The sequence below is a fragment of the Coffea arabica genome, chromosome 3e (assembly GCF_036785885.1).
Source record: "Coffea arabica cultivar ET-39 chromosome 3e, Coffea Arabica ET-39 HiFi, whole genome shotgun sequence".
Classification (NCBI taxonomy): Eukaryota; Viridiplantae; Streptophyta; class Magnoliopsida; order Gentianales; family Rubiaceae; genus Coffea; species Coffea arabica.
The window spans coordinates 39,865,669-39,937,757 of NC_092315.1; the positions used below are offsets into that span (position 1 = coordinate 39,865,669).

The 72,089-nt window shown below is 39.0% G+C and overlaps 1 protein-coding gene across 1 annotated transcript; it reads left to right on the forward strand.

Moving 5' to 3' along the window:
• Window positions 1-25,119: 25,119 nt before the first annotated feature.
• Window positions 25,120-25,656, forward strand: LOC113737620 (uncharacterized). Its single transcript, XM_027264820.1, has one exon. The coding sequence runs from the start codon at window positions 25,120-25,122 to the stop codon at window positions 25,654-25,656; it is 537 nt and encodes a 178-aa protein (XP_027120621.1).
• Window positions 25,657-72,089: the final 46,433 nt, after the last annotated feature.

Below are 72,089 nucleotides of genomic sequence, written 5' to 3' on the forward strand. Positions count from 1 at the left end.
CTTGGAATGAATGCAACTCCGAAGGGGAAGTTGAAGAAGAGGAAGAATCAGCTCAAATGGCCTTCATGGCTATTGGAGATAATGAGGTAACTTCCATTCACTCTCAATCTGATAGTGATGATAAAGATGATGATGATCTTGAATCCTTTGTTGAAAAATTGCATAATGCCTTGAAGGAATCTTATGATAAAAACAAGCAGCTAAAACAGAAAGTTGTGTTTCTCATTCAAGAAAATGCAAAACTTTTTCACCAAAATAAACAACTAAAGACTGACAATGAGTGTCTTGTAAGAGCCGGATGTGATGTTCAAAATGAACTTGATAGAAAGATAAATGTTTGTGAAATGCTAAAGAAAAGACATGGTGATTTGAATAAAATGATGGACAATTTGGATGAGATCGTAAGAGTTAGAAAGCAAGATTATCTCAAAAAGAACATGTCATCAACCTTTCTTACTGCTCATGAAAAAACATACAACAAAAATGCACATGATTTCACAACATATAGAAGGAGTGGATTGAGATTTATCAAACCATTACATGTTAAAGACTCTTCCATTATGTGTAGTTTTTGCTGTCAAAGAGGGCATTTGAAAGGAGATTGTTATGTGAAAAGAAATCTGAACAGAGGAATGAGATGCATGTGGTTAGTTAGACACAATTCTAACTATTGTGGACACCACACTCTTTACTAAGCAAGTGTTAAATGATCTTCTTATTGTGCAAATATATGATATTATTTTTGGCGCTACTAATGAATATCTATGCAAGGATTTTTTTCACTATTATGCAAAGTGAATTTGAAATGAGTATGATGGGAGAATTAAATTTCTTCCTTGGATTTCAAATACATCAAGCACTAGAGGGAATTTTTATAAATCAAGCAAATTACACCAAGAAATTGCTGAAAAATTTGGCATGGAGGACTCAAAGCAAGTTGGAACTCCAATGTGCACTTCTACAAAACTTGACAAAGATGAAGAAGATAAACATGTGGATGAAAAGCACTATAGAGGTATGATTGGAAGCTTACTTTATTTAACCGGAAGTAGACCCGATATTATGTTTGCTGTTTGCTTGTGTGCTAGATTTCAATCTTGTCCAAAAGAATCACATTTGAATGCTGTTAAAAGGATTTTTAGGTATTTGAAAGGTACATTAGACTATGGTCTTTGGTATGCTAGATCTAGTGAGTTTGCACTATATGGATATTCGGATGCTGATTTTGGAGGTTGTCGTGTGGATAGAAAGAGTACTAGTGGAACTTGTCACTTTCTTGGTAATTGCTTAGTCTCTTGGTTTAGCAAGAAATAAAATGCAATCTCTTTGTCTACAACCGAAGCGGAATATATTGCCGCTAGTGCATGTTGTGCTCAACTTTTATGGATGAAGCATACTTTGAATGATTTTGGATTGTCATATGACTGCATGCCTATATTCTGTGATAATACTAGTGCTATCAATTTGACCAAAAATCCAATTCAACATTCTAGAACAAAGCATATAGATATAAAGCACCACTTTATTGGCGATCTTGTTCAAAAATGTGAAGTATGTGTAAATTATGTTTGTTCTAAAGATCAATTTGCTGATATTTTTACAAAAGCTTTGCCATTAGATCAGTTCATTCATCTAAGATCAAAATTAGGGATAATCGAAAAATCATCTTAAAATTTTTAAAAGCCTTCGGACGTCCGAAAGAAGATGAACGGACGTCCGATAATGTTCTTCAGCTATTTTTCCAAAAAACACCTGTTCGGACGAAGCTGTCAGACGCACGACTTTGTTCGGCCGTCCGACAGTGCAACAGTTCACTTTTTAAAGTAGCTTTCTTCCTCATTTGCTTCAAACTCTTCTTCTTCTATTTCCTCTCGGACGAAAACTCTCTCGTTTCTCACTCTCAAATTCGTACCATTCTAAAGCTCTCATTCCCAAATTGACTCAATCAAAACTTTTCCTGATCGATTGCGATTCGTTTCTCCTGATCATTTCACCAAATCGCATAACATTTCGCAAATTCCCAAATTTCCCTCAAAACCCTATTTTCTCATAACCGCTCTGTCCAATCTTCTTCAAGGCCGTTTTGTCCCAAAATTTCTGTGTGATTCACTTCCATACTACTGTGTGCATCATTTGCATCCTTCATTCCACACATTTCGTACAATGGTGAATCTAAGAGGAGGGAAGGTCACTGCCGGACGCAAGCATCCACTCAGGGATGAGGATGATGATATTCCTATGGTCAAAAGATCATCCAAACGCGTCAAGAGGGGAGCTGTAAAGGGTCAAATGTCACAGCCTACACCACAACCCACCCCTCAGTCTGAATCTGGACAGGGAACCTCATCTCAACCGCCTGTAAAATCAACCACAATCCCTACATTCTTTGATGATGCTGCAAAAGACAAACACTCCTGGATATCCCAGAAAGGTGTCATCCCTCAACGCACCGTAAATTCTTCTGAATTTCGCCAAATAGGTTTAGAATCCTTTCTGAGTCTGTTTGCTTTCCAAAAATGGTCACATCTCATTTCTATGCCTAATGTCTATTATCCTGAAATGTTGTTTCAATTCTTTGCCAATCTTAGGAAAGGCACTGATCAAACTGAGATTATGTCCAGGGTTAATGGGGTAGACTTAGTCTTTGATTCTGAAATTGTGAATGATATTTTAAAAACTACTATTGAACCTGGATGCAAGAGTAAAATTGTAAATTTCTTTTCCTATGAAGAGCATCCTACTGCTGATAATCATTTTGATGGGGCTAAGATGTTGACTTATTTTAAAAGAAGTTTTTCTGCCCCTGCTGATGCTAAACTGAATGATCTTGCTCCTGTGAATCTAATTGCCTTTTCAATCATTTCAAACCTGCTTGTGCCTACTGATGGCCATAGAACAGATGCAAACAAAATGGAGTTGTATCTCTTTTACTGTTTTCGAGAAAAGATTCGTATTGATTTTGGTTTTGTCATGTGCAAGTTTTTACTTCGCTATGCCACTGATTCTCGCAGAAAATTATCTTATGGAAGATTTCTTCAAAAGATTTTTGAGTTTTACAAAGTACCAATTCTAGGTGTTTGTCCCAAAGAAGCATCTTCTTATGCCTTTACTAAAGGATATTTTGAAAGGAAAAATCTTGTCTTTAAGGATAATCTATGGGCTTATAAGGGGGCATCATCTAGTGAACCTAGGTCTAAGGCTGCACATGATCCACTACACACTCCTTCATCTGTTGCACTCACTCCCATTCATCCCAGGAAGTCTGCCACTAAGGCATCTTCCTCCTCCAATGATGAAGTGATTGAGCTCCTTCGTGAACTCAAACAGCATGTTCTTCTTCTGGAACATGATCTAATGCTCACCATGTCCTCTGAGCAACAAACAGCCTACCTAGACAAAAAGAACCTTCTTTTTCCCCCACCTGTGGTTGAGGAAGTTTCCCATGGCAAAGAGCCACGACCCACTGATCCAAGTTCATCAATTCCAGACCCAAGCTCATCAACTCCCGTGACTCCTCATGGCCCTTCCACATCAGATAAAGGCATGGCACCAGTTGAAGAAACTGCTGAAGATGATGAAGAAACTGAAGAGGAGGACCTCTCCCAATATCAGCTTTCTCGAAGGACACCTGGATCCACCTAGTTCACCATTTAGGATCACATAGGGTCATTTGCATTTTATTTGACTATTTCATGTGTTTCTAGTATTTGTGGTGTTCAACAATGGATATGTAAATATAATGCTTATGTTTATGTTGTGTTCGTTTAGTACTTTTTGATGGATGATTATGGCTGTAATGGTTATGGATATGTGGATGGATGTTTAAGTATTTTGAATGATGAATGTGTGGATGTGATGAATGTTTTTGTTATTGGTTCTCCGTGATATATGTGATTGATTGGCCTTTTGTGATGACAAAAAGGGAGAGAGGACTGGATTGGATTGATTGATGATTTAATTGAAATTGAATTGGCTTGATGGATTGAATTCGTAAAATGTTGGATGTTGGCTGCTTAATTGTTATGTTTTTGGATAATTGATTAATTCGGTAGGGTAGCCAAGTGAGGGGGAGTTTTTCAAATTTTTGCTCTATGATCCACTAAGTAAGGGGGAGTTTTTGTCAATTGAGAAAGGGGGAGCTTATATTGCAATCATCAAATCTCATTTCAAACCATTGTTTTGTCATCATCAAAAAGGGGGAGAATGTTATTCTTGGTTTTGATGATCACAAAGTACTTTGAAATGTTTATCTAACTCTCTTCAAATATAAGTGTTTTTTGCCTATCAAAGAATCAGGTACGAATATGTCAAGAAATGAAAATCAACCAAAACAAGAAGCAAAAACAGGACACTCATGTCGGACGTCCGAAGGAATCTGTCGGACGTCCGAAAGGATGAAGAACATCAAGAAGGAAACTCTGTCGGACGCTCGTAAGGAAGCATCGGACGTCCTAAAAATTCCACAAAGCTTTGATAACTCTCTGGACGACGTTCGGACACAGAAGCTCGGACGATAAAATCCCATCGGACGTCCGAACAACAACTTGACTAATTTTCGGATGATGGGATCGGACGATGACAAGCTGTCGGACGTCTGACAGCCCCAACGGCTAGCTGACTCTTCATCTGCCTTCTATCCGTTGGAAGCATTAATGAAGCCCATTTTTGGTCCCCTTCAAATACAAACGATTCTGAACGAAGAAGGAACTTTTGAACACTTTGACTACAAGATCTAAAGAGATATTTTAGCTAGAAAATAGTCTCCCAAGCAAGATTTGTTCTCCTAGTGGTGTGAAGTTCTTGTAAGCTCTTCTTTTGTGTTTGAAATTTTCAATAGTGTAGCTTTGTTGAGGGTTATCTGAGTGATAGTAAAACTTCCTAGCTTGACTAAGTGAGGCTTGGGGCAAGGAGGAAGTGATCCCTCCATTGTACATTGAGTTGATTATTGTTCATCAAAGAGAAGGTGCTCATCTTTGTGATTGGTCTTCAAGTTTGAGGGAAGCTTAGTAGACAATCGGTTTGATACTCTATCTTATTCTTTTGTTTAATAAAATTCTCATTGCTTATATATATCCTTATTTCTGATCAACATTGTTCTATTCTTTAAATTTACTTGATTGATCTCTATTAGAAAAGAAGGTAAATTTTTATTAAGTAAAAAGTGTATAAACTCAATTAAGATTTTAATCAACCTAATTCACCCCCCCTCTTAGGTTGTCTTTGGGCCTTACAATTGTATACTCCTCTACCCGTACCTCATGCTCCTTGGACAGACTTATCCATGGATTTTGTGCTTGGTTTACCAAGATCTTCTAGAGGTATGGATAGTATCTTTGTTGTAGTGGATAGATTTTCTAAAATGGCTCATTTTATCCCTTGTAGAAAAACAAATGATGCGCGCCATGTTGCTGATTTATTCTTCAAGGATGTGGTTAGATTGCATGGAGTACCGCGTACTATTGTAAGTGATAGGGATGTGAAATTCTTAAGCTGTTTCTGGAAATCACTTTGGGAAAAGTTGGGAACTAAGTTGCTGTTTTCTACTTCTAGTCATCCCCAAACGGATGGTCAGACTGAGGTAACCAATCGAACCCTTGGAGCTTTACTTCGAGCCATTGTTCAAAAGAACTTGAAAAAGTGGGAAGAAAGTTTGCCTATTGCCGAGTTTGCATTTAACCGAACCACTCATTCTACTACTAATCATTCTCCTTTTGAAATTGTTTATGGGTTTCAGTCGCTAACCCCTCTAGATTTATCACCTATTCCTGTTGATGAGTGTTTAAGCGCAGATGGTGTCAAAAAGGCAGAGGCTGTTCGGACCTTGCATGAGAGAGTTCGAGCTCAAATTGAGAAGAAAAATGCGCAATATGCACAACATGCGAATAAGGGTAGAAAATATGTTGTATTCGAACCCGGTGATTGGGTTTGGGTGCACATGAGGAAGGAAAGGTTTCCAACATCTCGACGGACCAAGTTACATCCAAGAGGCGACGGACCTTTTCAAGTCCTAGAGAGGATCAACGACAATGCATACAAATTGGAACTTTCAAGTGAGTATGGCATAAGCGCATCTTTTAATGTGTCTGACCTATCCCCTTTTGACTTTGATACAGACTTTGAAGATTCGAGGACGAATCCTTTCGAGGAGGGAGGGAATGATGTGGATACGGGTGCGCAACAACTTCAACCTTGGGTCAAGGACCCTTTGATCAACATTGGTGGTCCGATGACAAGATCAAGAACCAAGAAGGTGAAGGAAGCCTTACGAGCCTTGATCATTCACCATACAAGCAAGGAACAAGCTAAGTTTGAAGATTTGATGGACCATGAAATTACTTTGTTCACTTGTACGTTTGAAGTGAAGGAATGATCTCATACTTGTTAGCTTAGTTGGTAGTTATTTTAAAACTGTCTAGTTTAGTAGTTGTTAGGCGTTGAATATTTTATTACTTATTGGGCCTTATCGGAAAGCCTTAAAGAGCTGGCTCCTTAAACTCTTTATACGGACCGAATTTCTTCCAGGTTTATGTGGGCCGGATTTTGCCCTAGTTTTAGCCTATAAAAAGGCACCTCTTGTATGAGTAAAGAGACAGATTATTACAACCAGAAATCGTGAGGAATTTTCCTTCAAGTTCTTAATCGAACTTACTCTTGAATTCTTGAGTTCATAGCTTAGGATTCAAATCAGACTTTATCGATTAACTTGTTCCTTAATCGTGGTGTCGCTTCATCCATCCTTATTTGCTTAAGGTTGCTGATTATCTTTGTGTTTCAGAGGTCTTGAGTTCATGAGAACAATCGAGTTCAATTTCTGTTGGGAGAAAAGATCCAACTCTGATAATTACAAGGTTGGGAGGTTCTAGGAGGGTCTTCCCCTAGGGTTGCCTATATCATAGAGTGTAGGTTACGCTAGCGCTCGTGTTTTCTAGTTTGCTTCACATGTATGCCCTCCTGTTATGAAATAAAGTGACATTGTTTTAAAAAAAAAGAAAGATGTGCTTGCTTCACTTGAATGAGTTAGAGAAGATTCGAAGGAAGTTGTATGATCATGCTCGAATTTATAAGGAGCACACGAAAGTATGGCACGACAAGCACATTCTAAGACGTGAGCTTAAAGTGGGACAAAAGTGCTATTATTCAACTCACGACTTAAATTATTTCCTAGAAAGTTGAAGTCGAGGTGGTCGGGACCATTTGTGGTGACACGAGTTGGCCCTCTTGGTGGAATTGAGATCAAAAAAGGACAAGAATCGTTTGTTGTCAATGGTTTGCATTTCAAACTGTATTGGGAAGATGAGTCAGTAGGAATGGTAGAGCAGATCAGATTTTTAGAATGACGGGGTGGCCTTGCACAGTTGAAGACGTTAAACTTAGTTCTTGCGGGGGGGCAACCCGTAGTTTTCGGCCCAAAAAGTTTTTTAAAAAAAGGGTGTGCAAAGACCGACGCCAATCATTAGACCAGGTGTAACGCTGATCATCTGTTATTCTTGATTTTGATGATCACAAAAGCACTTTGAAATGTTTATCTAATTCTCTTCAAATATAAGTGTTTTGCTTTTTAGAGAATCAGGTACAAAGGTGTCAAGGAAAGAAAATCAACCAAAAGAAGAAGCAAAAATAGGGCACTCATGTCGGACGTCCGAAAGGAAGCTGTAGGACGTCCGAAAGGATGAAGAACATCAAGAGGGAAACTCCTTCGGACGCTCGTGAGGAAGCATCGGACGTCCAGGAGGATCGGACGCACTCTTTGGACGCATATCGATCGCGTTGGACGTCCGAAAAATTTCGCAAAGTTTTGATGACTCTCTGGACGACATTCGGACGCAAATGCTTTCGGACGATAAAATCCCATCGGACTTCCGAATGACAACTTAGTGAGTTTCGGACGATGGGATCGGACGATGATTAATCTGTCGGACGTCCGACAGCCCCAACGGCTAGCCGACTCTTCATCTGCCTTCTATCCGTTGGAAGCATTAATGAAACCCATTTTTGGTCCCCTTCAAATACAAACGATTCTGAACGAGAAAGTAACTTTTGCACACTTTAACTACAAGACCTAAAGAGATATTTTAGTTAGAAAATAGTCTCCCAAGCAAGATTTGTTCTCCTAGTTGTGTGAAGTTTTTGTAAGCTCTTCTCTTGTGTCTGAAATTTTCAATAGTGTAGCTTTGTTGAGGGTTATCTGAGTGATAGTAAAACTTCCTAGCTTGACTAAGTGAGGCTTGGGGCAAGGAGGAAGTGATCCCTCCATTGTACATTGAGTTGATTATTGTTCATCAAAGAGAAGGTGCTCATCTTTGTGATTGGTCTTCAAGTTTGAGGAAAGTTTGGTAGACAATCGGTCTGATACTCTATCTTATTCTCTTTTGTTTAATAAAATTCTCATTGCCTATATACATTCTTATTTCTGATCAACATTGCTCTCTTCTTTAAATTTACTTGGCTGATCACTACTTGAAAAGAAGGTAAATTTTTATTAAAGAAAAAGTGCATAAACTCAATAAAGTATTTTTAATCAACCTAATTCACCCCCCTCTTAGGTTATCTTTGGGCCTTACAATTGGTATCAGAACTTGGTCTCCTAGAGATTAAGCTCAAGCGGCTTGGAGTAAAGATGACAACTAATCATGCCATGTTTGTTGAGGGGCAATCTGTCACTAGGCCTCCCATGTTTAATGGTTCTAATTATGTTAGTTGGAAAGAAAGAATGATTATCTTTTTCCAATCCATTGATATTGAGTTATGATTTATTATGAATGAAGGACCGCATGATACTAACATTCTTGATGCAGATACAGGTTTGTTTCGGCCTAAAACAAGAGCTGAGTTGAATGCTCAAGATAGAACCAATCTCACTTTGAATGCCAAAGCCATGAATGTTCTTTATAGTGCCTTAGACTCAAATGAATCGATTAGAGTAAAAGGATGTAAATCTACTAAAGAAATGTGGGATAAGCTAAGAAAAATTCATGAGGGTAGTGACAACGTGAGAGAACAGAAAAAGTCTATCTTGGTCACAAAGTATGAATCATTTAAAATAGAACCTCTTGAGGATATTGACAAAATGTATTGCAGATTCAATGACTTGATTAAAGATCTCGAGGTGTTGGGCAAAGAGTACACCTTGGGAGAGAAAAGCAGGAAAATTCTCAATGCGTTGGGCAAAGAATGGGAAAGTAAAGTGACTGCAATAGAGGAGGCTAAGGATTTGAATTCTGTGCCTATTGAATCTCTCATTAACTCACTAACCTCCTATGAGTTGAAGTTGAAAACTAAAGTGCAGGAGGAAGAGGATGCGAGAGCAAAGAGAAACATAGCTCTAAAGGCAGCTCAAGGTGAAAATGATTCAGCTCTGTTGGATGATGAAGATTCGGATGGTGATGACAACAATCTTGCTCTCATCACAAAAAGTTTCAAGAGAATCTTGAATAAAAGGAAGTTTAGAAGGGGAGGACCTAGCAATCAATTCCAGAATCAGTCTCCAATCGCAAGGAACAAAGGAAAACAAGAATTCAACAAGAAACAATTGGACAAATGCTACGAATGTGGACAGCTTGGACACTACGCAAACGAATGCTCCCTGAAGAAAAAGAAAGATGAAAAAGCTGATCGAAAGCCAAGGTTCAACAACTTCCAGATTACATGGAATGAATGTAACTCCGAAAGCGAAGTTGAAGAAGAAGAAGAAGCAGCTCAAATGGCCTTCATGGCTATTGGAGATAATGAGGTAACTTCCATACACTCTCAATCTGAAAGTGATGATGAAAATGATGATGATCTTGAATCCTTTGTTGAAAAATTGCATAATGCCTTGAAGGAATCTTATGATAAAAACAAGCAGCTAAAACAGAAATTATCTTTCTCATTCAAAATAATACAAGTCTTTTTCAACAAAATAAATAACTAAAGGCTGACAATGAGTGCCTTGTAAGAGCCGAATTTGATGTTCAAAATGAACTTGATAGAAAGACAAGTGTTTGTGAAATGCTAAAGGAAAGACATGCTGATTTGAATAAAAGGATGGACAATTTGGATGAGACTTTAAAAGCTAGAAAACAAGATTATCTCAAAAAGAAATGTCAACCACCTTTCTTACTGCTCATGAAAGAACATTAGCACACAACAAAAATGCACATGATTTCACAACATATAGAAGGAGTGGATTGAGATTTATCAAACCATTACATATTAAAGACTCTTCCATTATGTGTAGTTTTTGCTGTCAAAGAGGGCATTTGAAAGGAGATTGTTATGTGAAAAGAAGTCTGAACAGAGGAATGAGATGCATGTGGTTAGTTAGACACAATTCTAACTATTGTGGACACCACACTTTTTACTAAGCAAGTGTTAAATGATCTTCTTATTGTGCAAATATATGTAGATGATATTATTTTTGGCGCTACTAATGAATATCTATGCAAGGATTTTTCCACTATTATGCAAAGTGAATTTGAAATGAGTATGATGGGAGAATTAAATTTCTTCCTTGGACTTCAAATACATCAAGCACTAGATGGAATTTTTATAAATCAAGCAAAATACACCAAGGAATTGCTGAAAAATTTGGCATGGAGGACTCAAAGCAAGTTGGAACTCCAATGTGCACTTCTACAAAATTTGACAAAAATGAAGAAGGTAAACATGTGGATGAAAAGCACTATAGAGGTATGATTGGAAGCCTACTCTATTTAACCGCAAGTAGACCCGATATTATGTTTGCTGTTTGTTTCTGTGCTAGATTTCAATCTTGTCCAAAAGAATCACATTTGAATGCTGTTAAAAGGATTTTAGGTATTTGAAAGGTACATTAGACTATGGTCTTTGGTATATTAGATCTTGTGAATTTGCTCTATATGGATATTCGGATGCTGATTTTGGTGGTTGTCGTGTGGACAGAAAAAGTACTAGTGGAACTTGTCACTTTCTTGGTAATTGCTTAGTTTCTTGGTTTAGCAAAAAAATAAAATCTAATTTCTTTGTCTACAACCGAAGCGGAATATATTGCCGCTAGTGCATGTTGTGCTCAACTTTTTGGATGAAGCATACCTTGAATGATTTTGGATTGTTATATGACTGCATGCCTATATTCTGTGATAATACTAGTGCTATCAATTTGACCAAAAATCCAATTCAGCATTCTAGGACAAAACATATAGATATAAAGCACCACTTTATTCGCGATCTTGTTCAAAAAGGTGAAGTTTGTGTGAATTATGTTTGTTCTAAAGATCAAATTGCTGATATTTTTACAAAAGCTTTGCCATTGGATCAATTCATTCATCTAAGATCAAAACTAGGGATAATCGAAAAATCATCTTAAAATTTTTTTTTCTGTTCAAAGCTTTCGGACGTCTGAAAGCAAATGAACAGACGTCCGATGATGTTCTTCAGCTATTTTCCCAGAAAACATCTGTTCGGACGAAACCGTCGGACGCACGACTACGTTCGGCCGTCCGACAGTGCAACGGTACACTTTTTAAAGTGACTTCCCTCCTCATTTGCTTCAGAACTCTCCTCTTCTCTTCTCACTCGGACGGAAACCTCTATCCTTCTCACACTCAATTCGTGCTTTTCTGAAGAACTCATTCCAAAATTGACTCAACCAAAAACTTCTCCTGATCATTGCGAGTTCAATTTTCGGATCTTTTCACCAAATCTCATCACATTTCGAAAGTTTCCAAATTTCCCTCAAAACCCTACTTTCTCATAACCGCTCTGCTCAATCATCTTCAAGGCTTCTTTAACCCAAAATTCTTGTGTGATTCACTCCCATACTACTGTGTGCATCATTAGCATCATACATCTCACGCATTTCACACAATGGTGAAACTAAGAGGAGGAAAGGTGACTGCCGGACGCGAACACACACTCAAGGATGAAGATGCTGATTCTCCTAGGGCCAAAAGATCATCCAAACGTGTCAAAAAGGGGGCAGTAAAGGCTCAAATTTCCCAGCCTTCCGCTCAGCCAGAATCCGGACAAGAAACTTCTTCTCAACCGACCTCCAAATCAACCACTGTCTCCCCATTCTTTGATGACGTTGCCAAAGAAAAACACTCCTGGATATCCCAAAAAGGTTTCATTCCTCAACGTACCGTAAATCTCTCTGAGTTTCGCAAAATAGGTTTAGAGTCCACTCTGCGTCTCTTTGAATTTCAGAAATGATCACATATCATTTCCATGCTTAACGTTTATTACCCTGAAATGCTATATCAATTCTTTGCCAATCTTAGGAAAGTCACTGATCACACTGAAATTATGTCCATGGTAAATGGGATAGATTTAGTGTTTGATCCTGAGATTGTGAATGCTGTTTTAAATACTGTTATTGAACCAGGATGCAAAAGTAAAATTACCAATTTCTTTTCTTATGAAGAGCATCCCACTGCTGATAATCACTTTGATAGTGCTAAGATGATGTCTTATTTTCAAAAGAAGTTTTCTGCCCCTGTTGATGCAAAACTGAATGACCTTGCTCCTGTGAATCTAATTGCTTTCTCAATCATTTCAAATTTGCTTGTACCTACTGATGATCATAGGACAGATGCCAATAAAATGGAGCTGTATCTTTTTTATTGTTTTCGAGAAAAAATTCGCATTGACTTTGACTTTGTCATGTGCAAGTTTTTACTTCGCTTCACCACTGATTCTCGTAGAAAACTGTCTTATGGAAAAATTTTTCAGAAGATTTTTGAGTTTTACAAAGTACCCATCCTTGGTGTTTGTCCCAAAGAAACGTTTTCTTCTGCCTTTACTAAGGCTTATTTTGAGCGCAAGAATCTTGTCTTTAGAGATAATTTGTGGGCTTATAAGGGGGCTATGTCTAATGAACCTAGATCTAAGGCTGCACATGATCCCCTTCACACTCTATCCTCTGTTGCACTGACTTCTGTTCATCCTAGGAAGACTGCCACTAAGGCATCTTCTTCTTCAAATTCTGAAGTGGTTGAGCTCCTTCGTGATCTTAAACAACATGTTCTACTTCTTGAATATGGTCTCATGGTCACCATGTCATCTGAGCAACAAGCAGACTTTCTGGATAAAAAAAGTCTTCTCTTTCCCCCACCTGTGGTTAAGGAAGTTTCTCATGGCAAAGAGCCACGCTCTAATGATCCAAGTTCATCAGCTCCTATTCGCTCCATGAGTCTTGCTCCCATCCATCTCACCTCTACTCCGGTGGCACCTCATGATCCTTCCACATCTGACAAAGGCAAGAAACCAGTTGGTGAACATGCTGAAGATAATGAAGACACTGAGGAGAAGGATCTCTCTCAGTATCTGCTTACTCGAAGGACGCCTGGGTCCACTTAGTTTACCATTTAGGATCTCTAGCCATATTAGGATCATTTGCATTCTGTTTGACTGTTTTCTATTTGCTAGGTGTTAGATGGTTGTCTTGATTTTTTTTTTGTTTTCTTTGATTCTGGTGCTTGTAATGTTCAAAACTGGATATGTGGATGTAATGGTGCTTGTAATGTTTTGTGATGCTCGTAAGCTATTTTGTTAAGAATGTTTAGTCCTTTTTTATGTTACTGATTCTTGACATGTCTCTTTACTTTTGACTTTTGTGATGACAAAAAGGGGGAGAAAAGATATAAATTGACTGGATATGTGGATAAATCTGTGAAGTAGCCAAGTGAGGGGGAGTTTCTCAATTGCTTAACTGTTTTTGGATAAATCAGTGAATAAACTGCTTAACAAAGTGAGAGAGAGTTTTTCAATTGCTTAACTATTTTTGGATGATTGAATAAATCTGTGAAATAGCCAAGTGAGGGGGAGTTTTTAAATTTTTGTTCTTCGATTGACTGAGAAAGGGGGAGCCTATTTGTAATCATCAAATTTCATTTCAAATCATTGTTTTGTCATCATCAAAAAGGGGGAGAATGTTATTCTTGATTTTGATGATCACAAAAGTACTTTGAAATGTTTATCTAATTCTCTTCAAATATAAGTGTTTTACTTTTTAGAGAATCAGGTACAAAGGTGTCAAGGAAAGAAAATCAACCAAAAGAAGAAGCAAAAACAGGGCACTCATGTCGGACGTCCGAAAGGAAGCTGTAGGACGTCCGAAAGGATGAAGAACATCAAGAGGGAAACTCCTTCGGACGCTCGTGAGGAAGCATCGGACGTCCGGGAGGATCAGACGCACTCTTCGGACGCATATCGATCGCGTTGGACGTCCGAAAAATTTCGCAAAGTTTTGATGACTCTCTGGACGACATTCGGACGCAGATGCTTTCGAACGATAAAATCCCATCGGACGTCCGAACGACAACTCGGTGAGTTTCGGACGATGGGATCGGACGATGATTAATCTGTCGGACGTCCGACAGCCCCAACGGCTAGCTGACTCTTCATCTGCCTTCTATCCGTTGGAAGCATTAATGAAACCCATTTTTGGTCCCCTTCAAATACAAACGATTCTGAACGAGAAAGTAACTTTTGCACACTTTGACTACAAGATCTAAAGAGATAGTTTAGCTAGAAAATAGTCTCCCAAGCAAGATTTGTTCTCCTAGTTGTGTGAAGTTCTTGTAAGCTTTTCTCTTGTGTTTGAAATTTTCAATAGTGTAGCTTTGTTGAGAGTTATCTGAGTGATAGTAAAACTTCCTAGTTTGACTAAGTGAGGCTTGGGGCAAGGAGGAAGTGATCCCTCCATTGTACATTGAGTTGATTATTGTTCATCAAAGAGAAGGTGCTCATCTTTGTGATTGGTCTTCAAGTTTGAGGAAAGATTGGTAGACAATCGGTTTGATACTCTATCTTATTCTCTTTTGTTTAATAAAATTCTCATTGCCTATATACATTCTTATTTCTGATCAACATTGCTCTCTTCTTTAAATTTACTTGGCTGATCACTACTTGAAAAGAAGGTAAATTTTTATTAAAGAAAAAGTGCATAAACTCAATAAAGTATTTTTAATCAACCTAATTCACCCCCCTCTTAGGTTGTCTTTGGGCCTTACATCATCACCAAAAACAAGGCTCTTGTGAAAAAACTTTTGCCAAAGATCGGCGCAATGTCCCGCACCGGTCTTTATCATGACAGATGCTATAAAGCCTCTCCTCTCCTTATCCTATTTTTCTCCTTCTTTTCTCTTCCCACACCGGTCTTCTTTTCCCCACCCTTATTCACCCTCGATTTCTCCATTTTTATGCCCACATTGAGCTTTAATTGACTTCTTTATCATCTTATAGGATTGCAGTAACTTTTCAAGGATTTCATCGGTCAAAATCGCAGATTGAGCAAGGAACCCTAGGAGTTTAATCCGCCAAATTGGAGCAAATTGAAGGCTCCAAGCAAAGGGCCTTTGTTGTAGTTCACATGCGGAGTAAGTTTCCCCATGATTTTAGCCGAGAAACCGTTATTTATCGTGTCTAATTCACATGTTCCTTTAGTGTGTGTTCTTGATGTAGCACGTGAATATTTTTGGTGAATTTTTGGGGCAAATTTTGTTGCTTTCTCTGGCTGAATTTGCTCCATTGATGGTGTTGTTACACCTTCTATTGGTTCTCCTTGATATCAGTTCAAAATCTATTTTTGTTGGGTATTATGGTGGTGCTTATTGGCTATGTTTGGCTTCCTCAGTGCTGTTGTTACTCCTCTAATTGAGTGTCCATGTCATAATGAGCCTATTGTGGGAGTTAATGTGACGACCAACCAAAATTCTTAATATCACACCAAACTCAAAACAAAAGATTCAACCATCTCAAAATATAGAAGAAATCATGACTACAATATATACACGGTAACGGATCATCCCAAAATTAACTTTCTAATTCACTCCAAACACTCTTCTATCTCCAGCTCCTGTAAGGAAAACAAAGTTAAAAGGTTGAGCTAAAGTTCAGTGAGGCTTGCCGAGCAAGTAACAGTTAATAAACACGTAAAACATTGCAATTAAACAAACGGTGTACATTTCACTAGACAGTCACATTCAAAAGGATACGTACTCCACCTGGGAGTCATTTCAATGTCATTAAGCTGTCATTCCAAAGTCACGAGAAAATCATTTCAATATCATTGCATTCACTCCGCCAATTCACCCCCTTATGTCCTCCGAAACAATAAACAATCCCCTACATTCAACAATCAGTTCAGTAATCTCCCAACTTCCGAGTAGTACTCGAGTATACCAAAGCATTTACCCAAAACTACCATCCTATCCGACCAAATCCCTTGCTGGCTCGAGTAGTCCGTTGAACAGAGCGTTTTGGGTCCCAGTTCAGCCAAAGGATTACATTCACGCACATTTATACTATCATTCAATCAATAATCAACCTTCGAGTTCAACTAAGTCGAGTGCGATAAAGTACACTCCCGACTTAGAAGGCGAGGGACCATTGATATACACATCACAATAAATCACCAGCAATATTCAAAACAAGCACATTTCTCACATAAACTCATTTAAAGAAACATAACCATTAAAACATATACATTCGACTGCACTCACCAAAGATTCAAATGACTACTCTCGAGTCTCGAGTTGGTTTCCTGGTTCACGGCTACTTCCTGGTACAAGTCAATAATTTCAAGGTAAATATATAATTTGTAGATGATCATTTATTATTCTTTATTTAACTTATTAAAATCAAGTTTGACCGTAAAATACAAATTTAACATTCTTAATATTTATTCATCCTTTTATTTTCAAAACTTATTGACTTTATTATTTTTAAACCATGAAACATACCTATCTTCAAGTTTATAAACTTGTATAATCGTTCAAACCAATATACTTTCTCAATCCAATATTAATTATGGCTTATAGATATTCCATTTTCCCTTTTTAAAACTAACTAAACTCTAGATTTTTTGTGAATTAAATTTTATTCCACAACCCTAACCTCTCAAGTTTTATAGTCTCTAAAATATTCATGAAGACAAGATTAAGTGATTAGAAGGCAATTTATGTATATAATTATCATGAGTTTTCCTCTCAATTGCCTTAGTTTAACTCTACTCGTAGAACTAAATATAGTTGTTAAATCTCAAGGCAACCGTAACTATCATTTATGTAAGCTTACAAAGTTGGAAATTAGAAGAATTGCTGCTCAAAATATGGTTTCCTCAAGGCCAGCATCAAAGCAAGTTACATTCGGAAAACAAGAGGAAAGCAACAAGAAAGGCAGCTTTGCCACCCTCTGATGTTTTGATCACAACTAGAGCTGCGCTTATCAGATTGAGGCGAATTTTATAGCATTTTAAAGCTAAGACCTAGACCTACATTTCCTATGAAGATATCGACATCCAGTTCTTGCATTTTCAATGGCCAAAAGGGGACGGTCAGAAGCACAATCTGCTTCATTCTCTCGGACAGCAACCAGAACTAGTAACGTTACTTCAAGCTTTCGGCAAAAACTCTATTCTTTCACTTGCTTAAAGCTCTAAATACTTAAAGTACATTTAGTCCAGCATAAACCAAGACAAATAGCATCTAGTTTCAATAAATTATTCAACCCAAAATCCACGCACAACAATCTGACATCAGCTATGGCATTGAACAACTAAAGCTTCCAGCAGCGTAGCAGTTTAATATGCAACATTTTCACCATAACTCCTTCAGTTTTAACTCCAGCTCATCATACCAAATACAAGTATTAAACTACAGAGTAGCCTTAACCAACACACATGAAGTTTACAGTTAAAACTTTGAAGAAAAAGTTGATGAGAACTTGTTTCTCTCTTTCGGCCATGATAGGTAAAGTTTCGGACAGCAATCAGATTTTAAGCGAGGATTTCTCCATTAACTACTTCATTTCATACCCAAATCTAACATGCATGCCAAAAGTAACATATTAGGCAGTGGGTTAAACCTCAGCGTCGGAGTTTAAAACCAAAATCTATAAAGAAACCTGGAAATTTCCATCTCTCCTCCCTCGGACAGCTTAGCAGAAACTTCCAACCATTTCCTTCAACCAAACTTGGTTTTTTTCTTAGTTAAAATCCAACATGCAACCTTAATATTCAAGGGTACTGAATAACTAAGAGGATGTTGGAATGTATGCCCTAAAATAATGTATTTGTTTTTATTTTATACATTCCTAAATTATATGTTTTGTATTTTAATAACTTCTTATTTATCTGTTAAATATTAGATATAACTGATAAAGTCCTTAGAATGTTTACTAATGTGATGGTAGTCACAAGAGTTGATGACTATGAGATATCAATCGCATTTATAGTAATATTCTTAAAATTCCCTAGTTATAGTACTAATGAAATAGGACATCTTTAGTACGGTAAAACTAGTACACAGTTAGCCTCTAATTAATGTAATTAGTGGTTGTTCTCATCAACTATGATATGATGATACCTAGGCTAATGTGTAGATGATTTGGAAAGTACAAATGCATTGGATTGATCCATTTAGAGATCCCGTTAGGATATCTATCTAGTGCCAATGGTATATCTCTAGTGAAAAATTGTGTAAGTGATCCTACGACTTGAGATCACCATATATAGTATCTTGAGTGTGAATCGCTATATTTTGACTCTAATTACTTGTTACTCTTCGTGAGTGCCTTAAAGTGTAGAAGTTGGATGTAGTGTGAAGCATGTAAAGAAAATGGGTGATCGAGATAGGATTTACCACTCTGATAGAAAGAGTTGATATCCGGATGGCCACTAGTGGGAAATTGACCCTAAAGTCGACTATTAGGTAAATTGAAAAATGTCTTCAATTTAACCTAATTCAGGGTAAATTTCGGGAACTAGAAAACTTAATTAGTCATCAGGGAATTGGCACTTATTCCTTATTCCTGACTAATTGGATATCTTTAGTGAAAAGATAATAATTACACGGTAATTTTTCACGGAAAGGTTTGGTCAAATTCCCTTGACTAATTCCGAGTAATTGGGCGGTTGCGATGTGTTGCTAGACACCGCTCGTGATCTATAATTATGCATTAATTATTTATTATAAGTTATGATAAAATAAAGTCATTTATTTTATCTAATTATTAAACCACAATTATTGCCAATTTATTCGGGACCTATTGGCACGCAATAGAGATTTAATCCTGAATTAAAACTATGTAAATTATCGGGGTTTAATTTTAAAAGAAAATTAATCCCAGGCCTATTTGAGCAAATAAGAGTGAGCGGTTATCTCTTATCTGTTAGATAACTAATAGATAGAGTCATATGTGATGAGAAGTCTTATCGTTTGATTTTGAATCAGACTCATCATTCTATCTTATCATCTCTCGCTATCTCCTTTTATCCCTGATATACAGATACAGGAAGAAGACGAACGAGATTTTGTTTTTTGGGTCATCGTAACCAAAAAGAAAAGGAGGGTCTGTGAGCGTCACATACAACAGAGAGAGAAAAATACGTTTGAAAAGAGTAAGAAGGCTAGCACCTTTTTCTTTCTCTGATATACATAGTTCGTGAGACGATCCAGGGTTACTCTAGCGTGGATATCAGTAGAGGCAGGACGACTGGACTACTCAAGGGCTGACCATCCTCAACAACGCTATAGGGAGTCACCGCAAGGATTAAGGTAATCCTATAACCCTACTTTTAGTGCATCATACGTAAAATCTAGGGTGATTCCTAGATAGTTTTAGGGAAAAATTTTTATTTTTCCGCTGCATAGTGTCCCTAAAACCTAACAGTGGTATCAGAGCCATCCCTAAGAATTTTACGTATGATGTTAAGCAATTTTGGATTCATGGATTAATACTGCTGATTGCATTTAATTAATATGCGAAATTATGGGAAAATTAACTTTTGTTTTTCAAAAAAAAAAAAAAAGGGTTTTCATGAAAGTTTTTTGAAAACTGCGTTAAGCGTACGAAGCTTTGGAAGCTGCGAACATCATAAGCACCTATTTTTTTCCTTCTTTCGTGGATTTGCGTTACCCATGGTCATAGTTGATCATCTGTAAAAGTTGCAGGATGATCATTGAAAGAAAAAAAAGAAAAAAAAACCGACATAGCAAGTTTGCATTTGCAAACCTGCGGCTGCTGCGATGTTGCGGCTGCAAGGGCTGCCGCTAGCTGCTGCTGCCATGTGAGGCCATGGTGGCTTTCCTTGGTGGCAGTGGGAGATTGTACGCCTGGTGGTGGTTGCTGGGTAGAAGAGCTATGAGCTCTCTGGGACAAAAGCGCAGCAAATTTGCTGCAGGCATCGGCAAGGGCACAACAGCCTCCTCACGGTTGCTGCCCATGACCTCTGGTGGCTTCTACCAGGAGCCGCTGCCACTGGTGGTCAGTGGAGACTCCAGTGGTGGTGGCTGTTGCGGTGGCAGCTCCGCTATCCAGCAAACAGGCAAGATAACGAAGAGCAGCAGCAATCAGGCACGGGAAAACTTTGTACCTTGGTGTTGCAGCCGAGTGGTTGCTTCCAGTGATCACCCTGGTGGCTGCCGCTGGGAGTTGCTGCCGTTGATGGTCAGTGGAGACCTCAGCGGTGGTGGCTGAAGTGGTGGTGTCTAGTGGTAGTTGCCGGAAGTGCTAGAAAACAAGAGCAGCAGTGGTTTAGGAAACTATTGTTTTGAGAATTTGAAGTTTTAAAACTTTTGACAATTTTTGAATTAGATCCCTTTTTTAATTGTTAAAATGTGTTATGGGATCTATTATTCATATTTATTAGGTTGGGAATTGATTCACAATTAATTTGATTAATTGAAATTATCTTTCCAATTATTTTCCTAATTTAGTTAGGAATAACAATGACCTAATAAAAATTAATTTTACCAAAATTTCTCGCATATGCATGGACCCAAATTTTGTTTGGGACCTTAGGAATTAAATCCAATTAATCCATGAATTGAGATTGCTTATTTTACATGCTTTTCTTTTATTTAAAGTTGTTTAAATTGTGAAAATGCATGGTGGATGGTTGTGGATATAGTACGCAATATGATTGTGGTATTTTGGAAGGTTACAATCATTCTAGGTTTGAATGGTTGTAATTAATTTTAAAATCGGGCCTGCGTGTCCTGCCTTTCTTATTTTCTAATTGTAATTTCTTTTCTCATCTAAATTCCCCCCGAATGTAACTCGGGGTTTCTTCTATACTATTTGTAATGTACAATAGATAGGAATAGATGATAGGAATTTATATAATTTATATAGAAATTGTAACTTTGAAAAGAAGAAAGGAGGCATACTACAACGAAGGGGTTCGTCTCGGTATTAAAAATTTTAGTCACATGCTAATTTTCGTAATAGCCGGGGAAATTAGTTTAGGAATATCCACAACCATCCACGATTTAAATTCATGTTTATACGTTTTTGAAATGGTTATATGCATGTTTATTGATGAGACCAGACGAGCAATTTTTCCAAATTTTAATTATAAAATATTTTGGAAAAAGGAGACAAATCCCTCAACTGCAATATTAAATCAATGAAATACCTTCCATCATTATAGTTTAAAACTAGAGTAGTTATTAAGTGCTAACTTGTTGGGATTCACCCAAGACTGCCTTACTTACTACGTGTTTTGGCTATGAGAAATGTTCTCAAAGAATGATGGGTTTGATTTAACTAAAATTATGATTTGTTGGTATTCACTCAAAATCATTAATTTTAGAGGTAAGTGTTGGGCTGGTTCTTATAGATTTAAAGTCAAGAGTTGATGCCCAACTGAACTAGGAATTACAAATAAGCTGTAATTGGTGAAGTACCTACCTTTAATAATTATTTTCGATTTGTTGGGATATACTCAAGATCGAAATAAATTAAGATGGGATCCTAGCCACTATGGAATTTTAAAAATTCCTGAATCAATTTAAGAGGGTAATTGATTTGAGAAATATAGTGGAAATAAAATCATAATTTTTGAAGTTTTTATGATTTTATTAAACAAAACATTTTTCTAACAAATTCTATCTTTTCATTTTGTTGTAGAATGAGTAACAATTTGAGCCTTCGTACCATTCTCACTGATTGCAAACTTAACGACACAAACTTTCTCGATTGGCATCGCAATGTCCTACTCGTTCTCACTCATGAAAAAATTGAATATGTACTTGATGGGCCTATGCCCCAGGAACCTGAACTAAATGCTCCTGCTGCTGCTCGAAATGCTTATAAGAAACATAAGGATGATAATAGGGAAGCTGTGACAGCCCCACCTTACCCTAAGGCGAACCAAAGGGTTCGGCGGACCGCCTGCCCAGCTCTCGCCAGGACTACGGAGTCGAAACACACAAATCCGATATTATGCGAGATAGGACCCAAAAGAATTGAATGATTGAATAACACCAAGCTTAACAGTAACTTACCAAAATCACATGGAAAAAAAACATTTTCATAAATACATGTCGCTAGATTTACAATTCAGATGAAACCAGTGAAACGAAGTACATTTAGAGTTTGCTTCCCCTCGAGGAGCTATACAAAAGAACAAAAGATTATCTAACTAGCTCAACTCGCTTTTCAAAATCATGATTTCCAAAAGAGGTTCCTGTAAGGAAAACAAAAGGAACAGAAAGGGGTGAGCTTGCGCTCAATGAGGTACCAGACATATAGCAGAAAAATCATGGCATTTCACATTTAACAAATCAGATACCCATGCTAGATGTAAAGTACAGTAACTAATGATTCACATAGGAAGGATACAGGTGGCTCTCAGGAGCCAAATTCCCATTTGCGTCACCGAAGCTTGATCGAAGTTGACACTCCGCCAACGTATATAGAACCAACGTCCGTAGACCCCTCTTTACACCGAATCCCGTTCACCAAACAACCCTTTACCGGGCCCGCTCACCGCAAACGAACAGAAATGGTAATACTCGAGTATACCCGGAATCAAGGGTCTCAATACCCAAAATCCTCGAACAGACTACCGTGGTTCGTTATCTAATCGTCCAGGCCCTTGCCGGCCCGACTCGAATAACTTAGCCACAGGATTGAGCTCATAGGTCATAGAAATCCTAACAGATGCAGACACAGATAACAGATTCAAATTTTACATAGTAAATTGGCATATGAACAGACAAGAGAACGAGTGTGATAAAGTACACCCTCGTCTCGAACAAATAAACAGATTGCAGAGCAGAAATCAAGTTAAACAGCAATGGAGGGGAGTGATACACTCACCGGCTCAACTTCAAAAGTTTTCACTTCAGATTGGCCTTAATCGCCAAGAAACCCTAAAATAATCAAAATAAACCAATTGAAGGTTTCATATCCAAATCGAGCAAACGGAATGCACAAGTGAGGCTCGACTACACGTCGTATGCCTTGCCAAATAAATACTAATGCAAGGGTGCAAAAACATGATTTTCTTGGAAACAAAAAGGTAACATGAAGACTTAGGCGCAAACAACCCAAAAGCCTTTCATTTCTACAAAAAGGCAAATCCAACTTAAAGGAACCAAACGGCCTAGAAAATCAGGCAGCACTTCCCCTAAATTTCTTACTTTTCCAGCCCTTAAGGCTTCACTATTACCTCAAATCAGTCCCAACATCTCACACAAAATTCATCTCATTACCCAAAAGCCGTTCACTAGGCTCAAAGTAGTACAAGTACAAAAGTTAGCTAGGAAATGACCGGAATGAAAACAATCCCTAAAACATGCAAACAAATACGAGACTCGATAACGAGTCATAAACCAATGCCAAATATGACCCCAATAGGGTTCCATAAACGTATACAAACATTAAAGAAACCAGAAAATTCGAACATGCAATTAACTTTGGCCCTGAAAAAAAAACAGGTTTTGACTTTACTTTGCGGTAATAGCACCAAATGCACTACGATTATCGGATGAGGGTAAAATACCCACCATTTCGAAGCTAAAAGACAGGGCTACAATATTTCAGAAGGTCACTCAACCCAGTTTCGAGTGTAACCAGGTCAAAAATGCAAGATACCATACCAGAATCACAAAAACAGATTCACAGAACGCATTCTAGCGGAAACATCATAAATCAGGCTATCCAAGTCCAAATCCAGAAATTCAAAAACCAGCTGAAAGCTAAGAAATAGGGTTACATTTCATCATAAGGCCTCAACATCCAATTCGGAAGCAATTCCAGCCAAAACAACCAATTACAGTCGCAAATCCCAATTTCGGGTAGAACCAGAACAGAAATAGTAATTTCGACTTTTCTCACTCTACGCTACTCCGATTGACCTGAAATTTTGTAGGCACCTCTAAAATTTCATTCCCTACAACTTTCATGTTTTAAGCCAAGGCCAAATCAGCCTCTATCTATGATCTAAAATTTCGGACAGAATGTAGCTTCAAGAACCCTAGATTTTTCAATTTTCTTCCAAAACAGAAATTGGTTGCAATTAATCACTTTTTCCACCTCATAGAGTCCTTAAACATCATTTCCAATCATCATATATGACCCCATAATCATATCCATATGAAAACAGAAAAATCCCCAATAATAATAAAACTTCACCAATTCAACCAAAACTCAAGATTTAATCCACAAATTTGCATCTTATACTACCACTAAGCATGATTTAAGCACCAATTAAAGGAGGAGGGTGGTTCTTCACAACTTACCTTAAGAACAAGAGAGAGAGAGCTATTGGTCACCTTAACTTTCCAAAAAACTTCACACAACAACTCACCAACACTTCCTTAAGTGATTTTATGGAACAAAAACAAGTTTAGATGGTTGAATTCTTGAATTTGAGCAAGAGAGAATCAAGAAGTTGAAGAGGTTTCCTTTCTTCCTTTCCTAGAGAGAAATTCGGTCAAGCTTGAAGAAAAATGGAAGATATTTGGTCAATTTTTGGTTTTATTTAGTAATTGGTAAAAGGTTGAATAGTAAGTCAAAACAAGATTTAATCATATGGTGACACATGTCCCTCTCATTAATTCATGCCTAACTTGTTTTTGTCTTTCTCACACCTATGCACTTGGTACCTCTAAATATCTCATAACACCCGGTAAATTAATTCCAGTATCCAAAACTTAATCTAGTTGGCCAAAATTTTCCGAACTTTTCGCACTAGTGGGTCCCACGTCCAATATACGCTCTTAATTTCTCAAAACCTATTCGATACTAGAAAAATCATCTAAAAACTATATTTACTCATAAAAAATATCTAGAAAATTTTCCGGATACAGAAAGTGCAGAAAACAAGCCATTGAAAACAAGAAAACCGAGAAATATAATAAAACCTAGAAAATGGAAAAATTATGGGTTCTCACAGAAGCTTCATGTATCATGGTAACTTCCATGACTCCTCAGCTTCAACAGCAGCACATGAACATGGGGGCGTATGATATTGTACAACACCTGAGAGAGTTGTTTGAACAACAATCAAGGACGGTTAGATATGATACCTCTAAAGAATTGTTCGGGTGCAAGATGGCAGAGGGAGCACCTGTTGCTCCGCATGTCTTAAAAATAATTGGGCTAATTGAAAAATTGGCTGAATTAGGCTTTAAGATGGATCAGGAGCTGAATGTTGATTTAGTGCTCCAATCTCTGCCAGATTCTTTCTCACAGTTTGTTATGAACTATCACATGAATAATCTGCAGCACACTTTGCCTCAATTATTGAATGTGCTGAAAACTGCTGAGAAAGAAATCAAAAAGGGAAAAGGCTCTACTGGTGTGCTTGTCGTTACTTCCTCTAAGAAGAGGAAGAGGCAAGAAAAGGGATTTAAGAAATCCAAAAACAAGCCCACCCAAAAGCCCAAAAAGGCAAAGGCGGACTAGTCCAAAGCAACCTGCTTCCATTGTAATCAAACTGGACATTAGAAAAGGAACTGCAAGTCATACTTGGAGAGCCTGAAGCAAAAGAAGCTTGCTGAAGTTTCATCATCAGGTACATTTATGATTGAGATTAATGTGTGTACTTCCAAATCAGACTCTTGGGTATTAGATACCGGATGTGGTTCTCACATTCGCACATCTATGCAGGGTCTAAGGGATAGTAGAAAGTTGGGGAAAGGAGAAGTCACCCTACGTGTGGGCAATGGAGCAAAAGTTGCTGCTTTAGCTGTAGGGAATTATTATATCACTTTACCCAGTGGATTGATTTTAGAATTATTAAATTGTTATTGTGTTCCGGCACTTACTACAAACATCATTTCTATTTCCTGTTTGGATTTAAATGGGTTTCGGGTAACCCAGGAGAATAAATGTTGTTTTTTTCTAAAAATGGTGTGTTTTATGGTTCTGAAAGTTGGAATAACGGTTTATATATTCTAGATCTTGATTATCAAATTCTCAATGTGAGTGGAAAAGGAATGAGAAAAAATAAACTAAATAAAACCTACCTCTGGCACTGTAGGCTTTGTCATGTAAATAAAAAATGCATCTCCAAGTTATACCAACATGGATATTTGGACTCATTTGATTATGAATCATATGATACATGCGAAGCTTGTTTACTTGGCAAAATGATCAAAATGCCCTTTAATAGAAAAGGGGAACGAGCCAGTGATTTACTTGGGCTAGTACATACTGATGTATGCGGACCAATGTCGATTACTGCTAGAGGTGGTTTTTCATACTTCATCACCTTCACAGATGACCATTCAAGATATGGTTACGTGTATTTAATGAAATACAAATCTGAATCCTTTGAAAAGTTTAAAGAATTCAAGAATGAAGTAGAAAAACAAACCAATAAAAGTATTAAGGTACTACGATCTGATCGTGGTGGAGAATACTTAAGTGACGAGTTTGGAGTTTATTTAAAGGATAATGGAATAGTTCCACAACGGACTCCTCCAGGCACACCACAATTAAATGGTGTATCTGAAAGGAGAAACCGAACCTTATTGGACATGGTTCGTTCTATGATGAGCCACTCAAGTGCCCCAAAATCGTTTTGGGGATATGCATTAGATGCAGCCTCTTATACTCTTAATAGAGTACCCACTAAAGTTGTCGACTCCACACCATATGAGTTATGGAAAGGAAAGAAACCAAATCTATCTTATATGAAGGTTTGGGGCTGCCCAGCTTATGTGAAGAGGGCAGAGTCAGACAAGCTTGAAGCTAGATCTGACAAATGTTTGTTTGTTGGGTATCCAAGAGAGTCTATAGGATACTATTTCTACAATCCAATTGAGCAAAAGGTATTTGTCTCAAAACATGCTATATTTCTAGAGAAAGAATACATTCAAGAAAGAAGCAGTGGGAGTAGAATAGATCTTGAAGAAATTCAGGATCATCAAACAAACATTGAACAACCTATAGTAGAATAGCTTCAACCACATAATGATGAGGTAGATACAGAAGCTGTTGATAAACAAGGGTTTCGTAGGTCAGTAAGAACACGCTCAACTCCCAAGAGATACCAATTTCTTGTGAGCCATAGCAGTGATGTGCTAGTCATTCAAGATGACCAACCTACTACCTACCAAGAGGCAATAAGCAATCCAGACTCCTCTAAATGGTTAGAAGCCATGAATTCCGAAATAAACTCCATGTATGACAATAAGGTGTGGACCTTAGTTGATCCACCTGAAGGGATAAAACCTGTAGGGTGTAAATGGATCTTCAAGAAGAAGACTGACATGGATGGTAATGTAGTTACCTATAAAGCTAGACTAGTAGCCAAAGGCTACAAGCAGAAAGAGGGAATCGATTACGATGAAACTTTCTCACCAGTAGCTATGCTTAAATCTATTCGGATATTGCTTGTAATAGCAGCATATCATGACTATGAGATTTGGCAGATGGATGTAAAGACCGCGTTCCTTAACGGGACATTGCATGAGGATGTGTATATGACACAACCTGAAGGCTTTACGTCTACAAATCCTAGTCAAATATGTAAGCTACAAAAGTCTATTTATGGACTTAAACAAGCATCTAGGAGTTGGAACATCCGATTCGATGAGACGATCAAAGAGTTTGGATTTCTTAAGAATCTGGATGAACCTTGTGTGTATAAGAAGGTTAGTAGGAGTTTGGTTGTTTTCCTTGTTTTATATGTAGATGACATATTAATAATGGGAAACAGTATACCGATGTTACAATCGGTAAAGGGCTAGTTGTCGAAGAACTTTTCCATGAAAGATTTAGGAGAAGCGGCCTATATATTAGGCATTAAGATCTATAGGGATAGATCTAAAAGGCTACTGGGTGTTTCACAATCTACATACATAGAAAAAATGCTAAAAAGATTTAGCATGGATCAGTCTAAGAGGGGTAATTTACCTATGACTCATGGTATAAGTCTTTCTAAAAACACGTGTCCAAAGACAGATAAGATGCACAATATTCCATATGCTTCAGCAATTGGATCAATTATGTATGCTATGTAATGTACAAGACTTGATGTCTCCTATGCTCTGAGTGTCACAAGCAGATTTTAAGCTAATCCAGGTGAGGGTCATTGGATAGCCGTTAAGAACATTCTTAAGTACTTAAGAAGGACCAAAGATTTGTTCTTAATATATGGAAAGGGTGAGTTAGAGCTCAAAGGCTATACTGATGCGAGTTTTCAATCAGATATGGATGATTGTAAATCACAATCAGGCTTCATTTTTACTCTTAATGGAGGTGCTGTTTGTTGGAAGAGTTCCAAACAAGACACCACAGCAGATTCTACAACAAAGACTGAGTACATTGCGGCCGCGGAAGCAGCTAAGGAAGCAGTTTGGATCAAGAAGTTCGTAACTGAACTTGGTGTGGTTCCAACCATTGTTGATCCGGTCACTTTGTACTGTGATAACAATGGAGCTATAGCTCAAGCCAAGGAACTTAGGTCTCATCAGCGATCCAAACATGTGCTTAGGAGATTTCACTTGATTAGAGAAATCGTTGCTAGGAATGATGTAAAGATAGAGAGAGTCTCCACAGAGGATAACATAGCTGATCCTCTTACTAAAGTTCTTCCTCAAAAGAAGCATGATAGTCATGTATTATCTTATGGGATGAAAAACATGGATAATGTGTTTTAGTGCAAGTGGGAGATTGCTGGAATGTATGCCCTAAAATAATGTATTTGTTTTTATTTTAATAACTTCTTATTTATCTGTTAAATATTAGATATAACTGATAAAGTCCTTAGAATGTTTACTAATGTGATGGTAGTCACAAGAGTTGATGACTATGAGATATCAATCGCATTTATAGTAATATTCTTAAAATTCCCTAGTTATAGTACTAATGAAATAGGACATCTTTAGTACGGTAAAACTAGTACACAGTTAGCCTCTAATTAATGTAATTAGTGGTTGTTCTCATCAACTATGATATGATGATACCTAGGCTAATGTGTAGATGATTTGGAAAGTACAAATGCATTGGATTGATCCATTTAGAGATCCCGTTAGGATATCTATCTAGTGCCAATGGTATATCTCTAGTGAAAAATTGTGTAAGTGATCCTACGACTTGAGATCACCATATATAGTATCTTGAGTGTGAATCGCTATATTTTGACTCTAATTGCTTGTTACTCTTCGTGAGTGCCTTAAAGTGTAGAAGTTGGATGTAGTGTGAAGCATGTAAAGAAAATGGGTGATCGAGATAGGATTTACCACTCTGATAGAAGGAGTTGATATCCGGATGGCCACTAGTGAGAAATAGACCCTAAAGTCGACTATTAGGTAAATTGAAGAATGTCTTCAATTTAACCTAATTCAGGGTAAATTTTGGGAACTAGAAAACTTAATTAGTCATCAGGGAATTGGCACTTATTTCTTATTCCTGACTAATTGGATATCTTTGGTGAAAGGATAATAATTACACGGTAATTTTTCACGGAAAGGTTAGGTCAAATTCCCTTGACTAATTCCGAGTAATTGGGCGGTTACGATGTGTTGCTAGACACCGCTCGTGATCTATAATTATGGATTAATTATTTATTATAAGTTATGATAAAATAAAGTCGTTTATTTTATCTAATTATTAAACCATAATTATTGTCGATTTATTCGGGACCTATTGGGTCACACGCAATAGAGATTTAATCCTGGATTAAAACTATGTAAATTATCGGGGTTTAATTTTAAAAGAAAATTAATCCCAGGCCTATTTGAGCAAATAAGAGTGAACGGTTATCTCTTATCTGTTAGATAACTAAAAGATAGAGTCATATGTGATGAGAAGTCTTATCGTTTAATTTTGAATAAGACTCATCATTCTATCTTATCATCTCTCGCTCTCTCCTTTTATCCCTGATATACAGATACAGGAAGAAGACGAACGAGATTTTGTTTTTTGGGTCATCGTAACCAAAAAGAAAAGGAGGGTCTGTGAGCGTCACATACAACAGAGAGAGAAAAATACGTTTGAAAAGAGTAAGAAGGCTAGCACCTTTTTCTTTCTCTGATATACATAGTTCGTGAGACGATCCAGGGTTACTCTAGTGTGGATATCAGTAGAGGCAGGGCGACTGGACTGCTCAAGGGCTGACCATCCTCAACAACGCTACAGGGAGTCGCCGCAAGGATTAAGGTATCCTATAACCCTACTTTTAGTGCATCATACGTAAAATCTAGGGTGATTCCTGGATAGTTTTAGGGAAAATTTTTTATTTTTCCGCTGCATAGTGTCCCTAAAACCTAACAGAGGATAATACAGAAAATTTATTTCATTCATGAGCTGCAACTCAACAGCTCTCAGTTACTTCCATTTCTGTCCAGTTCCTCTTTTTTTCCCTCCTTTAACATATTTCTCCTCGGTTAACCTATTGTTCCTTACTAAAAACTAACATGCAGCTTGTATATATACTCATTTGTGCTAACTAAGCAGAAAATTATGGTAGATTCTTACCCCTTTTCCCTTAGAATTTGATAATTGTGACAGCCCCACCTCCCCCTAAGGCGAACCAGAGGGTTCGGCGGACCGCCTGCCCAACTCTCGCCGGGACTCAGTCGAAACTCAATCAAATCCGAAATAAAACCACAAGATCAAACGAAATAACAATCCAAAACTTAAAGCGAAACTTATATACATTTCTATCTCAAAAGGAAGTACAAATATCGAATATACAAAGGTTCTCAATTCGTCATACATCCAGCCCGTGCCAAGCACTAGAGCAAGAACCATTACAAAACAAAAAACTAGACTAGGCTAACCTACACTGGGCTCTCGTCCTTGCTCGCATCCCCCTGTTAAGGAAAACAAAACTAAAGGGGTGAGCTAAAAGCTCAGTGAGGTTCCGAACACATATTCAACAACAAAGCCAATACATTAACCATCGATAATCAATAATTCAAGAAACATTTACAATGGAAAGCGATAATAACACATACATTAAAAGGATACGGACTCACAGGGAACCATGCTTTCGTTCGTTCATTCGTTCTCATGACATTTTCCCTTATTCCTCCAATTGTTTGAAAATGCATTTTTGTAAGTAAAACCCTCGTTCGTTCATTCGTTTCATTTCATTCACCCCCTCCTGGACGTTGGCCAAGCTCCACCAACTTACAAGGTAATACTCGAGTATACCAACGTTCACACCCAGGGTCACCATATCGTCCGACCGAATCCGCTTCTGGCTCGAGTCGATCGGTAACGAAGGGAAGGGCCCAGTTCAGCCAAATGGCTTACATTCATGTGCAAATGCAACTAGCATTTAATCATTTAATCATTGAAAATTTCACGTTTATTTAGGTCGAGTGCGATAAAGTACACACTCGCCTAGAAAACTCGTTTTAACAATCATTGAAAGCATTTAACACATTATCAATCAATAATAACAAGCCAATAAGTCAAGAAAATATAACAAACAAGGAACACTCACCTATATACACAAAACAACGTGCAAAATATCCTTCCGGATATTATCTTTAGTCACCAAGAAAACCTAAGATTAAACAAGAAAGAATATTACAGGTTATCTAACACGAACAATTAGGTGAAATCAAAGAACTCGACAATTGATGAGTAGAACGTATAAAAGTCTTTAAAGTGAAACGAGGACATTTGGACCCGTGGACAAAAATAACTAGGGTTTCATAGTCGAAACGTAAAACCCAACTCAAAAGAGTTATAAAATTTTCCAATGGAAACACTTGAACCAAAGACAAGTCGGAATCCAACTAGATAGGCTAAGAAATACTGTTTTCGGGATCGTTTATATGGTTCAAAATCATCTCATATTCAAGTAGATACTATAGACTAAATGTCTTAATGAAATTCATGTAAAAGAGAGGACAAAATACCCAAGAAAACCCTAAACCACTCCTTTTTATTTGGTAAGCGTAAGTCAACATTTGGAGTTTCCAATTGAAGAAGGATCATGTTTTAAGATGAAAAACGGTCATAGTATTTGCCAAATGAAAATATACAAATTCAAATAGAAACTTAGCCCTCGAGCGAAAATTTGGGCAGCACGCCCTTTGTATTTACCTATTTTTCCAGCCATTTATGGCTTCATTGTTTTTTCTCAATCAATCCCAAAGTCACACACAATATCATCTCATTTCAATAGCCATTCCATAGGCTCAAAGTCATATAAGTACAAAAATCAAGCTAACAACATGTGCGAAAATGAAGTTTAACAAAAGACAGTTTTGACGGGTTTTACGTAACGGACACATCCGAAGCTACGCTTATCGGATTGGGATGTAATTTACACCGTTTCGAAGCTAAGACAGAGGGCTACAATTTTGATGAAGACTACTTAGTCCAAATTATAGTGTAACCTAGTCAAATTCCCAATTCTCAGAACCAAGTTCCAACTAATCGGCTAATTAATCATACTACATTTAAATGGACATATCATAGGCTACCAAAGTCCGTTTAAGGCGTTCTTGGAGGCGTTGCAAAGCTAAGACAAAGACCTACAACTTTTATGAAGACTACTCAGTCCATTTCTCACCCTAACTAGGTCAAATTTACCAAAACAACTCCAGATTTTCCAGTTCAAAATTCACTGCAGAAATCAACTAGCAGTCCTGCTTTATTCACTCATATCTCAGCACACACAACTCCAATTCAGGTAATTCCAAAGCCATTTGAAAGATAAGATACAAGGCTATAATTCTTAAGAAGACATCATCAACCAATTCGGTAATATTCCTGGTCAAACTAACCACTTACAGAGGCTGATTTTCATTTTCGGACAGAAATAGGGTAGCAGGGGTATTTCAGTCTTTTCATAGGCTACGTTGCTCCGATTGATTTGAAATTTTGTAGGAAACTACAAAACATCATTCTATACAACTTTCATGTTTTATGTGAAGTCTAATTCAGCCTCTATCATGATGAAAAAAAACAGGCAGAATGGTGTTTTGTGAGAATTTAAACCTGGAATTAGAACTTTGTTGCTAGAATTTCATGTTTGTTAGGTTTAAATCATCAAAACCTCCAACTAGCAACTTCATAACATCAATTAAAGGATATATGATCATAATCAAAGCTGAAAATGAAACCCTAGCTAATCATCCCCCCAACTCCAACAAAACTCACTAATTAACCGTTGTAACTCAAAATTAAAATCTTCTAGCCATATTTAACCAAAATTGGGAAAAAGAAAAGGGTGAAAAGCCATGATACCTTCCTAGGATGCTTGTAAGAGAAGACCACAACCTTTCCTTCAAAATCTTGCCATACAAAGCTCTAATCTTCCCTAAAGAGTAGTTTTGGTGGAGTGATTCACAAGATTTATGGTTGGAGTTTAAGATTAGGCAAGAAATTTAGTTGATGAAGATGAAGTTTCTCTCCCCTTTTTCTCTCTCTATTTTCAGCCAAGGTGGTGAAGAAATGGAGAAGATTTGGTTAAATTCTTGTTTTATGATGGTTGATACAAATTAGTCAAAGCTCCTTCCAATAAGGGCTTGACATGTGTCCTTTCTAGAGTTTTCTTCCTTCTTCCTTTGGCCCACCATGGTGACTCATGCATAAGATATTTTGAGGGTTAATTAGTCAAAATAAAATGAGGAGATTAAAGAAATAAAGTAGGGTTTAATCGGTGCACTCACTCGATAACGAACGGTACACGTCAGTTCTAACCGTTTTCCTTAAATTACACGTACTAGGGTTTTTACTTCCTATTTACTAACTTTATATCATAGCTTCTAATCACATATTATTTTTCACCTAAAAGTCACTCTTAAGCATCTCGTAAAATAATATCACTTAATACAAAACTCCAACAAGTTGCCAAAATATAACGCATTTACCGCACTAGCGGGTCCCACGTCAATAATACACTTCAAATTAACGTACACTAACTCATATTAGGAAGATGATTTTAAAATTGTACTTACTTGTAAAAATGCATAGAAAATTTAATATTTTCAAGGAAAGTATAAAATATAGTCAATAAAATAATGCTGAGAAAATGTGAAAATTTTTGGGTCCTCACAATAATAGCAAACGGCTCTATCTCTCTTTGCTTCAGCTCCTTCAATTCTTGCACCAGCTATCCCTTTTCCCCTCGCTGATGTAGCTGATACTCGAAGTTGCAAACTGGTTTCCCCTCTTAGGTCTCGGCTTTGGTTAGTTAAAAAGTGCAGAAATGGAAAAGCTGTTCGGTTGCTCTGTTTTTTTTCCTTTCTCAGTTGTTGCTGCCTAAGGAAAAATGCAGAGCTCTCTCTCACTCTCTCGGTTGGTCTTGAAGTGTGCAAGAGAATGAACTAAGTTCTCCTTTCTCTCGGTGATCACTTACCGCTTCCTCAGTCGGTGATGGCAATTCCAAGGCCTCTCCACTCAGTTTTGTTTCTAAGGTTCTGATACCAGCTGGCCGCATGGTAGATTAGCTAAATTGAAAGGTGAGTTAGGTCATTTGGTACCAATTTAATTGCTTACTAAGGAGCTATGATTTTATTAGTTCACACATTAACTCCTAACTTTTGTTATATATATTTTTACACCATTCCAAGGTATTTATAAATTCTCGATTTTGTTGTAAAATTTAAATTTAGACATTTAATTAATCTATTAGTTGTTATATATAATACTTCTAATGGAAAAATGAAGGTAATACATGCAAAGCTTACACAAAATTTTCTAGGATTTTCATAGTTAAGACTGTGTGTGGTGCGTTAGTAGTACACATTGTCGATTCCTATTGTGCAATTATTTTGGCTGGCAGTGTGTAATCATCTTGATTTGGGCCATTGAGCCCTGCTATATTTTTCATACATTGACTGTTTGAGACTGTGGCAATGCCCCCTAGAGTTAAGAATCCGGGCGTTACAAGGGCCTCGCGTAAGCGAGGGCGATCTATTGGGGGTGAAGGTAGTTCATGTCAATCATCGTTTGACGTCCTACACTTCTCTAGCGCAGCAAATGAACAATGGTATTTCGATAGGTTCAATAACACCGTGTTAGTCGAAATTGACATAGATGATGTTTTTGATGCCCAACATCACTTTCATGACTTGTTTGTGGCTTTGGGTTCGGAGTGCATGTTTAATCTGCCTAACAAGTATTATCCTAGTTTAGTTTGTCAGTTTTATGGTAACATGGAGCATAAAACTCCATTTAGTGCCTCGGTTGTTGATAGCTATGTCAAAGGGTTGTAAATCACCCTTAATCGTCAGTTACTGAGTGATATCTCAAGTGCTAGTAATGAGGGGGCCACCTTTTGAACACGGCAAGACATCTATTGTGTATGATCCGGAATAGGTATTTGAGACCGTCTTGCATAAGTTCTGTTATGGGTGACGGTTTAGAGAGCTGTTGGCCGAGAGTAGTGAGGTCGTTAAAGATCGGTCCTATGTGCCTACTGGGTTCCTGAGTGCTTGATGCAGTTTGATATTGTATCTTCTGAATCATAACATTGTCCCTGCATCAAGTAGTAAGAATATCATGCGAGTTGTCGATTGCTATCTCTTGGACAAACTAGAGAATGGACTGGGAGAGATAAGGGGATACCTTTGGCAACTATCATTTTGGGTACCATGACTAGCACCGTGCGGTATCAACTCAGGGATAAGGTGTTCCCATATGCTCGTTTACTGCCACTGATCTTTAGGCATTTTGGTGTCAACTTTTAGGGGGAAGCTAGAGAAGTCTACCATCAGAGTCGGAACTTAACCCTTTCCACCCTTAATCGAATTGCCTATGGCAAAGATGCTGAGAGACATGACAGCGAGGAGGAGGCCGAGTTGGAGGGCCAAGCCGCTACACAGGTCAGAGCCGGTGAGGGGTCCTCACAATAGGCTCAAGTATCGAGCGTTCAAGATCTTCTTCATATGGTGCTAGCTGAAGTAAGAGCTACTAGGGAGGTGGTAGAGCGCTTGAAGGGCAGCATGACGAGCATCGAAGAGGAGTTGGCTAGTTGGCGCCCATATAGATAGGCCTCCCTTTAATTCTTTTCATTTTCATTGTTGACCCTTGCTTTCGTGGCCGTTTAGTGGTTCTTTTTAACTTTCCTTTTCGTTTCATTTGAGTTGTTGATTGTCTAATACATTTTTAGTCGTATTTCACTCCTATTTGTAGTGTTTCCTGCTTCTTTTGAAGGACTACTTTGTCGCCGCGTTTCATTATGTCTATGGGTTGTGCACTACTCGTTGGTACCCCCATTTTTTGCCCAGGGAAGTTATTTGTTCTTTTATTTAACTTTTGCCGTTCTTCACTTTTTTTTTTATTTTGTCCTCAACATTGCGGCCAATGTTGCTTAAGTGTGGGAGAGGGGTGAAAGAAAAGAAGAAAAAAAGAAAAAGAGTTATATCTTTGTTGATTTCCTGATAGGCAAGGGCCTATATTTAAAGAGTCGTTATTATCACAGTTTATTAATATAAAAGTGTTAAGTGTTAAATGGTGTTGCTTTAGAATGCTTCTTTGGTGAATATTTGATAGTTTGAGACTTTTTCAACTTTTGGCTAACTGGTCTAGGCATTGGAAATATTTTTCTAGCATTTTCTTGTGAATTTGGCCTACTTATTAATCTTAGTTCTCCATATTATTGGAATATGAAACAGGCGTTTATACTCTTATTTGTGCTTATATGCTTATTCGATTGATTTAACTGTACTCCGCTAGTTGTCGTTGTTGAGTAACCAGGGTCTTCACCTAAAAGTGTCGACTTTCGTATTAAAAAGTGGTGACAACTATGAGTATGTGATTCTTTAGCGGTGAAAAGTTGAGTAATTAGGCCTTTCATTTGGGAGATGTTGGAGTTCGCATCAACAGACTTGAACGGCTAAGAATTGAGTGTATTCCCCTCATTAACATGTGCAAAAGCTTAAGTGGGAGTGTGACAGCCCCACCTTCCCCTAAGGCGAACCAAAGGGGTTAGCGGACTGCCTGCCCAGCTCTCGCCAGGACTACGGTACAGTTTACGTCGTTCTATAACGTTCCGGAACATACCATTACACGCAAACAAGTCAAAATCATAAAAATAAAAAAAAATGAAACTTTGCGCCGAAGATGAATAGTGCAGGACACGTCAGAATCCGGATTCAGTCCAGAGCCTTTTCGTTCACAATTTTTCTTTTGCCGTTTGATAGCCAAATCATTCCGAAAGTCAACCAAACATCAACCAAGCATATATACATTGAAATTCAATATTTACAACCACATTGGCATGTCAAAAGCTATGTATCATGGATATACATGTTTGGTTTGCCATTCAACAGATAAACCCACTATACATTAGGGTTTCATGCAAGAGCGATTCAAAATGGCATATACATGGCTCAATTTGGCAACCAACTTCCAAAAGGGTTCATTTTCCTGTAAGGAAAACAAATGGAACAGAGTGAGCTAAAGCTCAGTGAGTTACCACCACCAAAGCATCTAAAATCACATAAGAACAACCGTTCAATGCAAGTATGCCAATAAGAAGTAAATCAAATCAGTGAAAGGATACGGACGGCTCTCAAGAGCCCATTTCCACGCTTATTTCTTGATCCAACCTCATTGACCCTCCGTCAATGCTAAGAGTAACCATCCGTAGACATCACTTACATCCAACCGTCCAACTATCATACCCCAACCGGGCCCGCACTCCATTCAGTCATTTTGGTAATACTCGAGTATACCGGAACCAAAGGTCTCACTACCACAAGATTCCACAGTACAGTCCCCGTGGCATGACAATTTTCACGACCAAGCCCTCGCCGGCTCGATCCAATTGACCACCAAACGGGGTTGAGCTCAGTGATACAGTAAAGCCATTGGACATGCACCCCAATGACACCAAATCAGTTTCCATGAATGGAATTCAGTATCTCATATAACAAGTGCAGTATTTCAGTAAAACGGTAAAGAGCTATGAAGGAAATCACAAGGGGTGAGGGCGGTCAAGTACACCCTCACCTCAACCACTTCCAACAACCAATTAAGCCTTCAAGGCATCAAATACACATAGCACAAAGCCACATTATAACAAGTAAGTGAGTAGTATACTCACAAAGCAAGAAAGTGGTGTTTCATACACCGTGGTCACCAAGACGTCGTGAGCTACCGTCACGTCCTAAAACATGTAACACATACAATGAGACTCGATAACGAGTCATAAAACAACGCCAATCACAACCCAATAGAGTTTCATATACATAACTAAGCATGATAGCAAACCAGAAATTAGAAGTAGCATTAGTCTTGGCCCCAAATAGAAAAACTGTTTTGCCCTTATTATGCGGTAATGGCGTCAAATTCACTACGGTTATCGGATGGGGGTGTAAGACCCACCGTTTCGAAGCTATGAAATAGGGCTACAACAATGTAGAAGGCCACTCAGTCCAGTTACTTGCACAACTAGGTCAAATGTGACAAAAACTAAACCAGCATTACCAAAACAGGTTTGCAAAACACACAAAACTGTAATGAACACAACTCAGTCTATACAGGTCCAAATGCCGAAATTCCAAAGGAATATGATAGCTAAGATATCCAGATACATTTCATCAGAAGACACCAACAACAGAATCCAAACCAATTCCAGTCAAAACAGACAATTCCTATCGCAGTTCGGACATTCTGTTCACCAAAAACAGCAACAGTAAAAACGGCATAACTCACTCTATACAACTCCAAATTCCCTGAAAGTTTTCAGGCACTTCATACTCATCAATACCTACAACTTTCATGTTTTGAGTAAAGTCCAATTCGGCGTCTATCTATGACCTAAAATTTCGGACAGATTAGGGGTTCATGAACCCTAACTTTTCACATTTCATTCCAAATCCAAAATTGGTTGCATTTAACCACAATGCACACCTACTAGAGCCAAAGCCCCTTATTACCAACCATCATACTAGTCCAAAACATCAAAATCATATGAAACCAGAAAATTCATCATAAAATGGAAAACTTCACCAAAACTCTTCAAATCAAGAAATAAATCACATTTTCCAACACTCAAGCCACTTCTAAGCATAATATAACCATCATTAGGTGTAGTAGGGGGGTTCAAGCATCACTTACCAAGTAGCAAGAGAGAGAGAGATGTTGGCCACCTTAGAGCTTCAAACAAACTTCACTAATACACTTACTATCACTAGAAGAAAGGTTTTTATGGAGTAGAATCTAATCTAGGCTTTTGTTTGTAGAAGATTGAAGCATATGGAAGCTTGAAAGTTGAAGAATTTCCTTCCTTCTTTGCTCAAGGAGAACCGGCCACAAGGAGAGAAAAATGGTGAATTTTGTGCAATTTTTGATATTTAATCCTTTGGTCAAAAAAAGTCAAGAAAGTGAATAGTGTTTCTTAAAGTCCAACTAATGAGAAGATGACACTTGTCACCTCATTAAATGCATTCTTATCTTTCTTATTCCCTCTCACATCAATCACTTCACACATTCTACTTATCTCTTGACACCCGATAAATTTTACACAGTATCCGAAACTTAACCTTATTGGCCGAATTTTTCCGAACTATTCGCACTAGTGGGTCCCACGTCCACTATTTACTCTTAATTTTCTAAAAACTCTCCAATACTAGAAAAATCATCTTTAAACTATAATTACGCATAAAATCTACCAGAAAATATTTCTAAGCCCGAAAATGCAAAAATATAAGCAATTAAGGGGTAATAAACCCTAGAAAAAAATAATTAGGGTTTTACGGGTTCTCACACTCTCTCCCCCTTAAAAGAATTTCGTCCTCGAAATTTCTCACCTTAATTCCCGAAAAGGTTTGGGTATTTCTTTCGCATTTCATCTTCCATTTCCCAAGTAGCTTCCTCAACTCCGTGGTTTCTCCACAACACCTTTACTAATGGAATCTTCTTGTTGCGAAGCTCTTTGACCTTCCGATCAAGTACCTGGACCGGTTTCTCTTCATAGGCCAGTGATTCATCTACTTCGATCTCCTCCGGTTGCAATACATGGGATGGGTCAGGATGGTACTTCTTTAGCATCGAGACGTGGAATACATCATGGATTCGAGAAAGACTGGACGGTAGTTCCAATCGATACGCAACCGCTCCAACCCTCTGAAGGATCTTGTAGGGTCCGACGTACCGCGGTTGAAGCTTCTTTCCTTTCCCCGCTGTAAGACTTCGTAAAGGTGTGATTTTGAGAAATACATGGTCTCCAACTTCAAACTCCAAGTCTTTTCTTCGATTATCTGCGTAGCTCTTTTGTCGACTTTGGGCTGTTTGAAGTCGTTGCCGAATCAACTTGACCTTTTCCTGAGCCTCTTCCATCCATGGAATGGTTGCCGGGTCCAGTGCTTTCTTTTCACCTACTTCATCCCAGTAAATCGGTGAGCGACACTTGCGTCCGTAAAGAGCCTCGTACGGAGCCATTTGAATCGACGAATGGAAGCTATTGTTGTACGCAAACTCTACCAAGGTCATGTGCTGACCCCAGTTACCTCCAAAGTCCAAAATGCACGTTCGTAATATGTCCTCGAGAGTTTGAATCGTCCGCTCTGACTGTCCATCCGTCTGAGGGTGATAGGTCGTGCTCAAATTGAGTTTAGTCCCCAAGGTTTCTTGAAACTTCTGCCAAAACCGAGATACAAACCGTGGATCCCGATCGGAGACAATGCTTACAGGAACACCGTGTAGTCTTACTATCTCGTCCATGTACAGTCGGGTCAACTTGTCCATTGAATACTTCATGTTCACCGGCAAGAAATGGGCCGACTTGGTTAACCGATCAACGATCACCCAAACGGCATCGTGTCCTCTTTGCGTCCTCGGTAAACCTGAAACGAAGTCCATCGTGATGTTTTCCCACTTCCATTCGGGTATCTCCAAGGGTTGTAACAGTCCCGATGGTTTCTGATGTTCCGCTTTCACTTGTTGACAAATGAGACATTTTTGTACGTATTGAGCAATTTCCCTCTTCATGTTGTCCCACCAATAGGTTCCTTTTAGGTCTTGATACATTTTGCTGCTGCCCGGATGGATTGTATATTTGGACCGATGAGCTTCCTCCAAAATCTCCGTTTTCATCGACTCTTCTTTTGGTACCACTATTCTGTTTCGATACTTCAAAATACCCTCAGAACTCAAATTAAAGTCCGTAGTTTCTCCCTTATCCACTTTCTCTTTCCATTTCTGTACCATCAAATCTTCTTTTTGTGCCTCTTTAATACGTTCCAGTAGAGTGGAGGTAACCCTAACATTGCCAAATATCACCTTATGGCTCCCTAGATAGGGTTTCCACTCGCACACGGATTCTAGCAAATCCCACTCCTTAATCATTAGCCCTGCTACTTGCACCTTACGACTCAAGGCATCTGCTACCACATTCGCCTTCCCCGGATGATAATTGATCGTACAGTCGTAATCTTCCAGGAATTCCATCCACCTTCGTTGTCTCATGTTCAGTTCCTTCTGAGAGAAAAGGTATCTAAGACTTTTGTGATCCGAATACACTTCGAAAGTCACCCCATATAGGTAATGCCTCCACTTTTTCAGTGCAAAGACAACTGCGGCTAACTCTAGATCATGAGTCGGGTAGTTCTACTCATGAAGCTTCAATTTCCTAGAGGCGAAAGCAATCACATTCCGGTTCTGCATCAAAACGCATCCCAATCCCTCTCGCGACGCGTCCGCATACACTGCAAACCCGTCCACTCCATTTGGCAAGACCAGTACCGGAGCCATGGTCAATCTTTTCTTTAATTCCTGGAAACTTGTTTCACAACGGCCATTCCAGATAAACTGGCCATGCTTCTTTGTCAGGTCAGTTAGAGGTCCTGCCAGTTTAGAAAAATCCTTAATAAACCTTCGGTAGTACCCAGCTAGCCCTAGAAAGCTACGAATTTCCGTGGGGGTTTCTGGCCTCTTCCAATTTGTCACGGCCTCAACCTTCGCCGGATCCACCGAAATACCTTCGTGAGAGATCACGTGCCCTAGGAATGCTACCTTCTCCAACCAAAACTCGCATTTGCTAAATTTGGCGTACAACTGATGTTCCCTTAACGTTTGCAACACTACTCTCAAATGCTCCTCATGCTCCTCGCGTGTCTTAGAGTAGACCAAAATGTCATCGATAAACACAACAACAAATCGGTCTAGATAGGGTTTGAAAACCCTATGCATTAGGTCCATAAAGGCGGCGAGAGCATTGGTCAGTCCAAAAGGCATAACGGCGAACTCGTAATGCCCGTATCTCGAGTTGAAGGCAGTTTTCGGTATATCCTCCTTCCTAATCAACAACTGATAGTATCCTTGTCGGAGGTCCAACTTTGAAAAGACCACTGCTCCTTGCAGCTGGTCGAACAACTCGTCGATGTGAGGCAGTGGATATTTATTCTTGATCGTAACATTGTTCAGGCCTCGGTAGTCAATACACATCCTCAAGGTTCCGTCCTTTTTCTTCACAAACAGAACAGGAGCTCCCCAAGGAGACTCACTCTCGTGAATGAAACCCCGCTCCAAAAGATCTTGCAATTGCAACTTAAGCTCCTTAAGTTCTGCAGGCGCCATTCGGTAAGGGGTTTTTGAGATAGGTGCAGTTCCAGGTAAAAGATCTATTCGGAATTCTATCTCTCTTTCCGGAGGTAAAGCTACTAACTCATCAGGAAATACATCCGGAAATTCCCTCACTATAGCCACGTCTTCCACTCTTAGCTTATCTGTAGGGGTATTAATTAAAAAGACCAAAAATCCCTGCGCCCCTCTATTTATCAGTTTCCTAGCTCGAATGCCCGAAATTAGAGCAGATGAGGCTAACCTACCCCTTATATCCAACCTTAGGGTCGCCTCGCCAGGAATGCGAAATTCTACTATTTTAGATTTACAGTCCAGTTGGGCGTTATATTTGGCTAACCAGTCCATACCCAAAATCACATCGTACCCCTTAATGGACAAACTAATCAGGTCTCCTAAAAATCTCCTTTCACCTACCCAAACATTGCAATCCCTATAAACCATACTAGTCACCAAACGTTGATTCCCCGTAGGTGTACTAACTTCTAGGTCATATGGCAAACTAGCAGGTTTTATATCGATGCCACACATGAAATCAGGGTTAACAAACGAATGAGTGGCACCAGGATCAATTAAAACTTTGGCAAAGCGGTGGAAAATAGGGATCGTACCTTCCACCACCTCAGAAGACTCTGGGACCTGATGGGGCTCTAAGGAATACACCCTAGCTGGAACCTTCGGTTTGGACCCATCTCCCTTGGCTGGTCCAGTATTGGTCCTCGGCAGTGGTTGGCTCCCCTTTCCGTCTTGTTTCAGAACCGGACAAGTAGCTAGTTGATGGTCCGCACTTCCACACCGCAGACATTTACCCTGTTTCCTCCAGCAATTATCCTCGGTGTGGTTTGCTTTTCCACAGTGCCCACAGGGACCGCGAGGTGCCAAAGCTGAGCCACTCTGAGCATTTCCCCTTTGTCCACGCCCAACTTGACTACCCCTGAATGGAGTCCCTCTGCCCGAGCCGGAGTGTCGGCCACCACCCGATCCTCGTCCAAACTTAGAAGGAGTGCTCTTCTCACCTTGTCCAGACGTACTCCCAGGAAAACCACGCTTCTTAGCCTGGAAGTTTCGGACCTGCAGCCGTGCACTCTCAACTCGCTGGGCTTTTTCCATTGCCTCGCTAAACGTGGTAATTTGAGCCGCCGCGAGGTCTTTCTGGATCTCAACGTTCAAACCCTGAATGAAGCGCCTAACCCGTCGTTGCTCAGTTATGATTAATTCCGGCGCAAACTTGGACAGGCGGGTAAACTGACTCTCGTACTCCGCCACAGTCTGAGCCCCTTGCAAGAGCCGGATAAACTCGTCCTCCTTCCTCTCCTGGACTAGGGGAGGGAAAAACTTTACATTAAATTCTCGGATGAAGTTCACTCACGTCCTAGGCGTCTGCTCCCGTTCCCATTTCTGCCTAATTACGTTCCACCAGGAACGGGCAGCCCCTTCAAGTTGAAATACGGCAAAAGTCACCTGCCGTTCGTCTGGGCAGTGTAAAGCTGCAAAAATGTCTACCATCTTCTCAAGCCATTTCTCAGCCACATCAGGGTCGGGTCCCCCAACAAACTTTGGCGGGGAAAACTTTTGAAAACGTTCTAGAGCTCTATCTTCGCTCTCAATGTGATGGCCAGGGTTTCCGGGGTTTCCAGGGTTAGGGTTTGGGTTCTGAGCTTGTTGCTGCACTACTTGTGCAAGCAGATTTGTCATTTGCTGCATAGCAGCAGCTATCTGGGCATTAGGGTCGGCTTGGGGTTCAGGATCAGGTCCAGTCGAGGTTTCCCCCGCACCCCTAACCGGTGTGGGTTGTCTAGCACCGCGCCCACGACCCCTACCACTTCGTGTACCTTCCATAAGGTTACTTGGTCTAGGCAAGAATACTAAACCAAAGTCATAATACGGCATCGTAAGTAACATTCAAAACTTGTACAGTAACACATATGGATACATTGCAAACAACATATATACAAGCCAAAAGCCACACACATATATACAAGCAGTCAAGTCATGTACAGGCAAGTCAGAAACAAACATAGAAAATCCCCCGAGGATTGGCCTTATCAAAAGAGATTTACACGTAGCTAATCTAACGACCCTAAACGATTAGCTAAGGCTCTATCCCTATCCCTCTATACATACAAAAACCACCAACCATCCCAAAAGAAGCCTAAAAGTCAAGGCCTAGTCAGTTGCCGGGGTCTGGGACCCAGGCGACGGGGTAGACTCCTCCCCAGGGTCGGCCTCTGCACACGACGCCTCGTCGCTACACTCTTCCAGGCCATCGTCACACAAATTAAGGATCGCCTCAGCGCGACCCCTAACCTTGCGAGCTCGCTTAAGCTCTCGCTCTCGTGCTTCCCTTAATTGCGCGCAAAGATCGTCAACCCTATCTTCGGCCTCAAGTACGTCGTATTCTAACTCTTTAATTCGCGCGGCTTGCTTATCATTGGTCGCCCTATCCTGGATCGCATCGACCTCAAGTCGAGCATTCTCTCTAGCCAACGCCTTGCGCTCCTTATCTAGCGCAAACACGAGGGTGTTCGGGTAGGCATATCTTTCCTTAAACGGGCACCGTCGAAGACGGTTAGACGGGCTCCAACGAATGACGGCCCCTCCCAGCCGTATCTGATATGGAATCACGGGAAGTACTTTGCGAGGTCTAGCCCCCGAAGGACTAGCACTAGAGTCACCCTGTCCGGCCATCCTACATCACAAGAACATATAATCGTCAATATAAACTTAAAGGCCAAAACCAACAATCCTCAAGTCAAACAGTCCTATAACACCCAGGCTAATTCAAATCTAGGCTCTGACACCACCTGTGACAGCCCCACCTTCCCCTAAGGCGAACCAAAGGGGTTAGCGGACTGCCTGCCCAGCTCTCGCCAGGACTACGGTACAGTTTACGTCGTTCTATAACGTTCCGGAACATACCATTACACGCAAACAAGTCAAAATCATAAAAATAAAAAAAAACGAAACTTTGCGCCGAAGATGAATAGTGCAGGACACGTCAGAATCCGGATTCAGTCCAGAGCCTTTTCGTTCACAATTTTTCTTTTGCCGTTTGATAGCCAAATCATTCCGAAAGTCAACCAAACATCAACCAAGCATATATACATTGAAATTCAATATTTACAACCACATTGGCATGTCAAAAGCTATGTATCATGGATATACATGTTTGGTTTGCCATTCAACAGATAAACCCACTATACATTAGGGTTTCATGCAAGAGCGATTCAAAATGGCATATACATGGCTCAATTTGGCAACCAACTTCCAAAAGGGTTCATTTTCCTGTAAGGAAAACAAATGGAACAGAGTGAGCTAAAGCTCAGTGAGTTACCACCACCAAAGCATCTAAAATCACATAAGAACAACCGTTCAATGCAAGTATGCCAATAAGAAGTAAATCAAATCAGTGAAAGGATACGGACGGCTCTCAAGAGCCCATTTCCACGCTTATTTCTTGATCCAACCTCATTGACCCTCCGTCAATGCTAAGAGTAACCATCCGTAGACATCACTTACATCCAACCGTCCAACTATCATACCCCAACCGGGCCCGCACTCCATTCAGTCATTTTGGTAATACTCGAGTATACCGGAACCAAAGGTCTCACTACCACAAGATTCCACAGTACAGTCCCCGTGGCATGACAATTTTCACGACCAAGCCCTCGCCGGCTCGATCCAATTGACCACCAAACGGGGTTGAGCTCAGTGATACAGTAAAGCCATTGGACATGCACCCCAATGACACCAAATCAGTTTCCATGAATGGAATTCAGTATCTCATATAACAAGTGCAGTATTTCAGTAAAACGGTAAAGAGCTATGAAGGAAATCACAAGGGGTGAGGGCGGTCAAGTACACCCTCACCTCAACCACTTCCAACAACCAATTAAGCCTTCAAGGCATCAAATACACATAGCACAAAGCCACATTATAACAAGTAAGTGAGTAGTATACTCACAAAGCAAGAAAGTGGTGTTTCATACACCGTGGTCACCAAGACGTCGTGAGCTACCGTCACGTCCTAAAACATGTAACACATACAATGAGACTCGATAACGAGTCATAAAACAATGCCAATCACAACCCAATAGAGTTTCATATACATAACTAAGCATGATAGCAAACCAGAAATTAGAAGTAGCATTAGTCTTGGCCCCAAATAGAAAAACTGTTTTGCCCTTATTATGCGGTAATGGCGTCAAATTCACTACGGTTATCGGATGGGGGTGTAAGACCCACCGTTTCGAAGCTATGAAATAGGGCTACAACAATGTAGAAGGCCACTCAGTCCAGTTCCTCGCACAACTAGGTCAAATATGACAAAAACTAAACCAGCATTACCAAAACAGGTTTGCAAAACACACAAAACTGTAATGAACACAACTCAGTCTATACAGGTCCAAATGCCGAAATTCCAAAGGCATATGATAGCTAAGATATCCAGCTACATTTCATCAGAAGACACCAACAACAGAATCCAAACCAATTCCAGTCAAAACAGACAATTCCTATCGCAGTTCGGACATTCTGTTCACCAAAAACAGCAACAGTAAAAACGGTATAACTCACTCTATACAACTCCAAATGCCCTGAAATGTTTCAGGCACTTCATACTCATCAATACCTACAACTTTCATGTTTTGAGTAAAGTCCAATTCGGTGTCTATCTATGACCTAAAATTTCGGACAGATTAGGGGTTCATGAACCCTAACTTTTCACATTTCATTCCAAATCCAAAATTGGTTGCATTTAACCACAATGCACACCTACTAGAGCCAAAGCCCCTTATTACCAACCATCATACTAGTCCAAAACATCAAAATCATATGAAACCAGAAAATTCATCATAAAATGGAAAACTTCACCAAAACTCTTCAAATCAAGAAATAAATCACATTTTCCAACACTCAAGCCACTTCTAAGCATAATATAACCATCATTAGGTGTAGTAGGGGGGTTCAAGCATCACTTACCAAGTAGCAAGAGAGAGAGAGATGTTGGCCACCTTAGAGCTTCAAACAAACTTCACTAATACACTTACTATCACTAGAAGAAAGGTTTTTATGGAGTAGAATCTAATCTAGGCTTTTGTTTGTAGAAGATTGAAGCATATGGAAGCTTGAAAGTTGAAGAATTTCCTTCCTTCTTTGCTCAAGGAGAACCGGCCACAAGGAGAGAAAAATGGTGAATTTTGTGCAATTTTTGATATTTAATCCTTTGGTCAAAAAAAGTCAAGAAAGTGAATAGTGTTTCTTAAAGTCCAACTAATGAGAAGATGACACTTGTCACCTCATTAAATGCATTCTTATCTTTCTTATTCCCTCTCACATCAATCACTTCACACATTCTACTTATCTCTTGACACCCGATAAATTTTACACAGTATCCGAAACTTAACCTTATTGGCCGAATTTTTCCGAACTATTCGCACTAGTGGGTCCCACGTCCACTATTTACTCTTAATTTTCTAAAAACTCTCCAATACTAGAAAAATCATCTTAAAACTATAATTACGCATAAAATCTACCAGAAAATATTTCTAAGCCCGAAAATGCAAAAATATAAGCAATTAAGGGGTAATAAACCCTAGAAAAAAATAATTAGGGTTTTACGGGTTCTCACAGGGAGGGAATTTGAAAAAAAAAATAGAGAGATAGAGAGAGAAGGAAAAAATGTGGTAATGGTAGCCTAGTTTGGTTAGCCGGAATGGAAAGGGTCAATGGTGACAAAAACTAACCAAGGAAGTATTACTTTAGCTTTCACTGTTGGCATCGACATCTACTAAGAATGGTAGCTGTACTAATGATTGACGTGCGCGGGGTATACATATCAATTTAGCTCATCCACAATCAAGTTTTATATTTATAAATTTCTAAATACCCCACATGCGATTTATCGCAAGTATACGAATCGTGAGCGAGTATAGGGTATTAAAGGTCGATCCCACAGGGAAGATTGCAATTACCGTGTTTTTCGAACATCTTTATTATCTAGACTACTATAAACATATAAAAGTAACGAAAATTAGCACTAGAAACCTCCTAGAGATATGGAATTCCTTACTACTCTTGCAAATGAAGTTATCGGTTAAGAGAATGCTATTATTTTGGCTAGTTATGGCGTAATTTCTTAATGTATGTGAAACCTACTTTCGTAGTGAATCAACTATGTGTGTAGCTAAATCATACCTACTCTCGTGGTTATGACATTAACTACAAGTTCATTTCTTCTATGAAATTACATGAAACAAGTCACTAAAGCCACATAGGTGCACCTCTACTCTCGTGAGTATACTCCTTAGGTTTATCACTTCCTTGAACTAGTGTTAAATTCCAATTCTCATTGCAAACTTAACACCTTTAGATAATCACAACTAATGGCCAGTTAATCATGATTAGAAAAGCAAAAGTGATAAATAACTTGCTTAAAATAATACCATCAAATAACCAAGTAAACATCACTAACAAGATATAGCAAGTTCATCCACAACTCTAGACATAAACTTTAGCAAAACATGAAAATAAGATCCAAACTTGTATTATATATAGTTAAACATGAGTTCAAATACAAAAGAGAAAGTGAAAGGAGAGATGTCACCCTTGTCACATGAGCTTCAAACTCTCCATCTTTACTCCTCCAATCTTCATCCAAATCTAACTATAAATACAAGAAGGAAACACTATACTAACTACTCTATACTACCCTAACTAATGAACTAAGGAAACTCTAGTGAAAACTACATTTTTTGTGAGTTTCTCTAGCCTTCCAAAGTTGTGAAAATGGTCTCCAAAGGCTGCTATGTGTAGAGGAAAACAAGGTCAAGAAGAGTTGTTTCTAGTTGGCAAAATTGACTCTTGAAACTCTCTTGAGTTGTTTCTCCAACTTTCCAGCCTTCTCTTGGTCAGATACAGCAGAAATTGCTAGCTGGAATTGAGTTGGAAAAGTTGTGTGAAAGTAAGGCAAGTTGATGAGCAAGTTGCAGAAAACAGGTAAGAATACGCGACTCAAGCCACGTATTCACTGAGTCACGTTTTCACTTCTGTGCAACTTCAACTACTATTTTCCTTACGATGAAAGCCAAACTAGCTCTTGTTTAAAACATACAAGTTGTAGCCCTTTGAGTTAGCTTTCCAATGCCTTAAGAATCATCCCATTTGGAGCTCTGTGGACCGAGATATGGCCGAAATACAAAAGACTGGTCAGAGCTCTATTCCAGCTTACGACTATAGAATTTGCGCTACTATATTCAGACTTTTTGACAATGAAAATGACTGAAATGGACTTTGATGTCTCATACTAAATGTAGATATGTCTCTTATCTTCAAAATGGTTCACCTCAATCCAATCATTGTAGCTCAAGATATAGCCGAAGGACCACAAGGTGTCAAAGCTGTGAAACTTGCTTCTTTTGTTCTTGATTGCATTTCCTCTTTTGCACTTCATATTCTCTTTTTATCACTTCAATCCATCATCAATCATCCAATTATCTTCTCAATACACTCCATTTGATGATTGAATCATTAAACCTACAAAAACATGAAGTTTTAACCATTAAAATCCATATAAATGCAATTTTCACACTTAAAATATAAAATGCATATTTTCACTAGATTCCTAGTTAATTAGCTATAAAAATGACTAAAACACACCAAAACTAAATAATAAAACACACTTAAAACACATAAAATATCTACTTGTCAATGATAGCTTTTGATATAGCCACTGCCTGTGGTTGTCTAATTTTGTCCTGGTGCTTGGGGATAAGCACTGGTTAAGTGTCGGGGAATTTGATAGACGGTAGATTGTAGGGACTTTTGATGGTGTTTTTGTGTCATTTTGAGGTCCCATGTGCTTGAATTGAATAGAAAACTACTCATTGGAAGTTAAAATTGTCATTGCAGGGAGTAGACTGAACCATTGGGAAGATTTGTTGGATAAAGTGCAAAGGATTCGAAGTTCAAGGGCAAAAAGGGAAAATTTTTAGAAGCTTCACAAAGACTGGAGTTGGACATGAAACCGGACATTGCGCCAAAGATCACCAAAAGTTGAATATGACGAGTTGCAGTATAAAGGCCGGCGCCAGACTTTATGCTGGTCTTCGCGCTGGTCTTCGTCAGACTGGTTGTACACACCGGTTTTGTTTGTGATAGGAAGTCTATTCCGAAGAGGAGTCGGAAGCCGTTGGGTGTAACTATAAATACGGGTCTGTTAGGTTGTTTTTAGGGGATAGATACCTTAGATTTACGGCAAGAAACACTAGTTCTAGCATAGGAAAATTACTTTTATATCCCTTTAGGTGAAATCAAAAGCAATTGGAGGTCAATTCAAGTAGCGTACGGGAGAAGATTCGGCACAACAACTGAGAAGTTTCCTTGTCCCTGATCTCCTCATTGTATTAACTCTTTTATTTGTGGTTTTATTCCTTCAATTATGTCGAACCAAATCCCCTCTAGGGTTAGGGTATCTATGAAGGATGCTTGATTGATTCTCCAAAGAAATTCTTGCCTTTATGCTATGATTTATCTATTTTGCTTTTAATGCATGTTTGTGCTTGATCACCATCGACATGATGTTAGGGTGTGTATCGAATTGAGAAAGAAAATACAATTGTGAACTAAATAGGTTAACATACTTGACCCAATCATGAGAGTAGTTTAGGGTTTGTATGATGCAGCTAAATCATCTAGAAAATTAACGGGTTTAATTGTACGCTTGTGACCTCGAGAGAGGCGCGAGATATGATTAAATACACCTCAGATGCATCGAGAAGTGGTCTAAGATAATTTCGTGTGATGCGTTCATAGCTTGGCAAGAGAGTAATTAGAGAATTAACTCAAAAATCTGGATTAAAACCTAATACCCTAGGCTTTTACTCATTGACTTTCTCCCACTTAATTAAATAGATTCTCGATTGAATTGCAACGAAATTACATTTTTCCTCCCCTACCCTTCTAATCTCTGTGTTTACTGTAATTAAAGAGGGAAATTAACTCATCCCTTGGGTTCGACCACTAGAATAATCCAGGTGATTTTATTACTACGATTGATCCTATGTGCTTGTAAAAAATTCGTCGATCATTGAGCAGTATACGACGTCGGATTGAAGAAGTGAAACCAGATAATCGCGTCAGATACTCATCAATGAGTTTTTTTGGGAAAGAGTGTTTAGTAGTATATGACGCCAGATAATAAAATTCACTTCGGATACCGCATCGTATATTTGAGCAGGAAAAATCTGCAAATTACACAACCTGCACAACTTGCAGACATCTTTTAATCCTTCTTTCTTGCAGCATCCATGACGTTTTGGCTGCAACTTTTTGGGCTCAAGACATCAACTTTTGTCAACTTTGTATCATTCCATTCACAATCTTGACTCTTCAAGACCAAATCAAGCTTCTTGTGGAAGATTCAAGGAAATCTTGAAGATTATAAATAGAGGAGCCTTTAGTCACAAAAGAAACTTTTGGGAGCTTTTAGTTTCTAGTTAGTTTTAAAGAGGGAGAGAGCTTTGGAGCAAAAACGAGAAATAAAAGAGGTTGTGTCTTGCGCTTTGGGGCAAGACACAAACCCACCACATTCATAGCTTTTTCCGTTTCGATTAGTTTGTAGGATTAGATTAGACCTTGTGTTATGTATCCATTCAAGTAAAAGCTAAGCAAAGAGGAAAATTGGAATGAAGACGGGGCACGGTGGGAGGCTCTAGTGGCAAGGATACTATGTTGTTGTTGTTGTTTTAAAGTTTATGCCTTGGGTATTTGGTTGAGCTATCTATGATTGTTATGTGTTGATTTCTTGATTATTCTGAGCTATTATCTTGATTGAATTATTTAACACTTTTGTTATTAAAATCATGATTAATTGGCCATTGATTGATTGTGATAATTTCAAGGTGTTAGATTTGCAATGAAAATTGAAATTTGACACTAGTTCATGGAGGTGTTAAACTTAAGGAGTACACCCACGAAAATAGAGGTGCACCTTTGTGGCTTGTTTTGTAGTAATTTCGTAGAAGTAAATAAGCTTATGGTTGATTTCATAACCATGAAAGTAGATATGGATTAGCTATAGGTATAGTTGGTACACCGACGAAAGCGAGTATTACGTGCATAAGGAAATAATGCCATGACTTAATCGAGATTTTAGTACTCAATTAGTCGAGAAGTTACATAGCATGAGTAGATAGGGGTTCCATTACCCGTGGAGCTTTCATTTGTATTTTCTTCCCATTAGTAGTTTAGATTTGTGGTTTTAATTTGTTGATAGTATAAATAATAGAGAAGCTTTAGTAGTGCCGGTAGTTGTCCTTCTTCTCTGTGGGTTCGACCTTAATTACCTTATATTCGTCCACGACCTGTATACTTGTAAAAAATCACGTGTGAGGTAGTTTAGGAAATAATAAATTCAAAATTTGACTGTGGATTGAGTTTTATTGTGACGCCCCCACTTCTCCCAAGGGCGAACCCAAGGGTATCTGCGGGATGCCTGCCCAACTCTCGCTAGGATTCGGTACAAATTCAATTCAAATTTAAGAATAACCAATCAGTACTAAAAGTTGAAAATATAAAGGAAGGTCAATTCCTTAATAATCGATCAAGTCTTACATTATAAGTTACCAAAATATCTTACAATCCCAAAATATACAGCTTTCAAAAGTTGACTAAATGAATACTGTAAGTCCCAAAGACAACCAAGAGGGGGGGTGAATTGGGTTGATTAAAATCTTAACCAAATTTATGCACTTTTTCTTTAATAAAAATTTACCTTCTTTTCTAGTAATGATCAATCAAATAGATTAGAAGAAGAGAGCAATATTGATTCGAAAAACAAGTATAGATAAGCAATGAGAATTTTATTAAACAAAAAAGAATAAGATAGAATATCAAACCGATTGTCTACCAAGCTTTCCTCAAACTTGAAGACCAATCACTAGGTTGAGCAACTTCTCTTTGATGAAAGATGATCAACTAGATGTACAATGGAGGGAGCACTTCCTCCTTGCCCTAAGCCTCACTTAGTCAAGCTAAGAAGTTTTACAATCACTCAGATAACCCTCAATAAAGCTACACTAATGAAACTTTCAACCACAAGAGAAATGCTCACAAGAAATTCACACCACTTGGAGAACAAATCTAGCTTTGGAGACTATTTTCTAGCTAAAATATCTCTTGAGATCTTGTAGACCAAGTATGCAAAAGTCCCCACTTCGTTCAGAACAGTTTGATTTTAAAGGGGAACAGAAATGGACTTCATTAAAGCTTCCAACGGATAGAAGGCAGATGAAGAGTCAGCTAGCCGTTGGGGCTTTCGGACGTCCGACGATCAGATTATCGTCCGAACCAATCGTCCGAAAACAGCCAAGATGAAGTTCGGACGTCCGATGAGTTTTTGTCGTCCGACAGTACAGCGTCCGATCGTAGGCCGAGAGTTGACAAGTTATCTTGGAATTTTTCGGACGTCCGATCTAGTTGATATGCGTCCGAGGTGTGCGTCCGATCCTTCCGGACGTCCGATGCTTCCTTATGAGCGTCCGACAGAGCTTCCTTCCTGATGTTCTTTATCCTTTCGGACGTCCGACAGATTCCTTTCGGCCGTCCGACATGAGTGTCCTGTTTTTGCTTCTTCTTTTGGTTGATTTGCATTTCATGACATTTTAGTACCTGATTCTTTGATAGGCAAAAACACTTATATTTGAAGAAGGTTAGATAGATATTTCAAAGAACTTTTGTGATCATCAAAACCAAGAATAACATTCTCCCCCTTTTTGATGATGACAAAACAAAAGTTTGAAATGAGATTTGATGATTGCAGTAAAAACTCCCCCTTTCTCAATAGACAAGAACTCCCCCTTACTTAATGAATCATAAAAAGATTTGAAAAGCTCCCCCTCACTTGGCTGCCCAACCGAATTAAATAATTTTCCAAAAATATGACAATTAAGCATATCAGCCAATCAATCCATCACAATCATCAACTGAATTTAAACAATCAATCCAACATATCCAACATCACCAATCAATCATCAATCAACACCAATCCTAATCAACACCAATCCTCTCCCCCTTTTTGTCATCACAAAAGGGCAACCAATCACAATCAACACATCCACAAACACATTCATCAATGAAAACCAAATTCATTGCATTCACACAATCAGAATAGACAAACAACCATCCATTAAAATACTTAGACATCCATCAAAACAGTACTTAAACATCCATCAAAACATACCAAAAGAAACTTCAAATATCCATTACATTACATATTCATTGTTGAATACCACAAACACATAAACAAGACAAACACAATGCAAATGTCCTAAGTGATGAACTATGTGGATCCAGGTGTCCTTCGAGAGAGCTGATTGTAGACACCAAATTTTTGGTGTTTTATTATTTATTTACTATTCATTTTTATTATTATTATTATTTGTTCTATTTTTTAGTTTTTAGTTTTATTTACTTTTAGTTTTAGTTATTTTAGCCATTTTTAGTGTAGATTTTCTCAAAGGAAAAAGAAAAGCGTTCAAAAAAATATGTTTAGTTGTTTTGGATTTAGTTTCATTATGTTAAAAAGGAAAAATTGAAAAATGGAAAATGAAAAATTGGAATTTGCACTTTGTTGTTTCTAGCTTATTTATTTTTCATCCAATGTTAATTAAATTGTTTTGTTATTTATTTTTACTATTATCAACTCTTAGTTAGTTTTAAAAAAATAAAAATAAAAAGGTCACGGCATGCAAGCTGCGTTTTTTACGCAGCTTGCAAACAGGGGGCTGGGCAGCCCCTTAGCTGCAAATTTTGGAGAATGGCTGAGGGTTTAGGGGAGGTCCCAGATAAATAGAGAGAGAGATTGAGAGCCGCAAAGGGGGGGAGGAGGATCGGACAAAGAAAACAAGACGAAACAAAAAGAAAGGGTGAAAGAGGCGGCGGACAGGGGATTAGCAAGGAAGAAACCGTCGGGCAAGCAAAGGGAAAAATCAGAGGAGAAATGGGGAGGATCTTTGGGGTACTAAACGAGAGAGACCGAGGAGACGGCTAAAGGGAGGGAGATTACGGGTAAAAACAGAAAAAAGAGAATGAAAAACAGAGGGAAAGGGAAAAACAGGGAAGGAATCGACTAAAGAATAGAGCAAAAGAGAAAACTAAAGGGAAGGGAGCGACGGATAGAGGAGGGAGGACCAGAAACCACCACCAACGCCATCACCTCCCCTGAATCCACCATCGCCTACGGACCGCTTCTTGAGCGAATGCAAAACAGAGAAAAGGGAGAAGCCAACAGCGGCTAGGTTCTGAGTGGGCTGCCCAGAAAAAGAATGAAACCAGGGCAAAACGAAAAAAGAAAAAGAAACCAAACGGAGATTGAAAGAGAGGTCTGTAGCTTTGGGATGAAAAAGAGAGCAGAGAGCTGCGGTTTTGAGGGAGGTTTCGGACAGAAAAGCAGAGGTTCAAGGTTGGAAAAAACAGAGCATGAAAAGAAAATTGAGGAATGATTTCGAACAAAGGAAAAGACTTGGCAGAAGGCTCGTAGCCGCTGCCGTTCCCCAGTCCGCTGCTATCACCGGAACTCCCCACCACCACCGGCAATCCTCCACTGCCACCAGCAGATTCTCACCAAGGAAATGAGGTAAGCCAGCTTTCTATGTTCGATTTCCTTTTTTCTGATTCTTTAAGACTTTCAAAGCAGAGAGTTATTGTTGCATTTTTCTCATTGATTATGTACAATTTCGGGCATGAATGCTCTCTGGATTCATTGGGTTGTGTTTTCTTGAGTTGCTAATAAAATTTTGGGCGGGTTATAGATTCATTTGAGCAGACATTAGCTACAATTTTGTGTGCCCATCTGGTGTTTGACAAAATGCCCCACCGAGACTTTAGCTTCAAAGACAAATCGATTTCTGTTTCAATTTCTGTTATTCGCATAAATTAGACCAGTTCAAACAGAATTGTGAAAATGTTGATGTGTTTTCTTTTGCTGCTCTTCATGTTTTTCTTACTCTATCATTGGTATGAATCCGCATTGAATCTTGACACTGTGAGAAGGGGCTTGTGTGATTTTCGTTTTGATTGGGAATGGCCAAACCTGAATTCTCTGATTTTCCCTCTGCAAAGAAAGATGACAGCAGACGTTTAGCCCGATTGAGGAGGATGATTACTGGTTTAAGTTCATGATTCCGGTCCTTCGATTTCCTTTTCTTAGCGATTTGACCCCCAAGGTTTCAAGCCTTTACAATTTGACCTTAAATCTTTCATAATTCTTTCAATCAAATCCCTGTTGTTATTGCACTTGGACCCCAAGTTCCCTCCTTGTTTTGCTGTGACCCAAAATCTTGTTTGTAGGTTATAATTGAGGTTTAATAATTTTATTTGATTTTATCATGTTGGGTCCAAGAAAACAAGTAATGTGGGCTAAGAGTTTTTTTTGTTGTTTGGGTTTTAGAAAGTGGATTTAGTTCATGATTTTGGGGTTTTTGGCTTGGGCTAGAGGGTCATGGCCCATCTGTTTGTTTGGTTTATTTTTGGGCCAAAATAATATATTAGCCCACTCTCTGTTCCTTGGATTTCTGGTTGGGCCAAGTGATCTTAGCCCAAACAAATAATAAAACGGCCCATTCCCTTTTGCTTTGGGATTTCCATTGGGCTGGGAAGCTTTGGCCCAAACAAATAAATAAACTGGCCCAATAGCCTGGTCCATGAAGAAACCAGAAACGAAATTGCAAATCAGCCCCTGCATTTTCCCTTAACTGTACCGTGGCCCTGGAAGCTTTCCATTCCTTTCAATTGGGTCCCTAATGTAATTGCAATTAGGTCCCTGAACTTTATTTTTCTTTAATTTTGACCCCAAAACTTTGTTCATTTTTGCAATTAAGTCCCTTCTTCTTTTTGATTTCTTAAATGTGGGTTGTTGACATGATTCAATTGATTCAATTCATGTTTTTTTTTATCCTTTGTGATTATTTGCCAAATAAATTGGTACCTTGACATTTTTATTGTTTTGAAGCTAATATCTCATTTACTCGATTTCCATTTCAAGGGAGGTACACTCTATCCCTTATTTGCACTTTATTTGACCCTACGTGATCCTACGTGCTATGTGAATATGCATGTCTACTCCGCTTTCCTTACCTCCTTGCGTGCATTTACTTGCTTTTATTTTATTTAAGTTTTATGGGGTATGTGTACACCTCTTGGCTTGTAATAGATAGGGCTCGGAGAGCCTCTGGTCCATTTTCCCTTCCCCTTTATGCTTTTATGGGGTATGTGTACACCTCTTGGCTTGTAATAGATAGGGCTCGGAGAGCATCTGGTCCACTTCCCCTTCCCCTTGCTTGCTTGTTTTTGTCGCTACATGTTTAATTGCTTTATTAGGCTCTTGCATCTAGTCGAGCATGCTAAATGCTATGTGCTATGTGTTTACGAGTATTTTGGCATGTCTACTTGCTTTCATAGCCATGAATGAATGGAATGGATGAATGTACGTTTCCGCTAGTCCAACGCTAGTCGGAATTCATAGAATGGGCTAGTCCAACGCTAGACCCTTAGGGATTTCCCCTCATTAGCATGTCATTTGCTTGTTCACCACATATCATGCATTTTTCTTAGTTTTATCACTTGGCATGCTCCTCGAACCCCCTTTCCCTTCATTTTAGGATTTTTGCATATCATGATAGTTGTAGGGTCCATTTGCTTGAGTGTCCCCTTCCGATAAGGGAAACGAGCGAGTGTGGCTACTCGATAGCCTTAGCACGCTAGTTTCGCCTTCTAATCAAAGGGAAAATCAAGTCACGATTTAGGTCTCCCCGTACCCAATATGCATGAATTCCCTAGGCTCATGCATTCTAAGTCCACTCCATCATTACACTTTCACTTTTCCTCTCATTTGCACACGTACACCTTTTTGTCCTTTCACTTGCACATGAACACTTTTCCTCCCATTTTTGCACACGTGCACCCTTGAGTTTCTTCACTTGCACACGAACACTTTTATCATTACTTGCACACATGCACTTCATATTATCATTTCACATACCGTACATTGCCCACTCACGTGCACACTTTCATTTACATATTTATTTTCTTTTATTACTTTTTCAAACTCATGTCCTCACATTGCACGCATGCATTCCATTCATTTGCATCCCACTTGCATTATTCGTGACTTCTTCAAAGGATTGATATTGGGCTTCACAATTAATGTGATTGGCACCACTCAACCTTTGAAGGGAAATTTCCCCCAATTCCCCTAGGTCTAGGGTTTGCATTCATGTAGGGCACTCAAATGTAATAAATTCTTTGGTTAAAACAAGAAAATCTTTGATTAAATCAACGCAACTAGCCTTGGCTAGGTCAAAGGGGTGCCTTGGATTCTATCCTTGCCTTCCCCTTTGTCAAACGTGACTCCCGAACCTTTTTCTTTGGTTTACGTAGACTAGGAGTCGTTTTAAAAAGGGGTTTATTACTACTTGACTTTAAAACTCATTTTTGGGTGGCTTGGTACACCTTAAACCATTACCAAGTGGCGACTCCAAACTTTTCATTTTAAAACCCTTTTTAAAACTATTTTTTGGCCAAATCGTCGCTTTCCAAAGTCCCATGGCCTTTACTTTTACTTTGCACACGTTCACACACCACACTTCACACATGCATTCGACGATCGAAAAGTGGGGCGCGACAGTTGGCGACTCCACTGGGAATATTCGAGAGTCCGAGCAAATTTGATTTAATCAACCTTTTCCTTCTTTTAACCTTTTCATATATTACATTTGGGTGTTTTAGGGTTGCATTTTTTTTCTTTTAGGATTTTGCATCACTCGCGTCTCAAACCAATCCCTCGACTCATGAATGTATGTTTGGATGTATGTTTACTTATTTATCTCGCGCTTGCATTGCACTTGGGAGGGGGTGTGTCACCTTTAGAGCCTCGCGTGGTTCTCAACCCCTTCCCTCAAAATAGGGGAACACTTCATACGTGCACGTTTACTTGCTTTTATCCCATTTTATTTTATTTTTCGTGGGCGCCATCCCACACCGCCTTGTAGGATTAGGATCGATCGCCTTGGGTAGGCGGCTGGTGTGCTCTGCGCCCATAGCGCTACCTAAGGGATCACTCGAGCCACCGATCAAAGGCCCTGGGAGTGATGACCCTTCGCCTTTAGGTCTGAAGGCTTGGGAGCCGAAGCTTTATCGAGTCTAGGCATTAGTGAACCCCAGCCTCATGCATCCATATTAGAATTTTCCTAGGTTAGAGTCAGCCTCACCCTATTTTAAGCACATTAGGCACGAGGGAAGGGGTTCCACCCCTTTTACTTGTTTTTATTATATTTCTTTTCTTAATTGCTCCCAATGTGTTATGTGTACTATCAATTGCACTAACCATTTCTTTGTTTCTTGGCTTGCATTCATATGCCTTAGCGATAAGAGGCCCTTTTGGCACTCTTTTAGTGACTCACCCACTGGTTAACTCACATGTTTAAATTTCAGTCATTACACTTAATTTTCAATAAGTACATTTCATTTTAGACCTCTTCCCTCCGATGCATTATTTATGCCCTTTAGGCCATATTTGTTGCATATTTACATTGCTTTAATAAATGGCATCACGCATAAACCATAGAAAGGGAATGCCACATAGGGAATCCCGTGTTAGGAATAAACCACCCCATGTCTCGGATATATAATCCAAATGAGACTTGCACGTTTACATTTCTGTACCATCCAAAGGGGTAGTGCATAAGGTAAGGTAGGATCCGATCATTTTCATAGAGTGATCTTTGGAATATGAGCATCTAATAATCACTTTTTGGCCATTGTAGCAAAAATTGGTAAAAATCCCTTGCGTAAAGGACATTAATTTGAAGAAATTCACAAATGATTCCTCTTATTGAGACGGTAAATAAATTGAGGCCAAAATTTGATTTTAGAAGGTCATAGACTAATGTATCTCAATAATTTTGAAATAAACAATGGCCGGACAATTCAACCAATCCATTTTGCCAGTTCATTTGACCAACTTACCCTTCTTAGGGTCACCTGGTCGATTTTTGAATAAATCATCAATTCATTTGACCAATTTACCCTTTTTAGGGTCACCTGGTCAATTTTGAATAAATCATCAATTCATTTGACCAATTTACCCTTTTTAGGGTCAACCGGCCGATTTTTGAATAAATCTCTAATTCAATTGCATTCATTTGGCCAATTTACCCATTTTTAGGGCAACTGAGCCGATTTTGAATAAATCAAGTTTCGTTCAATCTATTTGATCAATTTACCCTTTTTAGGGTGATCTGATTAATTTTGGATAAGTTAAATTGTATTCAATTCATTTGACCTGTTTCCCTTTTTAGGGTAATCCGGTCGATTTTTAACAAATTGTCAATTTCATTTGACCAATTAGGATTTCAATGTCGAATTCCAAATTGGGAAATCTAGTCAATTTTGAAGAAAACCGTCCATTGCATCCAATCACTTGATCAATTAGGGTTTTTGACCCGTAATTCACTGAGAAATTTTATCAACGAATTCCAATCTTTTCGATGGGAGGTTCGTCAAGGTCAAACCCGTGCCTTTTGCAAATCAAAGGTGATCAATCTATTCGGACGTTGACCTCATTTTGACAAATCTCTCGTCACCCCAATTGACCAAATTCTTTCAAAATTATTTTTCGCTCAATGAGTTGATCAGATCCATCAGGTATGGTATGGTGCCTACCTTAGAGGATTGCATTTTCATGCTAGGCCTACCCTTGGCATAAAAAGGGTTCCCCCCATAGGACATGCATACCGATTTTGCAGTTTTGTCTACTAACTCGGGGTATTTTTCTTTTGTTTCCCCCCTCCCCTGCATTCATAAAAATATTTCAATAAGACGAAAATGTTCTTCTATATCTGATGATAATTTTAATCCAATAAAGTTTGAAGATTACAAGTGTTATTTGATTCTTGGGCGGATCCTACGATGAAAACCCTCTGAGAGATGTTGTAATTGTTTTCCAAAGGGAAATTTTGTATATTTGAAAAGGAGACAAAAAGTGTATATGTGGAGCTCTTTACAAGTTTCTCTCTTCTCACTTGTATCGTAATTGAATGAGAAAATTTGTTTCAAACTTTTTCAGCAATAAACTTTTTGGACAATCATTGTTTTGTGTATATTTATGTACATTTCATTCTTTATTCTTATTCATTGGAGATTTCATGATGAATTTTAAGAAATAAGACTAAATTGGGATTTTTTCAACCTCCGGCCTGAAAATTTATAATAAGAGTGTTCAGAATTAAAAGAGGTCACTCAAAAGGCCCTATGAGATTCCTTTTCTCCTTCATTTGACCCCAAAATAAAATCAGTCACATTGATTGATAAATTGTAAATTGGGGCAACTTTTACTTGAAAATGTCCGCGGTAACTAATCCGATTCAATCACATCTAAGTGAAAGCGAAAGGGTGCATTATTCTTATTTGTTTTGAAAATTTGGAATGATACTTTGAGCATTCGGTTCTCTACCCATACAGATTTTATCATTTGCTCTCCCGTTTGAGCCTTTAAAAGAATAACTTCGTTTCAAATAAGCGCCTTGATGATCACAACCCTACATGGGAAAATTTTCGAATATCAAAAGGGGGAATGGATTCTCAATGAGCATTTCTTTACTTTGGTTTGTCATGAAGCGTAAGAATGATGCTTTGGCCATCGTTTCTACAATCCAAACACTATTTATCCCTTGCATCCTCATTTGAGCAAAAATTGGTGGTTCTTTTCGACTGCACATATGATCGCACCCCACATTGGGGAAGGAGATTGGGGAATTTTGAAAAAGAAAAAGGGAGAAAGGGAACCGCAAATTGGGAAAATTTGATTCCACTTGGGGTCCAATTTTGGGAAAAGAAAGAGAAAGAAGAGTTTTGTCCGCGTGGATCGCCTATGTTTCACAAAATATGGATGAATAACGGTCTTCCTCAGTCAGTTAATTCAGATACATGCCAAAAATTTCCCATTAATGAAAATTTCTTTCAGAGTTATTGTAAGGAACGGAATACAAGTCAGGCCATTTTCTTTTCCAATCAAACATTCTATCCTTAGTTATCCTTTTTGAGCCTTCAGAATAAAATACTTCATTTGGCAACCCCTGAGAATCGCAAACCCCACACTGGGGCAAGTTGAGTTGAAAAAGGAAAATTTCAAGAAGTGAAAGGTGAAAAGCCACAAAATCAAAAGACAAAAGAGAAAAGAGAACCTCAGTTCAAAATTAAACTGGGGCAAATTTTGTGAAAGTTCAAAAATGGCCGAAGGCCGGAAAATCAAAAAAGAAAGGAAATGAAAGTGAAAAGCCTCAATTGAGCAAAAACTGGGGCAAATTTTTGTTTATAGAATTTCGTGAAATAGGCCCACACTGGGGCAAATTTTTGTTTATGAGATTTCACAAAATAAGCCCACACTGGGGCAGATTTTTTATATTCCATTTGAGAATTTCGTCAAAGACTCAAGCAAGACTTTCAAATCAATCACCCTGTCTTTTTCTTGTAAATTTGAGTGCATATAAGCCCCCTGTGCAGGTATTCACAGTTAAAGTCGACGAAAAGCTTCTGAGTTGTGGAAGGCCGATGCCGAAGGAAGAAAAGAAAGAAGGGAAAAAGGGCCCAACACTGGGGCAAATTATTGTTGAAAAATGATTCTCTCGAAAAATCAGAAAATTCAAAAGTCAAAAAATCAAAAATCAAGTTCAAATTCTTGTTTCTTGGAAAATCAAATTTAATTTCTTGTATTTTGACAAATCAAATTCAATTTCTTGACCAGTTGGATGGCAGGACTGGGTCTTATCCCACTGACCATTCCAAATATCAAGTTGGGCCTGGATTTCGTGCCGCCAACATTTCAAACATCAAGTTGGGCCTGGATTTTGTGCCGCCAACATTCCAAAAATCAAGTTGGGCCTGAATTTTGTGCCGCCAACATTCCAATATCAAGTTGGGCCTGGATTTTGTGCCGCCAACATTTCAAACATCCCGTTGGGCCTGGATTTTATGCCGCCAACTTCACAAGATCAATTGGGACCGGGTTTCATCCCGCCAATTCTCTCGGCAGGACCGGGTTTTATCCCGCTGACCGCCAACCTCGGCAGGACCGGGTTTTATCCCGCTGACCGCTTATCTCGGCAGGACCGGGTATAATCCCGCTGACCGCTTTTTATCAAATTGGGACCGGGTTTCATCCCGCCAATCTCGGCAGGACCGGGTATAATCCCGTTGACCGCTTTTTATCAAATTGGGACCGGGTTTCATCCTGCCAATCTCGGCAGGACCGGGTTTAATCCCGCTGACCGCTTATCTCACATTGGGACCGGGTTTCATCCCGCCAATTCTCTCGGCAGGACCGGGTTTTATCCCGCTGACCGCCAACCTCGGCAGGACCGGGTTTTATCCCGCTGACCGCTTATTTCGGCAGGACCGGGTTTTATCCCGCTGACCGCTTATCTCGGCAGGACCGGGTATAATCCCGCTGACCGCGTTTTATCAAATTGGGACCGGGTTTCATCCCGCCAATCTCGGCAGGACCGGGTATAATCCCGCTGACCGCTTTTTATCACATTGGGACCGGGTTTCATCCCGCCAATTCTTTCGGCAGGACCGGGTTTTATCCCGCTGACCGCTTATCTCGGCAGGACCGGGTATAATCCCGCTGACCGCGTTTTATCAAATTGGGACCGGGTTTCATCCCGCCAATCTCGGCAGGACCGGGTTTTATCCCGCTGACCGTCCACACCCCGTCAGGCTCAGATGTCGTCTCACTGACCAATTCATCATACTGGGGCAAATTTTGAAAAGATTCCCTCAAAAAAAAAATCAAGAAATCAAAAAAAAAAAAAAAATCAAATCAAAAAAAAAAAAAAAATCCAAAATCCAAAATCCAAAAATCCAAAAATCAAAAAATCAAAAAAAATCAAATCAAGTTCTGACGGCAGGTTCGGGTTTGATCCCACTGTCCGATTGTCAAGACATTTCATTTTCGCCGCCACTGGAACGTTGGTCAGTCCCGCCAGTAAGCATTTCACTTCTTTCATTTGCATCACCAATAAACATGGGTCAATCCCACCAACACTCCATCTCACTTCAATTCATCTGATTTAAATTCCTGTTCGGGTCAGTCCCGTTTTAAATTCTGTTCGGGTCAGTCCCGTTTTAAATTCTGTTCGGGTCAGTCCCGTTTAAATTTCTGTTCGGGTCAGTCCCGTTTAAATTTCTGTCTCGGGTCAGTCCCGTTTAAATTTCTGTCTCAGGTCAGTCCCGATTTTAAAATTTCCTGTCAGGGGTCAATCCCCATCGTTTGAGTAATTCGCAGCCGAATAACACAGGTAAGTATTTGGTGTCTACTTCTTTGTCTCAAGTTTTTTCAAAACTCAGACAAAGAGGGGCAAACTGTAGACACCAAATTTTTGGTGTTTTATTATTTATTTACTATTCATTTTTATTATTATTATTATTTGTTCTATTTTTTAGTTTTTAGTTTTATTTACTTTTAGTTTTAGTTATTTTAGCCATTTTTAGTGTAGATTTTCTCAAAGGAAAAAGAAAAGCGTTCAAAAAAATATGTTTAGTTGTTTTGGATTTAGTTTCATTATGTTAAAAAGGAAAAATTGAAAAATGGAAAATGAAAAATTGGAATTTGCACTTTGTTGTTTCTAGCTTATTTATTTTTCATCCAATGTTAATTAAATTGTTTTGTTATTTATTTTTACTATTATCAACTCTTAGTTAGTTTTAAAAAAATAAAAATAAAAAGGTCACGGCATGCAAGCTGCGTTTTTTACGCAGCTTGCAAACAGGGGGCTGGGCAGCCCCTTAGCTGCAAATTTTGGAGAATGGCTGAGGGTTTAGGGGAGGTCCCAGATAAATAGAGAGAGAGATTGAGAGCCGCAAAGGGGGGGGAGGAGGATCGGACAAAGAAAACAAGACGAAACAAAAAGAAAGGGTGAAAGAGGCGGCGGACAGGGGATTAGCAAGGAAGAAACCGTCGGGCAAGCAAAGGGAAAAATCAGAGGAGAAATGGGGAGGATCTTTGGGGTACTAAACGAGAGAGACCGAGGAGACGGCTAAAGGGAGGGAGATTACGGGTAAAAACAGAAAAAAGAGAATGAAAAACAGAGGGAAAGGGAAAAACAGGGAAGGAATCGACTAAAGAATAGAGCAAAAGAGAAAACTAAAGGGAAGGGAGCGACGGATAGAGGAGGGAGGACCAGAAACCACCACCAACGCCATCACCTCCCCTGAATCCACCATCGCCTACGGACCGCTTCTTGAGCGAATGCAAAACAGAGAAAAGGGAGAAGCCAACAGCGGCTAGGTTCTGAGTGGGCTGCCCAGAAAAAGAATGAAACCAGGGCAAAACGAAAAAAGAAAAAGAAACCAAACGGAGATTGAAAGAGAGGTCTGTAGCTTTGGGATGAAAAAGAGAGCAGAGAGCTGCGGTTTTGAGGGAGGTTTCGGACAGAAAAGCAGAGGTTCAAGGTTGGAAAAAACAGAGCATGAAAAGAAAATTGAGGAATGATTTCGAACAAAGGAAAAGACTTGGCAGAAGGCTCGTAGCCGCTGCCGTTCCCCAGTCCGCTGCTATCACCGGAACTCCCCACCACCACCGGCAATCCTCCACTGCCACCAGCAGATTCTCACCAAGGAAATGAGGTAAGCCAGCTTTCTATGTTCGATTTCCTTTTTTCTGATTCTTTAAGACTTTCAAAGCAGAGAGTTATTGTTGCATTTTTCTCATTGATTATGTACAATTTCGGGCATGAATGCTCTCTGGATTCATTGGGTTGTGTTTTCTTGAGTTGCTAATAAAATTTTGGGCGGGTTATAGATTCATTTGAGCAGACATTAGCTACAATTTTGTGTGCCCATCTGGTGTTTGACAAAATGCCCCACCGAGACTTTAGCTTCAAAGACAAATCGATTTCTGTTTCAATTTCTGTTATTCGCATAAATTAGACCAGTTCAAACAGAATTGTGAAAATGTTGATGTGTTTTCTTTTGCTGCTCTTCATGTTTTTCTTACTCTATCATTGGTATGAATCCGCATTGAATCTTGACACTGTGAGAAGGGGCTTGTGTGATTTTCGTTTTGATTGGGAATGGCCAAACCTGAATTCTCTGATTTTCCCTCTGCAAAGAAAGATGACAGCAGACGTTTAGCCCGATTGAGGAGGATGATTACTGGTTTAAGTTCATGATTCCGGTCCTTCGATTTCCTTTTCTTAGCGATTTGACCCCCAAGGTTTCAAGCCTTTACAATTTGACCTTAAATCTTTCATAATTCTTTCAATCAAATCCCTGTTGTTATTGCACTTGGACCCCAAGTTCCCTCCTTGTTTTGCTGTGACCCAAAATCTTGTTTGTAGGTTATAATTGAGGTTTAATAATTTTATTTGATTTTATCATGTTGGGTCCAAGAAAACAAGTAATGTGGGCTAAGAGTTTTTTTTGTTGTTTGGGTTTTAGAAAGTGGATTTAGTTCATGATTTTGGGGTTTTTGGCTTGGGCTAGAGGGTCATGGCCCATCTGTTTGTTTGGTTTATTTTTGGGCCAAAATAATATATTAGCCCACTCTCTGTTCCTTGGATTTCTGGTTGGGCCAAGTGATCTTAGCCCAAACAAATAATAAAACGGCCCATTCCCTTTTGCTTTGGGATTTCCATTGGGCTGGGAAGCTTTGGCCCAAACAAATAAATAAACTGGCCCAATAGCCTGGTCCATGAAGAAACCAGAAACGAAATTGCAAATCAGCCCCTGCATTTTCCCTTAACTGTACCGTGGCCCTGGAAGCTTTCCATTCCTTTCAATTGGGTCCCTAATGTAATTGCAATTAGGTCCCTGAACTTTATTTTTCTTTAATTTTGACCCCAAAACTTTGTTCATTTTTGCAATTAAGTCCCTTCTTCTTTTTGATTTCTTAAATGTGGGTTGTTGACATGATTCAATTGATTCAATTCATGTTTTTTTTTATCCTTTGTGATTATTTGCCAAATAAATTGGTACCTTGACATTTTTATTGTTTTGAAGCTAATATCTCATTTACTCGATTTCCATTTCAAGGGAGGTACACTCTATCCCTTATTTGCACTTTATTTGACCCTACGTGATCCTACGTGCTATGTGAATATGCATGTCTACTCCGCTTTCCTTACCTCCTTGCGTGCATTTACTTGCTTTTATTTTATTTAAGTTTTATGGGGTATGTGTACACCTCTTGGCTTGTAATAGATAGGGCTCGGAGAGCCTCTGGTCCATTTTCCCTTCCCCTTTATGCTTTTATGGGGTATGTGTACACCTCTTGGCTTGTAATAGATAGGGCTCGGAGAGCATCTGGTCCACTTCCCCTTCCCCTTGCTTGCTTGTTTTTGTCGCTACATGTTTAATTGCTTTATTAGGCTCTTGCATCTAGTCGAGCATGCTAAATGCTATGTGCTATGTGTTTACGAGTATTTTGGCATGTCTACTTGCTTTCATAGCCATGAATGAATGGAATGGATGAATGTACGTTTCCGCTAGTCCAACGCTAGTCGGAATTCATAGAATGGGCTAGTCCAACGCTAGACCCTTAGGGATTTCCCCTCATTAGCATGTCATTTGCTTGTTCACCACATATCATGCATTTTTCTTAGTTTTATCACTTGGCATGCTCCTCGAACCCCCTTTCCCTTCATTTTAGGATTTTTGCATATCATGATAGTTGTAGGGTCCATTTGCTTGAGTGTCCCCTTCCGATAAGGGAAACGAGCGAGTGTGGCTACTCGATAGCCTTAGCACGCTAGTTTCGCCTTCTAATCAAAGGGAAAATCAAGTCACGATTTAGGTCTCCCCGTACCCAATATGCATGAATTCCCTAGGCTCATGCATTCTAAGTCCACTCCATCATTACACTTTCACTTTTCCTCTCATTTGCACACGTACACCTTTTTGTCCTTTCACTTGCACATGAACACTTTTCCTCCCATTTTTGCACACGTGCACCCTTGAGTTTCTTCACTTGCACACGAACACTTTTATCATTACTTGCACACATGCACTTCATATTATCATTTCACATACCGTACATTGCCCACTCACGTGCACACTTTCATTTACATATTTATTTTCTTTTATTACTTTTTCAAACTCATGTCCTCACATTGCACGCATGCATTCCATTCATTTGCATCCCACTTGCATTATTCGTGACTTCTTCAAAGAATTGATATTGGGCTTCACAATTAATGTGATTGGCACCACTCAACCTTTGAAGGGAAATTTCCCCCAATTCCCCTAGGTCTAGGGTTTGCATTCATGTAGGGCACTCAAATGTAATAAATTCTTTGGTTAAAACAAGAAAATCTTTGATTAAATCAACGCAACTAGCCTTGGCTAGGTCAAAGGGGTGCCTTGGATTCTATCCTTGCCTTCCCCTTTGTCAAACGTGACTCCCGAACCTTTTTCTTTGGTTTACGTAGACTAGGAGTCGTTTTAAAAAGGGGTTTATTACTACTTGACTTTAAAACTCATTTTTGGGTGGCTTGGTACACCTTAAACCATTACCAAGTGGCGACTCCAAACTTTTCATTTTAAAACCCTTTTTAAAACTATTTTTTGGCCAAATCGTCGCTTTCCAAAGTCCCATGGCCTTTACTTTTACTTTGCACACGTTCACACACCACACTTCACACATGCATTCGACGATCGAAAAGTGGGGCGCGACACTGATATTGGGAGAGGTCCTCCTCTTCAGTTTCTTCATCAGCTTCAGCATCCACTTCAACTGGTTCCTTGCCTTTATCTGCTGTGGAAGGACCATGAGGAGTCACAGGAGTTGATGAACCAGGGTCTGGAATTGATGAGCTTGGATCAGTGGGGTGTGGCTCTTTGTCATGGGACACTTCCTCAACCACAGGTGGGGGAAAGAGAAGGTTCTTTTTGTCTAGAAAGGCAGTTTGTTGCTCAGAGGACATGGTGAGCATTAGGCCATGTTCTAGAAGAAGAACATGCTGTTTGAGTTCATGAAGAAGCTCAATCACTCCATCATTGGAGGAGGAAGATGCCTTAGTGGCAGATTTCCTAGGATGAATGGGAGTGAGTGGAATAGATGAAGGATCATGTGCAGCCTTAGACCTACGTTCACTGGACGATGCCTCTTTATAAGACCACATATTATCTTTAAAAACAAGATTTTTTCTTTCAAAGTATCCTTTGGTAAAGGCATAAGAAGATGATTCTTTGGGACAAACACCTAAAATTGGAACTTTGAAAAACTCAAAAATCTTTTGAAGAAACTTTCCATAGGATAGTTTTCTGCGAGAGTCAGTGGTCTAGCGAAGTAAAAACTTGCACATGACAAAACCAAAATCAATCCGAATTTTTTCTCGAAAACAATAAAAGAGGTACAACTCCATTTTGTTTGCATCAGTTCTATGGCCATCAGTAGGCACAAGCAGGTTTGAAATGATAGAAAAAGCAATTAAATTCACAGGGGCAAGATCATTCAGTTTAGCATCAGCAGGGGAGGAAAAACTTCTTTTAAAATAGGTCAACATTTTAGCCCCATCAAAATGATTATCAGCATTAGGGTGCTCTTCATAGGAAAAGAAATTTGTAATTTTATCATTGCACCCACGTTCAATGGTAGTATTTAAAATGGAATTCACAATTTCAGAGTCAAAGATTAAGTCTACCCCATTAACCCTGGAAAAGATTTCAGTTTGGTCAGAGCCTTTCCTAAGATTAGCAAAAAATTGATGCAGCATTTCAGGATAGTAAACATTTGGCATAGAAATGATATGCGACCATTTCTGAAAAGCAAACAACTTCAGAATGGTTTCTAAACTGATGAGACGAAATTCAGAAGGGTTTACAGTGCGTTGAGGGATGACACCTTTCTGGGATATCAAGGAGTGTTTGTCTCTTGCTGTATCATCAAAGAATGTAGGGAGTGGGGCTGATTTTGGAGGCGGTTGAGCAGAGGTTCCCTGTCCAGATTCAGGCTGAGAGGTGGGTTGTGGAGTAGGCCGTGACATTTGACCCTTTATGGCTCCTCTCTTGAAGCGTTTGGATGAACGTTTGACCGTAGGAAGATCCTCATCCTCATCCCTGAGTGGATGCTTGCGTCCGGCAGTAACCTTTCCTCCTCTTAGATTCACCATTGTGCGAAATGTGTGGAATGAAGGATGCAAATGATACACACAGTAGTAGGGAAGTGAGTCGCACAGAAATTTTGGGACAAAAAGTCCTTGATCAAGATTTGACAGAGCGGTTATGAGAAAGTAGGGTTTTGAGGGAAATTTGGGAATTTACGAAATATTGTGCGATTTGATGAAATAATCAGGAGAAATGAATCGCAATCAATCAGGAAAAGTTTTGTTTGAGTCAATTTGGGAATGAGAGCTTCAGAATGGTATGAATTTGAGAGTGAGAAATGAGAGGGTTTTCGTCCGAGAGGAAATAGAAGAGAAGAGTTTGAAGCAAATGAGGGAGAAAGTTAATTTAAAAAGTGAGCCGTTGCACTGTCGGACGGCCGAACGAAGTCGTGTGTCCGACAGCTTCGTCCGAACAGATGTTTTCTGGAAAAAATATCTGAAGAACATTATCGGACGTCCGTTCATCTTCTTTCGGACGTCCGAAGACTTTGAGAAATTTTAGGATGATTTTTCGATTATTCCTAATTTTGACCTTAGATGAATGAACTGATCTAATGCCAAAACTTTTGTAAAAATATCAGCAAATTGATCTTTAGAACTCACATAATTTACACATATTTCACCTTTTTGAACAAGATCACGAATAAAGTGATGCTTTATGTCTATGTGCTTTGTCCTAGAATGATGAATAGGATTTTTGGTCAAATTTATAGCACTAGTATTATCACAGAATATAGGCATGCAGTCATATAACAATCCAAAATCATTCAAGGTGTGCTTCATCCATAAAAGTTGAGCACAACATGCACTAGCGGCAATATATTCCGCTTCGGTTGTAGACAAAGATATTGCATTTTGCTTTTTGCTAAACCAAGAGACTAAGCAGTTACCAAGAAAGTGACAAGTTCCACTAGTACTTTTTCTGTCCACACGACAACCACCAAAATCCGCATCCGAATATCCATATAAAGCAAATTCACAAGATCTAGCATACCAAAGACCATAGTCTAATGTACCATTCAGATACCTAAAAATTCTTTTAACAGCATTTAAATGTGATTCTTTTGGACAAGATTGAAATCTAGCACACAAGCAAACAGCAAACATAATATCAGGTCTACTTGCGGTTAAATAGAGTAGGCTTCCGATCATACCTCTATAATGCTTTTCATCCACATGATTACCTTCTTCATCTTTGTCAAGCTTTGTAGAAGTGCACATTGGAGTTCCAACTTG

What these genes read in the sequence shown, in the direction of transcription:
- LOC113737620 (XM_027264820.1), top strand. Translation starts at nt 25,120, where the DNA reads ATGGAAAAATTATGGGTTCTCACAGAAGCTTCATGTATCATGGTAACT.